General features: G+C 34.2%; 1 protein-coding gene across 1 annotated transcript; it reads left to right on the top strand.

Annotated features, from left to right (window-relative positions):
- Positions 1–22,796: 22,796 nt before the first annotated feature.
- On the top strand, positions 22,797–36,727 carry LOC141388111 (uncharacterized). Its single transcript, XM_073958156.1, has 7 exons — positions 22,797–22,865; positions 27,781–27,922; positions 29,123–29,309; positions 32,356–32,498; positions 32,591–35,275; positions 36,293–36,500; positions 36,564–36,727. The coding sequence occupies exons 2-7, from the start codon at positions 27,787–27,789 to the stop codon at positions 36,601–36,603; spliced, it is 3,399 nt and encodes a 1,132-aa protein (XP_073814257.1). The 5' UTR covers positions 22,797–22,865; positions 27,781–27,786; the 3' UTR covers positions 36,604–36,727.
- Positions 36,728–72,089: the final 35,362 nt, after the last annotated feature.

The raw sequence follows: 72,089 nt of genomic DNA, 5'->3' as shown, positions 1-72,089 counted from the left end.
TCAGAACGAGTTAGTTACCACCATGAAGAGTTACCGAATGAACGAATGAAACCAGCAACTTTGAATAATGACAATTGGATGGAATGATTATTGTATGTTTCTCATTATAAGATAATCCAGGTGAGGAAGAGAGTCGGCCACTTGAACGAATTATTCCTTCCGAATCGAGGAAAGGATTAAGGTTTCGAATACAACTGGAAGCAGGAATTGGACGATTAGCTCATAAAGCGTTGTATTCGTTCGGATAGAATGTTTTTTGACACACTTGAATCCAGCGATTCCGTGCCAGGTTTAGCTCTTCGCTAGTCAAAGGACCAGATGTATGGACGGAATTTGAACGATGACTGGGATGCGTACGAGAGATAAATCGACTTATCAGAGCGAGAGAACGAAGGGCCTTGCCGGAGCAAGAAAACCTTTCTAGAACGTCTTCGAATTCGGAAACACGTGAAATTTACATGAATGGACTTCCTCTCAAGAGGAAGTGCACCGTGATGCCGCAGAATCCTGCAACCAATGAGGTCTCCGCCAATATAAGTCATTACCGACTAGGTCGGACGGAAGAACCCCTCTGCTTGCCAGATCAGCTGGATTGGTTTCAGAAGAAACATGGCGCCACCTGGAGGAACCAACAATTTGAATAATACTGGATATTCTGTTCGCCACAAAAGTTTTCCAGAAACAAGGTGGCATAGTAACTACGAAAGAACAATTGTGGAGTCCGTCCAACAGAATATGGAATATGACAGAACGTCCAAAAATGGAAGAAGGCTTTCGATCATCTCTGAAAGAAGTACTGCTCCACATAACTCAAGTCTCGGAATGGACAGGGTTTTCAAAGGGGGAGTACACACTATCATTTAAAACTGACAGTCAACGTACTTTTAGGACAATTTATGGGCAAATAACAACTTTTATTTAGCTAAAAACGTTTGAAATACAATATATACGGTGTTATTTAGAGATTACAAAATAAATTTTTCAGATAGGCTTTGATATTCACGAAATAGACCTCGATGACTGTCGGTTTTGCTTGTCAATGTGTACTATACTTTAGTCTTCGAATAGAATAGTTGCGTTGAAATAGAAGCACCGAAACAGAAACCGTGGAATTGAACAGTGCTGGCTGGAGTGAAATGTACCCAGCGTGGAATTCTGATTTTATCGATGGAAGGAAAATCAGCCTGGAAACGCAGCCAGTCTGAAACTATGTCGTGGGATAAAGCCTCATCCCAATCGATACCAGACGCCCAGATCCTCTGCATCAGAATTTTTGCCAAAACCACACAAGGATCAAACAATTTTGCTATTTGCGAAAGAACAAAACGTTTTGCGTACGTGACGGAATCTGAAAATGGTTTGGCCATGAAAAACAACGAATCAGAATGAGCATCCCATCGTATGCCCAACATTTTGGCAGTACTACTTTCTTCGAACTCAAGAAAGTCCTTGTGAAGGAGATGTTAGGACAGAATATCTGCCAGAGTATCTTTAGTATTTGCGGTCCATTTTCGCAAGGAGAAGCCTGCGGATTTTAAAGCAGATTGTTACTCCTGAATTGAACAAATCCCCATCGAAATTAAGTGCGCACCACCCAGAACATCATCGACGTACATGAAATTGGGAAGAATATCGCTCGCCCTAGGAAGCTCAGAAAGAACATCATCAGCTAACTGGTGTAGCACATGAATGGCAAGGTAAGGTGCTGAATTCACACCGAATGTTACCGTTTCTAACTGGAAATCTTGAACTTCCTCATTTGGATTTGAACGATATAAAATCATCTGGAATTTTGCATCATCTGGATGAACAAGAATTTGCCTATACATTTTCTCAATGTCGGCATTGAAAACGAAACGAAAGAACCCCACCTTAGAATCAGCATGGTTAAGTCGGATTGCAGAATTGGACCCGTATGCAGAATATCATTCAGACTTAAACCACTCGACGAAGGAGAGCAGGCATTGAAAACCACTCGAACCTTTGTGGATGTGCGATCAGGCTTGAAAACCGCGTGGTGAGGTAGATAATAAGTAGGACGGGAGGAAGAATTTAAAGAAGGTACAAAGTGCATATGACCCAGCTCACTGTATTCCCGAACAACTCGATCATACTCTCCTTTTAACTCGGGAGTTCGCACGAGCTTCGCTCTTAAGAAACTGAGCCATAGCACTGGACCGGGAATGTCCCAAACCTACGCCATTAGAATTTGCCTCCTTAAAAGGCAATCGAACCATCTCCGGCTCTTGTTGTAGTGGATTTGAAAAGATCTTCGCAAAATTGATCGGAAGGGGATAGCAATTTCTTCCTTGGAAGATTCTCCACCTCCCAAAAGCGTGAGATCTCTTAATGTAAAGAGATTTCACAGAAATTAGAAGTAATGTTGACTGACCTGGATGAACTTTTGCCAACAGGACCTGTTAAGATCCATTCGAATATAGTCTCTTGAGCAAGAAGAGAGCCACAAATCCCAGCCTTTGAATTGGAAAGCATTAGAGAAGGTATCACGTCGCTACCAAAAGGAAGTCGATTTGAGAACTCTTAAAGAAATTTGGGTCAGGCAACGAAATATTTGGAAGATCTTTGAGAAACGATGTCGGAATAGAATGGCTTGGAAGATTACCCGAAAGCTGTGGAATAACAAACGCAGACACAGTCAGCTCAAACTTGCGGTCAATTTTCGAGGAAAGAATGAAAGTGCACTGTTTGCGTACACTGGCAGAATTGGAATTGTTTATGCCGGAAATTTGTGCATTTGCACGCTTGAAGGGTAACTTGATTTGATTGAACAAACGCTCCGTAATAAATGTGCCCTCTGAACCTGTTAATAAATGTGCCCTCTGAACCTGATAAGTTACACCATTGTGCACAATTTGTACCATAGCTGTACCTAACAAAACTCCCTGGGTATTAGTCGAAAAATAATTTTGCACATTCCCAACTCCGTTGCTAGTGGACTGTATATCTGAACGAGAGAAAGAAGCAGAGTTGGGATTGAGATTTGAATTTAGAGTTGTGTTAGATACAGGAGCTGGTAGGGAGGAATTCAACGGAAGCTTATGAAGCAACGTATTGTGTCGCTTATTGCAAGTGTAACAATTGTGCTTGCTTGGACAGTTCTTGACAGAATGAGTTTTTGAAAAACAGTTCAGACATAAACCTTGTCGTTTAATCCCGGAACTGCGAGCATCAGGATTCATTCTCAGAAATTTGGAACATTTTCGGATAATGTGTGCGTCATTTGGACATAGTGGACACTTTGGATCAGAGACCTAACAAAACTCCCTGGGTATTAGTCGAAAAATAATTTTGCACATTCCCAACTCCGTTGCTAGTGGACTGTATATCTGAACGAGAGAAAGAAGCAGAGTTGGGATTGAGATTTGAATTTAGAGTTGTGTTAGATACAGGTGCTGGTAGGGAGGAATTCAACGGAAGCTTATGAAGCAACGTATTGTGTCGCTTATTGCAAGTGTAACAATTGTGCTTGCTTGGACAGTTCTTGACAGAATGAGTTTTTGAAAAACAGTTCAGACATAAACCTTGTCGTTTAATCCCGGAACTGCGAGCATCAGGATTCATTCTCAGAAATTTGGAACATTTTCGGATAATGTGTGCGTCATTTGGACATAGTGGACACTTTGGATCAGAGACCTTGCTCTGGAACGAACTGAAGTTTTTGGAAGGTTTAGACTTGCCTTCGGACGAATTTTCCTTATGAATGGAACCAGGAACACCTCTTCGCATTTCGGAAACGGACTCTAACGTTAGGTACCTGTTGGTCAGAAATTTCTCCAATTCCGCCCACCGTGCAATACTGGACTTGTCAGATAGAGTTTGTTCCCAAAGCGTGAGTTTGGAATCAGGCAGTCTGTTGGAAAATAAGAAGACGAAGATCGGATCCCAGTTCTTCACATCAATATCATAGGTCTTCAGGACGGAAATACAGGAATTTATATCGCGCTGAAGGCGTTTTAGACCCTGAGAGGACTCGGAGTTAACAGTGGGTAAATTGAAGAGGACCTTAAGCTGGCCATTGACGAGAATTCGCTTGTTTTCATAGCGATCGCCAAGATTGGACCAAGCTTGGGAGAAAACACTATTGGTAAGAGGACTCTTTTGAACGATCTTTTTCGCTTCACCTTTGGTCTTCTGGACTAAGTGAAACAGTTTTTCAACAGAACTGAGACGGGGGTTATCTGTGTACATAGCCGCGAACATGTCACGGAATGTGGGCCATGCCATAGAATCCCCTGAAAAAAAATCAAGATCGCATGGTGACAAATTGAAAGAATATCCCGAAGGAATGTTGGAGGAATAGGATTGAGGAACTGGACTAGACTGGGCTGGAGATTGCTTAGGAGGGGCAGCTGCCTGCAGTTCGTCTGAAATTTAGGACAATTTGGCAATACACTTACAATAAGTAAGGTAGATGGCTTTGAACTTAGCGCGAATTGTGTCCAGTTCAGAAGCTTGATCTTCGTCACCTGATTCTTCTTCCTCGTAGGCTTCTGAAACATAGTCTTTGATAAAAGTGTTATACTCTGATTTAATTTTAGTCCTTAAGGACTTTATTTCATCGGTATGAAGCCGAATTAAGTGAACAGAGTTCACTGGAAGAATATTATTAGCTAGATCAGCGTCAAATCCCACGAGGGTGTCGGCTAGACGAATGAATGAATCGAGCGACATCTTCAAAATGACTTTGAATATAAAAAGGAATGAACAAAAAACCCAGGAATATATGTTGAATGAACAAAATTTCGAATTTCCGATTAAAAGCTGAAAATTCTGGTTAGAATGGAAATTCCCGTATAAATACCAAAAAGTCACTTTTCGCTTCAACAGAATTCGGGAAAAAACCTCTTAAAATGGTGAATAGACCAATTAAATTTCGAAATTACGACTGTTTTTTAAGAAATGGACGAAAAATCAGCAAAAGTATTTGTAAAAGAGGTATGTGAAATTGATAAAAATGTTTGAATCACCCAATTTAGAACTATTTACGACGTTTTGTATAAATATATTTATTCACAATAGATATACCTGTACCAAAAATCGTATTTGTTGTTATGCGAAATAATGATATGGAAAGAAAAATAAATATATTTTAAAAAACCAAAAAATTACCAAAAATGTATATTAAGTTGGATGAATTAATTTTTTTTGTATTGGAGTATATTTTATAATATCGGAAGAAACAACAAATTATTATTTTTCGAAAGATTTTAGCAGGTTTAATGGAAGAAAAAAATCAAATTTGAGAACCCTATACAAAAATCGAATATGAAACTTCCAAAGTCGATTTTGAGAACTCTGCATTTAAAAGGAATTCTAAGAGTCAAAAATCAACGTGTAGAACCCTATCAGCATATGATCGAACAAAATAGAATCGAAAACAAGAACAACAACAATAAATATTGAAATATCACCAGCACACAGCGGGAACAAGTGCAATGACAGAATAATGAAAGAATGGAATTGTTGTTGTCACTTGTTGGTAAATAACACACACGAATTAATGCAAAGCGAAACCTCGAATTTATGCGGGAATAAAGCACAAAAGAAGGAGAAATAATGCAATTATGTCTTTAAGGAAGGAACAAAGAGTAGAAAACTTCTCTTATTATTTTTATGTATAAATGCAACAACAATTGCAATGAAAATTTAACGAATTAAAGAGAAATTATTATTTTTGATTAAAATAACCACCGAATGGATAATTTTAACAGAAAACAACACAATTGCGTATTGAAAGAAATGAAAATATGTTTTGCAGACGGCAAATGCACTTTTTGTATGAAGAAAAATTTGCCATTTTTAAACAAGAACGAATCACAAACTTATCTTAGGTGTTGATGGATGAAGAGATGAAAAATGTTAGGCTGGATGCAATGAATCCCAAACTGGAACAGAATTTTTCGGGTGTTGGCTTGTATACGGCTCGCACGGACCAAATCAAAACAGCAAGTAATAGCGCGTTGGATGCTTTCCTGTAGAAGATGAAAGCTTAGCACCCCAACCAAAGAAATATTGTTTGAAATACAATATTTCTCCCAGATTGGATTGCGTGAAATAGGCAGAATCAGGATGTGTATTTGAACGAATATTGATATTTTTATCTATACTTATAAAAGAGTTCAGTAATGATGACTCACTGGCTGACTGACTGACTGATAAACAACGCCCAGACTAAACGGCTAGAGCTAGAATCTTGAAATTTTGGGTGAGGGTCACTCTTGGTCCGAAGGTGTCAGATAAGGCTGGATTTTTGGAAATTCGAACTAGAAAGTACTAGTAGTACTGAATATGGTACCCTTTGTATTAGGCAAACGCGAAGAGCTAGAATTCTGAAATTTGGAACAAGGCTCACTGATGGAGAGTTAGAAAGGTGTATCAAATGGTTTTTGGAAAATCGAACTATAAGTGTACGAAAAGTACTAAAAGTTACTAAATTTAGTACTATTTGGTATTACGTGAACGGGTAGAGCTGAAATTTTGAAATTTGGAACGAAAATCAAGGTATAGAAGATGAGTTGATATAAGGAGGTGATTCCTGTGTACGAATAGTACTAAATTTGGTACAATTTGAATTTGGGCGAACCGATAAAGTTGGAACTCTGAAATTTGGAATTACTATTACTGTTGGAGCGTACTAAATGGTACCAAATTTGTTACAATATGAATTTAAGTGATCGGATACATTTGGAATCCTGAAATTCGAAATTAAGATTACATTTGGAGTGTTGGATAGAGGTAGGTTTGGAAATTCGGACCTATGGGAACAAAAAGTACTAAATGGTACTCAATTTGGTACAATTTGGATTACGGTGATCTGATGCAGCTGTAATTCTGAAATTTGGAATTAAGATTACTGTTGGTGTGTAGGATTGAGGTAGTTGTGGATATTCGTACTCTTGGGTACGAATAGTACTAAATAGTACCAAATTTGGTACAATTTGGATTTGGGTGAACGGACATAACTGAAATTCCGAGATTTGGAATAAGGAGTACTATTGGAGTGTAGGATTGATAAAGTATTGGAAATTTTTAGTTATGGGTAGGAAATGTACTAAATTTGGTACAATTAAATTTCAATGATGGGATGCATTTGGAATAGTGAAATTCGGAATTAAAGTTGCAGTTGGAGTGTTGATAGAGGTAGGTTTGGAAATTCGTTCTTTGGATACGAATAGTACTGAATGGTACCAAATTTGGATTTGAGTTATCGGAAGTATCTGGAATTCGGAATTAAGATTATTGTTTAAACAAAGCACTGAGGTAGTTTTGAAAATTTGTACTTATGTGTACGAAAAGTACTAAATGGTACCAAATCTGGTACAATTTGGGTGAACGGATATAGCTGGAATCCCGAGATACGGAATAAGGATTACTGTTGGTAAGTAGGATTGAAGAAGTTTTTGAAATTTTTAGTTATGGGTACGAAAAGTACTAAATGGTACCAAATTTGGTACAATATGAATTTAAGTGATCGGAGAGAGCTGAAATAGTGAAATTTGGAATTAAGATTACTATTGGAGTGTGGGATTGGAATACTTTTGGAAATTCGTACTTATGGCAACGAAAAGTACTAAATGGTACCAAATTTGGTACAATTTGGATTTAAGTGATCGGATACATTTGGAATCCTGAAATTCGGAATTACGATTACTGTCGGAGTGTTGAAAGAGGAAGGTTTGGAAATTCGTACTTTGCATACGAAAAGTACTAAATGGTATCAAATTTGGTACAATTTGGATTACGGTGATCGGATGCAGCTGTAATCCTAAAATTTGGAATTATGATTACTGCTGGCGTATAGGATTGAGTTAGTTGTAGAAATTCGTACTCATGGGTACGAAAGTACTAAATGGTACCAAATTTGGTACAGTTTGCATTTGGGTGAACGTATGTAGCTGGAGATTTGGAATAAGGAGTTGTGGTGGATTGTAGGATTGATAAAGTTTTGGAAATTTGTAGTTATGGGTAGGAAAAGTAGTAAATAGTACTAAATTTGGTACAATTTGGATTTCAGTGATAGGATACATTTGGAAACGTGAAATTCGGAATTAAAATTGATGTTGGAGTGTTGAAAGAGGTAGGTTTAGAAATTCGTACTATGGATACGAATAGTATAGTAGTAATTTGGATTTGAGTTATCGGATATATCTGGAATCCTGAAATTCGGAATTAAGCTTATTGTTTGAACATAGCATAGGTAGTTTTGAAAATTTGTACTTATGGGTACGAAAAGCAGTAAATTTTGTACAATTTGGATTTCGGTGATCTGATGTAGCTGTCACCATCATGTTTGGAATTAAAATACATGTTGAATTGTAGGATTGATAAAGTTTTGGAAATTTTTAATTATGGGTAGGAAAATTTGGATTTGAGCGAACGGATAGAGTAGGAATCAAGAAATTTGGAATTAAGATTACTGTTGGAGTGTAGGATTGAGATATGGAAGTAGTTTTGGAAATTCGTACTTATGAGTACGAAAAGTACTAAATTTGGTACAACTTGGATTTGAGCGAACGGTTAGAGCTGGAATCTTGAATTTTGGAGTTAATATTACTGCTGGGGTTAGTTTTGGAAATGCGTACTTATGCTTACAAAAAGTACTACATTTTGTACAATTAGAATTTGGATGAAATTATAGCGCTCGGATCCTAAAATGTGGAATTAGGTACACTATGAGGTACGAAATGGTTCCATATATGGTACAATTTTGTATTGGATGAACGGATAGGTCTGGATTCGTGAGATTTGGAATTAAAATTACTGTTATCATTTGCTTATAACGTCCGATTTAAGAAATATGTGCCATAAATATACGAAAAGTTGAAACTGGCACTGGATTTGGTACAATTTGTTATTGTGTAAAGGGAATTTTGAAATAATAGGAGGAGTTCGTATTTATGTATTTACATGTAAAGTACTAAATAGTTCTATAATTGGTTTTGGGGGAACAGATAAAGCTGGAAATGGGAATGGCGGTTATTGGGTTAGGCCGTATTTGCGCTGAGAACCTCAATTAAAAAATCTCAAAAAAATGTGGATTGCTCTTGATGTGTAGGAGTGACGAAAATCGAACTAAAGTGGTACGTATTAGTACACAAAATGTTTCCGCCATTCTATATAATATATATTGTTTATTTGTTTTGTATATTTAACGCATACGAAGTAGCGGGTATTTTGCTATTTGCTAATATTAGAAAGCAAGTTTGGGGGAAATCGATGCTTACCGAATGAATGGTTGAATAGCAAGTGATTTATGATTGAACAAAAGGAAAGCATAAAATTCCATGGAAGCACAGACGACACGCATACATTTATAAATAGGTGAGAGGTATGTGCGAAGGAAAATTGTTAAATAGAGTACGAAAAAAGCCTGTGTTGCCAGAAGTCAACAAGGACCTCCATGACCCACGATTTTGACGTTAACAGACCACATATGTCAAAAAACTTTGCAACAATTTGCGGAATATACCTACTAGAAGCGGAGATATTCGCATATGAATAACACTTTGAATGTTCCCCACATAAAATGTTTGCCCATTCCGGCCCATATAACCCGACCATCACCAAAATCAATAGATTTCTTCCTCTATAGGGGTCCCAATTAACCTTTAACATATCGTGACCGATCAAATTTGTGATTTAAAAAAATGGAAAAGTGTGATGTATTACCGACTATTGCGATGTCTCCGTTATTAGGCCAACTAAGTTAACCTACTTTGAATCATTGTAAATAAGGGATTTTCTACTTTCATAGTAAGGTCTTTCTTTTGGAAGGTCCCTTATCAAAGCTGTGATATTCGTCGTTATAACTAGAATCGCAAAAAGTTGGGTTTTATTGGCGCCTTTTGTGATATCATCCTTGCTTGCCAACTGCGGCAGCCTACTTTACATCTACAGAAAAGTGATATTTTTACTTTCATTGTCAGGTCTTTCTTTTGCTATTCCCCTTATAAAAGCTGAGATATTCGCTTTGGAAAAACCTTAACTTGTTCTTCAAATACGTTTTTTGCCCATTCCGACCATTAAATATTATCCGCCAATCAACAGAATTAATAGACTTCTTCCCCTCCCCCCATCATATTAGTGCCGAAAACCCCACAAAAAATATTTGTTTGTATCCAGAAATAACGAAATTCTAGGTAAAACTCGTAAAAACGGATTTTGAGCTATATCTCAAGAACAAGAGCTGATGGAGGAAAACCGCGACCGGATTTGAGAACAACTCGCCAATTTCATTTAGAAACAACAACAACTTTGGTTGAAACTTTGGTTGCCGTGTTGGCCAGTGTTATTAACGTAACGTAATTTAAAGTAAGTTCATTTTACGTACTAGTTGACTAGGGTTACCTTACATACTACTTAGTATACTACATATCTAATGTCGGAGTATTGGGTCAAAAAATGGAGTTAGCAATTTTTAAAAAAGCTTCAATTAAGGCGCTTATGTCTAATTTTACTCGAATCAGCAAAACAATCGGTAAATATTCGTCTAGGTTCTATAAGACAAAAATTATTAATAACATTAAAAACGTTATTTTTAGCTAGAAAATGTTTTTCTCTCGCATGTGTCTTAATTTCTTCTCTTTTGCTTACATACTATTTATATGCAGGACAACCCCTGTAATTAGAAACATACAATTAGAAGGACGTCCACTCGTTTTGAAATTAGCGCAATAAGGCATATTTTCCTGACTAGACACAAGTTTGCATTAACGTTGTCCATGCGTTTGATCACATTTTATATGTACGTATGTACATGCACTCTGCTACAATTTTTGGAAATGTGATCCCATTGCTAGCAGCTGTAACACTGGATTACCTTTCAATTTGATTTTGGGGTTTCCCAGGTACTTTTTTGTTCACAAACATACCCTTAAGCTCATCGGGAAAATTTTCGGGTAATAGTGTAATTAGAAACAAAACCGTGTCAATATTACTTTTCCGTGAAAATTTGGTGGTAAACTTTGTAACGGTATCCGCTGTATTGGGAATCATAGAATAAATGTCTTCTTTAATGTAAACTAAATTTGTCTTACAATGAAGTCCTCTTAGAACTAATCTGGTACGTTTTACTTGCTTGGGTCTATATGCACATGCAGGAAATTCTTTATGTTTAAACATATATGTATAAACAGAAGGATCTTTTATGTATAATTTGCATTTCCTTTGACTTTTGTTGACAATTTTGGAAACTAAATTGTTTGTTTCAGTGTGTATGAGAGCTGTTACGTTAATATCAAAAAGAAAAATTGGGGGATAAAATCCCTTAAGGTGATTGATTGATTTAGACTTGGACTCGCTTCTAAATGGTGTCTTGTGTTGTTCGTTTGCGAAATTTTCAGTCGGTGTTTGAGATGGCTGAGTCCTCTAAGGGTTCGAAAAGGACATCAAAGTCTCCAAACGAGGGAAAACGATTTTGAGAATTTTGATATAAATGTAGAGGTATTACTGAGGCTTCATTGATTCTTGGTCGTATAGTCTGAGATTGGCCAGAATCGTTCAAAACAAAATTTTTATTACCAACCTTTTCGATCGGACAAGGCGCCGAAATTTCAATTTGTAAATCATCTTCATGGAATCTTCTTTCGCCAATATCTTAATTTTTGGTCATTAATCTGATAATAAATAACCCTTTTAGCCTTAAACTTACACTGGTCAACACTGGTGTTTCTAACGGAAATCGGCGGTTTTTCGGTTTTTCTCCATCAGCTCTTGTTTTTGAGATATATCCAAAAAATCGTAATGAAGAGTGTTAAAGGGATATAATTTACCAGTGATTTTGTTACCACATGAGCCAATAACTTCTCTTTAGCAGTATTCATGTTTCATGATGGATGCTATTATCTGTATATTATATATTTGTATACTGTACTATGTAGAAAACACGTTAACCGTTTCCAGTATGCAATATGAAGATCCTATGACTTCCCCTGATGACGAAATTATAGCTTAAAGTACTCAAAATACGCAATTTTTATAAGGTCCGTTGTACGTTTTTTATATTTTTGATATATGTACATTCACCATAATTATTGCAGAAACTGTTTGTATCGAGCCTACAACATCTCCTTGATATATACGTGTCGGAAATCCAACTGAAAATATTTGTTTGTATAAAAGATTAATGAAATTCCTGGTAAAAACCGTAAACAGCAATTTTGAGCTATATCTTCAGAACAAGAGCTGATGGAGAAAAACAGGTACCGTGTTCGAAAATAACTCACAGATTTCAGGTAGAAACACAAAGCAGTTTGGACGAATCATCCAACTTTTTTAATTTTGCTGACCAGTGTTATTGACGGAAACTTCGGAATTTTCCATTAATTCATCTTGACAAATATCTACATTTATCTTAGGGATGATTCGTGTTGACTTTCTGATATCTCCGTATTTGTCAGGAGGCACGTTTTCAGACGAAATTCATTCATCCGCAGGCAATGGATTGTACATATTTAAATTATTTAGATTTTTTCTATTTTGCAGGACAAAGAAATATACCTATTGTATTGTATTATTGCCGTTTTTGATATTTCTATTAAAAGTATGACGTTATTGTACGTGAATGCCTTTGCGGAGGACTCTGATGTTCAGAAACAGAAAAATTAGTAAAGTTATTGTTAGAAATTTTGTAGAAATGGAATTGATAAAAAATATAATAGGTTTTCCACAAAACTAAGAAATATTGTTTAAGAAATTAACTTAATAACGACTTCCAAAAACTATATGCACTTAAACAATTATTTTAAAGGTTTGTGAGGGAGGAACCCTCACAAACTAAGTTTGAAAAAAAATATTACTAAATCCAAAGTTTGGACCAGATCTGTTGCTCCGTTCAAGAAAACTCGCGCATACCACTTTAGCTAAAATTCTTGAAATTTGGGGGGGGAAAATACATAAATAAAATAAAAATAAAAGAAGTAGACCGAAAAGCACCATCTTCGGATTTTGTATGTATAAGGCTCGCTGAAATATTGCGATAAACCAAGTTTGGACCAACGCTGTATCCGGTTCGAAAGTTGTCGTGCGCATTAGCAACTACACACGATTGCCTTTGGTGTTCTTTACAGCTTTCGGCCTATTTTCTTTCGAAGTAAAGACTTGCCTCTGAAAAACTTGTACCGTAGTAATAGGAGCCCCGGGAACACTTGTTGCAAAAAAGCAAAGCGTTTCCAGAGAGTTTGTTTATTTATTAATTTATTTATTTCATATTTTTACTTATAACTAAATTATTAACAAAAAGGAAGTGACGTGATTGAGGACTTAAGCTTACACAGCTTATCCAGAGAGGTCTTAAACTGCACTTCGCTCAAAATTTTTGAAATACTCTGCGGAAGTTTGCCGAATGAGTAGATCGATATGGCCCATCTTCGAAATTGATCAAAATATCACGAAGGCTAAATTTTGGACCGAATTGGTTGATCTGGTTGAGAATTATCGTGCTCTACAGGCATCTACACACACGAACGGACATAGATAGGTCGACTTCAAGTTTTCTGAAACAGATTTCTTCCAAACATACTTTCGCCATAAAGTCATTATTTCGATGAGGCACATTCTGGCTAAAGGCTGAGAGTATAAAAAAATTTACATTGGCAAAAATTCTGTTTATGGATTTTTGCTAAAAAATGTATATATGTATAGACCTTGGATTGGGCGACATAATTTCATTTTAAAAGAAGTTAAGACTGATAAATTTATGAGAAGACCCAGAATTTCTATAAGTGAAGTCCGACGATTGTACGCCAAAGTTAGTCTATTGACAGATGCATGATTTGGCGACAGAATTTGTCATTTACATAACCGTGATTAGGTGCTAGAAGTTCTTGATGGATAGACTAACTATTGCTCAGCATTAGTTCTCGGCCTTCAGAAATTCTTTGTGATAAGAAGACATCGGTTTTTTGCATATTTTTGAAAATTATAATGTTAAGATATTTGAAAATTAAATGTTAAGATATTTTTAAGGTTTTCCGTTGTATTCGCTTTCTTTGGTCTTACCGAAGTGATATCACTGAATTTCATAACATTCACAATAGTTGTGAATTATTTGATAATTGATACGCCCAAAAATATATGGGATTGTTAATATATTCATCGTTTTGACAATATATTAACTGTGAAATATTGTCAAAAAATTTATAAAAACAAGATAAAATTGGCTAAGAAGTCTTACGCCATTTGAATTAAAAAATAGTAATGAAAATTATTTCATCAGTAGAATAGGTCTAAAATAAGGTTTACCTCTTTGCTAAATAAGACATTTTCGCTAAAATGAATTTTCAAAATTTTGGTCAGGTGGGCCCCTCCGAAATGAAATCCTGGCTACGACCCTGTATATATATATATATATATATATATATATATATGCAATTTTACAGAGTCGTTCTTTAATAAAAAAATTGTTTTTCGAACAATTACCTTGGAATATATATATATATATATATATATATATATATATATATGTATTTACATAACCGTGATTAGGTGCTAGAAGTTCTTGCTCAGCATTAGTTCTCGGCCTTCAGAAATTCTTTGTGATAAGAAGACATCGGTTTTTTGCATATTTTTGAAAATTATAATGTTAAGATATTTGAAAATTAAATGTTAAGATATTTTTAAGGTTTTCCGTTGTATTCGCTTTCTTTGGTCTTACCGAAGTGATATCACTGAATTTCATAACATTCACAATAGTTGTGAATTATTTGATAATTGATACGCCCAAAAATATATGGGATTATTAATATATTCATCGTTTTGACAATATATTAACTGTGAAATATTGTCAAAAAATTTATAAAAACAAGATAAAATTGGCTAAGAAGTCTTACGCCATTTGAATTAAAAAATAGTAATGTAAATTATTTCATCAGTAGAATAGGTCTAAAATAAGGTTTACCTCTTTGCTAAATAAGACATTTTCGCTAAAATGAATTTTCAAAATTTTGGTCAGGTGGGCCCCTCCGAAATGAAATCCTGGCTACGACCCTGTATATATATATATGCAATTTTACAGAGTCGTTCTTTTATAAAAAAATTGTTTTTCGAACAATTACCTTGGAATATATATATATATATATATATATATATATATATATATATATATATATATATATATATATATATGTATGTACAGCGTCGATTTCAAGAACGGTAAAATAATTCGGCTTTGACCCCATTCTTAAAAATAATTAGACCTCATTTAAGCATATTTCTCGAAAATCGGTCTTTTCCTCAAGGAATATTACGTATGCAATGCATTTTGTACATACTGGTTAAAACAAGGACTTCATACAAGCTGCGGCAATTTCGAGGCGCTGTTCGCAAAATTTTCACTACGTCAAATGCAAAATGGGTTGCCACCACATTGCTTAATTTTTGATCGCATCCGTCGACCAATTTGAGCGCCTACGCAAAATAACTTATCGGCGTCAATTTAAACTCAATCCGCCATTGTTTTCATTTGAAAAATCATATGACCGCAAATGTAAACAAAAGAGTAACATTATAAAAATTAAATTTCGTATTCCAACATGTCTTTTATTGTACCGTGTTAACTAAAAATTGAATGTTTTTAATTTAATAATGTTGTTTGTTATACACTCATACTTATATATGACGGGCTGAGTCGGTCTGGTTATGTATGTCCGTCCGTCTGTCCATCTTAACTTTGTAATCACACTACGGGTCGCAATTTTGATTGGAAAATCTTCCATGGGGGTCCCAGAGAGGAAAAGCCTATTGATTTTGGTGATGGTCGGATAATATTCAGGGGTCGGACTAGGAAAACAACTTATTTGGAGAAAAATGCATTGTTTTATTCTTATGCGTAAGCCTGTCAATGAAAGAAGAGAACATGGTCTTTATAATGATGCAAAGCAGGTTGGATTAGATTGTCAACCAATCGAGATATCACAATATTCGCTAATCCAACCCAATTTTTCATTTTTGGGCTTTGAATTGTAATGGCGAACATTACAGGTTTGGTTAGGGGCCTTCCAAAAGCAAAGCCTTACAACGAATGTTCAAAACCTCACCTTTGCAATGATGCAATGTGTGTAGGCGTAAATGTTCAAACAACGGAGATATCCCATTAGTAGCTAACAGATCCCATTTATTGTGTGTCGTCTTCTATTCAATAGAAGACATGTGGCGTCTTCTGTTCAATAGACCTTTACTTTCAGAAACGTCTATAGAAGCACCCTTACTTTCAGAAAGTGTCTGTAGAAGCACCCTTACATTCAGAAAAATAACTTATCGGCGTCAATTTAAACTCAATCCGCCATTGTTTTCATTTGAAAAATCATATGACCGCAAATGTAAACAAAAGAGTAACATTATAAAAATTAAATTTCGTATTCCAACATGTCTTTTATTGTACCGTGTTAACTAAAAATTGAATGTTTTTAATTTAATAATGTTGTTTGTTATACACTCATACTTATATATGACGGGCTGAGTCGGTCTGGTTATGTATGTCCGTCCGTCTGTCCATCTTAACTTTGTAATCACACTACGGGTCGCAATTTTGATTGGAAAATCTTCCATGGGGGTCCCAGAGAGGAAAAGCCTATTGATTTTGGTGATGGTCGGATAATATTCAGGGGTCGGACTAGGAAAACAACTTATTTGGAGAAAAATGCATTGTTTTATTCTTATGCGTAAGCCTGTCAATGAAAGAAGAGAACATGGTCTTTATAATGATGCAAAGCAGGTTGGATTAGATTGTCAACCAATCGAGATATCACAATATTCGCTAATCCAACCCAATTTTTCATTTTTGGGCTTTGAATTGTAATGGCGAACATTACAGGTTTGGTTAGGGGCCTTCCAAAAGCAAAGCCTTACAACGAATGTTCAAAACCTCACCTTTGCAATGATGCAATGTGTGTAGGCGTAAATGTTCAAACAACGGAGATATCCCATTAGTAGCTAACAGATCCCATTTATTGTGTGTCGTCTTCTATTCAATAGAAGACATGTGGCGTCTTCTGTTCAATAGACCTTTACTTTCAGAAACGTCTATAGAAGCACCCTTACTTTCAGAAAGTGTCTGTAGAAGCACCCTTACATTCAGAAAGTGTCTATAGAAGCACCCTTTCTTTCAGAAAGTCTCCATAGAACCACCCTTACTTTCAGACAGTGTCTATAGAAGCACCCTTTCCTTCAGAAAGTGTCCATAGAAGCACTCTTACTTTCAGATAGTGACTATAGAAGCACCCTTACTTTGTATAGAAGCACACTTTCTTTCAAAAAGTGTCTATAGAAGCACCTTTAATTTCAGAAATGTCTATAGAAGCACCCTTACTTTCAGAAAGCGTCTATAGAAGCACTCTTACTTTCAGAAAGTGTCTATAGAAGCACCCTTACTTTCAGAAAGTTTCTATAGAAGAACACTTTCTTTCAGAAAGTGTCTATAGAAGCACCCTTAATTTCAGAAAGTTTCTATAGAAGAACACTTTCTTTTAGAAAGTGTCTATAGAAGCACCATATCTTTCAGAATGTGTCTAAAGGAGCACCCTTTATTCCAGAAAGTGTCTGTAGAAGCAACTTTCTCTCAGAAAAAGGGGCTATAGCAACACATTTCTTTCAGAGAGGGACTCTTGAAGCACCCTTTCTTTGAGAAAGTGACTACAAAAGAACCCCTTCTTTCAAAAAAGGACTATAGAAGAACCCTTTCTTCCAGAAAGGGACTATGGAAGATCCCTTTCCTTCAAAAAGGGACTATAGAAGCACGCTTTCTTTGAAAAAGTGACTATAGAAGCACGCTTTCTTTGAAAAAGTGACTATAGAGGAATCCCTTCTTTCAGAAAAGAACTATAGAAGCACCCTTTCTTGCAGAAAGGGACAATAAAAGAACACTTTTCTTCAAAAAGGACTATAGAAGATTTTTTTTTTCAAAATGGACTATAGAAGCACCCATTCTTTCAAAAAGTGACTATAGAAGCACCCTTTCTTTCAGAAAGTGTCTATAGAAGCACCCTTTCTTTTAGAAAGGGACTATAGGAGCACACTTTTTCAGAAAGAGACTATGAGTCTATAGGACACTTTTTTCAGAAAGGGTCTAAAGAAGTAGCCTTTCGGAAAGAATGTTTATATAGAAGCAGCCTTTTTGAAAGAAAGTGTATACAGAATCAGCCTTTCTGTTAGAAAGGGACCACAGAAGCACCCCTTCTTTCAGAAAAGGACCACTGAAGCACCCTTTCTTGGAGAAAGTGACTATAGAAGAACCCCTTCTTTCAGAAAAGGACTATACAAGCCGCATTTCTTGCAGAAAGGGACTATAGAAGAAACCTTTCCTTCTAAAAGGGACTATAGAAGAACCCTTTCCTTCTAAAAGGGACTATAGAAGAACCCTTTCCTTCAAAAAAGTTACTATAGAAGAATCCTTTCTTTGAGAAAGTGACTATAGAAGAATCACTTCTTTCAAAAGACATGTGCCGTCTTCTGTTCAATAGACCTTTACTTTCACAAACGTCTATAGAAGCACCCTTACTTTCAGAGAGTGTCTATAGAAGCACCCTTACTTTCAGAAAGTGTCTATAGAAGCACCCTTACTTTCAGAAAGTGTCTATAGAAGCACCCTTTCTTTCAGAAAGTGTCCATAGAACCACCCTTACTTTCAGATAGTGTCTATAGAAGCACCCTTTCTTTCAGAAAGTGTCCATAGAAGCACTCTTACTTTCAGATAGTGTCTATAGAAGCACCCTTACTTTGTATAGAAGCACACTTTCTTTCAGAAAGTGTCTATAGAAGCACCTTTAATTTCAGAAAGTGTCTATAGAAGGACCTTTAATTTCAGAAATGTCTATAAAAGCACCCTTACTGTCAGAAAGCGTCTATAGAAGCACTCTTACTTTCAGAAAGTGTCTATAGAAGCACCATTTATTTCAGAAAGTGACTATAGAAGAATCACTTCTTTCAAAAGAGGGCTGTGGAAGCACCCTTTCTTGCAGAAAGGGACTAAAGAAGAATCCTTTCTTTGAGAAAGTAACAATGGAAGAATCCTTTCTTTCAGAAGAGGGCTATAGAAGCACCCTTTCTTGTAGAAATGGACTATAGAAGCACCCATTCCTTCAGAAAGGGACTATAGAAACACCCTTTCTTTTAGCAAGGGACTATAGAAGCACCCTTTCTTTTAGCAAGGGACTATAGAAGCACCCTTCCTTGCAGAAAGGGACTATAGAAGCACCCTTTCTTTCAGAAAGGGACTATAGAAACATCCTTTCTTTCAGAAAGATACTATAGAAGCATCCTTTCTTTCAGAAAGATACTATAGAAGCACACTTTCCTTCAGAAAGAACTATAGAAACGCCCTTTCTATAGGATAGAATACAGCCTGATAATGAAAACGCAAAATTAACAAAAATAGTTTTCTTTTTTTATTCGTTTATCGGATTTCTCAGGAGACATCAGCAAACAAATTGTAGTGTATCACTCAGAATTAACCGTCCTACGTTCCTCAAGAAGAAACAGGCTACCATTTTCTTGAAATGCATCCCTCACGAACTACTATTCTTGGGATCTGGCTCGTCTTCGAAGACCCACACGGTCGATTACTGTTTTGTTTCGGGCTCCTAAGCATACATCCAAGATCCATCGCTTTTATTCACAATTTCATTGCACCAATCCACATGAGCCTTTTTTGAACAATTTTCCAATTTTGCCGGGTCTGACGAGAAAAATCTATTTTTGCGGTCATGTCTGTTAGTTGGTGGAAGTGCCCGATGACGTCTCTATCTCACGGTAAATAACTTGGCGATCTTGTATTATCCGTTCAAGCACGGGTTAATTTTTTTCTGACACAACGCCGATTTTGATATCGCGAACTGTTTTTGAGGAATTGTTTATTTTCACCCTCTTCTTCTGTGCCATTCACGCAGATATGACAGCCTGCGATACACAATAGCTGTGTCCTTCCTTTTACGTGATATTTTCTAATAATAGGTATGTTCGTTTACTAAATAATTTGTACAAGTCCAGTAACATCTTGTAGTCTACTAAGGTCTTTTGCATGGTACAATAATACAGGTAGCATTATCAAGCCAGCTGATGGTAACATAATGTGTCAATTGCATTGAATTGATGTCAAATTTTGACATCTTATGTTACCAACAATTGCCGATGCGGCTACCTGTGTATTTGTACCATGGTCTTTTGTATTATGCTGTAGAGTAAACGAACAACATCCAGTATCAATTTATACAAATTGTAAGTAAACGAATACACATAAGTTCTGTTCCAGAACTAAAAACTTTTTACAATTTTTACCACTTTAACACATTTTGCGTTCACGTACACAAAATTTATATGAAAATCGATTACGACTTTTACAACTTTTACCACTTTATAAAGTACGGGAAGATGCCAATATTATACGTGCGTTATACTATGTTTACATTTACGAAATCCACTCGATTTCACCTGTCAATTCCATTGCTCAAGCGTCAAATGAAATCCAATCGATTTCGGATGAGTTTTAATTTGACGTATACACAAAGGAATTGACAGATGAAATCGAGTGGATTTCGTAAATGTAAACATAGTCTTATAGTACGTTTGCATATAACCGGATTTAACAAACACACTGGGTTTTAAATGTCAATTCCATTGCTTATACAGTATAGCTTCGTAGCCCATGTACATATATTCATTTCACTGGTCCATGGAACATGAGCCTCTTGACTAGTGATAGAACTTACGAATAAGACAAAATAGAATTTGAATAATCCAATTAGTTACCCGTGATTTTGAATGTCAAGAAAAAATAAAATGAGTAATATTTTTTATTGAAATTCCTATATAAGGTCTTTCTTCGTTTCCTCGTTTAGCTTTCAATCCCAACAAAAACTAAGCTATTGATCTCAATGCTTTAAATAATTTAAACATATACATATGCTACATGCCTACAAGGGACATTCTTACTAATGGGTACTTTACACGATATGTTTTTTACATATGAGTTGTCACTTTGCATATACATTTTGTACGGGAGAAGTGACAACTCATATGTAAAAAACATACCGTGTAAAGTACCCATAATAGAGGGGCTAATGAACTAATTCCTTAACCAAGCGTTTACACATGCCAGTATTGGCAAGACAATAGCAAAAATACAAACATTTTTTACAAATACATTTATACATTTTTAAATATGCATAAAGAAAAGTATGAATGTATTGGTGAAAATGGTTAGTAGCTTTGCTATTGGCTTGCCAATACGTCAATTCCATTGTGTATACGTCAAATGAAAACTCATCTGAAATCGATTGGACTTCATTTGACGTTTGAGTGTCCGGATTATCGAGACTATAATATATAATAATGGTTCCACAAACATCCCATAAGGGACAAGGTAGACTTCTCTCATATCAATGAGTGCACCCCGATTTATATTAACTCAATGATATATACAGAAAATACCAAAAAGTTAAAAATTGTTAAAATTTTCGCCTGGCTTCAAATTTGACATTTCATTTCTACACTCAATTTGGCATAAACACGTGTTCAATCATATAGGTGGTTTACATTACGAAATTGAGTGGATTTCAACTGTCAATGTCTTTGCGTATACGTCAAATGAAAACTCATCTGAATCAATTGGATTTCATTTGACGTTTGAGCGATGCAATTAAAAGATGAAATCAAGTGGATTTCGTAAACGTAAATCAGCTAGTACATTCTATGAAATTGACATCTAAAATCGAGTGGATCTTGTAATAGCTGGTTTACATTACGAAATCGAGTGAATTTCAACTGTCAATTACTTTGCGTATATGTCAAATGATAACTTATCTGAAATCAATAGAATTTCATTTGACGTTTGAGCAATGAAATTGACCGTTGAAATCGATTGGACTGCGTAATGTAAATCAGCTATAAGTCTATACGTACATTTATAATTTAAATGTTGCGTTTATGTAGTCAGCCACACTTCGGAATTTGTTTTTTATTAGTTTTATTATAAAATAAAAATGCAAGATATTGCAAAACATTTCAAAATAAAACAAATAAATGTTTTTGTGTAATCAATATCAAGAACTTTATTATATTCTCTCACTACGCTTTAAGCTACGTACCATTAACGCGTACTACTGTGTGGGTAAAAACTAAGCGGTTACTGCAGTTTAGTACTCGATGTAAACAGGGGCTGGATTCTTGTTCTATGAAAATTTGAAATGAAAAATATTTCCTTTATAATTTTTTTCATTTGACAGTTTTCTCCTTTATAAAAGTTTTCTTTTCACATTTTCATAGAAACAGAATTGAGCCCCTGATCATTAACGCCCAGTAAGGTAGATGCATCAGCGCAGCTGAGCGAATGTAAACTGTCAAAACAAGTTGTTGTAAATTGATTTCTCATACAAAACCACAACAAATGTCGACGTTTTAAGTGTACAACAAGGGCGTTTTTGTTGTTATTGTTTCGTCATGGTACAATTACAAAGGTAGATGCCTCAGCCCAGCTGATTGAATTTAAAACGTCAAAAAACTAGGAATTCGCCATGAAAAATCAAAACAAAAAACCATACGATTCGGTAAGTAAGAGATAGCGTGTCTACACTTTATAGACAAACACAAGCGATAAAAAGAGACAACAAGAGACCATTTGGCGAAAATTCTGACAGTTTACATTACAAAAAAAGTTGCTTTGTTGTAGCAATTCGCCGATGCATCTACCTTTGTAATTGTATCATGTGTTTCGTGATGCATCTACCTTGCTATTTGTACCATGACCTTCCACAATAAAATTTCAGTCTTGGTTTAAGCAGCGAAGAGTGAGTGCGGTGGAACTGTTTGTGTTTGAAGAGATTTTTGGAAAAAAAGGAACTAGTCGTGGTTTGCGTGTATGAATTTCATATATTTCATTTTGATAATTCTTATGAAAATTATTGCCGTAATTTTTTCCACGTCCCTCATTGTCATTACCAATTTTCAATCGTACGTGTGTGTGTGTTCTGTTGAATTTCATATATTTCATTTTGATAATTCTTATGAAAATTATTGCCGTAATTTTTTCCACGTCCCTCATTGTCATTACCAATTTTCAATCGTACGTGTGTGTGTGTTCTGTTGACGCTTGCTTTTTACCTAATATGAACAAAATTTGTTGTAAAGAAAATTGAGTTTTTGGTGAGAACGCGGGACGAATGAGTACAGAGGGGCTCTTTCGCGAATACTTGATTTTCTTTACCGCAAATTTTGCGCGTGTGACTACTATAACTAATGAAGCAAATTGGATTGGTTTTTAAAGGGGGAAAATAATGCTGTAGTTGAAATGATAGTGATAAATATTTAAAATTTTTGATTTTCTAAATCTCTTCATAAGCATAAAAACATTGCTGGTTTACGTTTTCGGGATCGAGTGGATTCCAAGTGTAAGTTCCTTTGCGTATACGCCAAATGAAAACTCAGCTGAATTCCATTTGGAATTGGCATTTGAAATTCGGTGGATTTCGTAAATGCATAGTATGTTTGTTTAAGGGTGGTAGGTTTGTTTACCGTTAATCACTTCATACATAGCCCGTGTTTAGACACACAAATTTCTCGGGAAAGTAAATTCAGTTTTTAGGCAATAGGGGGTAGGAAAGAGTATTGAGGAGCTCTTTCCTCTCCGCTCTCACCCAAAAAACTGTCGAAGTTTTTCGGCAATTTACACACATACGACCCGAATGCATAGAAAGAGCGTACGAAAAAGAGATAATGTTTTGATTTGTTTTTGTTTTGTAGCGTGCGTGCATAAAAACACACTAAGCCACAGTCATAAGTTGCCAATAGTTTGAATACATTCATATTTTGGGCTGTTCTCTTTTTGCCCAGCAAACCAATCGTACCGACTTTGTAACGAAATCGGAACAAAATATCGGACGTATCGTCCGAAATCGTAACGATATCTTAACGAAAGTTGTATGAAGTGGTTGACATAATTTCGGAACAAAATGTCGCAGCGACATCGGATCGATTTCGGTCCGATTTCGTAACGAAATCTGAAGAAAATCCTTAAGAAATTCGGAAAGGAAATTTCTATCCGACATTCGTTCCGAAATCTTAACGAAATCGGTACAAAATCTGAACTATTTCCTTTCCGAAAAATCGTTTAGAAATCGGAACGAAATCTGAACGACTTTGCTTCCGAAATTGTTCAGACGTGTCGGACATCAGACATTTGGTTTGCTGGGTGGTCACGTCTGGTCTAAACACAGACATAAGTACAAAAATTCTGCATGGTTACAGCAGAAAAGTTTGCAACGTATTTTACCGCTATTAAATAGCATCGCCGTATATTTGTGTTAAGCATCCTCCTTTTCTCACAAATACACACAAGAGAGTTAGAATCAGCACAACTCAACTATAAAAAGGCACTCGTAAGTTTTGCGGCATAGAAATTAGAGTTTCTGCGAGAGAGAGCGGATTGGTCTTCATTTACGTAGGTGCAGTCGACAAAGAAGAACATACCTCGGGGAAATATTGTATTGTCGATCTTCAACCGTACGTATGTTGGTTGAAGTTGGTGGCTGATCAGAGTCTCGTTGTGTGTCAGTTTTTATACGGGAAAAGTAGTGCTATAGTTTAAATGAAATAATAGTGAAATATAAAATTTTTAAGACATTTTCAAAGGCAAAAGGTAATGTAGTATGTAGAAATAATTATGGATAATTATGTTCCAGAACTCTAAGAATCTACTAATTTTTGCTATTTTTTTCGATATCATAAAGGAAAAATTGATTCTTGCAGCTCTGGGGCTGGATTCTTGTTCTATGAAAATTTGAAATGAAAAATATTTTCTTTATAAAATTTTTCATTTGACAGTTTTTTTCCTTTATACAAGTTTTCATTTCACATTTTCATAGAAACAGAATTGAGCCCCTGGAACAGTTATATTGAAAAAGAATAGAAAAACATTGGTTCTGTTCCAGATCCTGCAAGAATCTACACATTTTACTACGATAACAATTTTTCTTTTATGATATCGAAAAATAGTAAAAATTAGTAGATTCTTGGAGTTCTGGAACAGATCAATTGTGAAATTATTGATTATTAGTTTGAACAGAAAAAGTAATGAACATTTCTAGCAAATGATATTTTCTGTGGAATAAAAATAAAATTATTTTGATATAAAAACTAGGATAAAAATTTTTCCTTTATGTTATCGGAAAAAATAGTAAAAATTAGTAGATCCTTGCAGTACTGGAACAGACCATATGTGATTGAAAAGTACCCAAGTATACTTTTGACACCAAAAGTTTTGAAAATTTCATAGAAAAATATTTCAAGGGCACTTTTTACGACTACATAAATTTATTTTTTTAACTTTCTTTATAACCATTTACGAAAAGAGTGGATATCAATTGTCAATTCATTTGCATATACGCCAAATGGAAACACAGCCGAAGTCCAATGATTTCATTTGACGTTTGAGCAATGGAATTGGCAGTTGAAATCTAGTGGATTTCGTATATGTATATCACCAGCTATTGCTCAAAAAATTAGTGTATTAGAATAGTAGGTGGGTGGTAATGCAATCTTTCCATTGCTAGTCATTGTTATACCGAGGGGGAGAACACGCGTGGTTTGTTTACCGTTAATCACTTCTTACATAAGTACATAGTATGTTTGTTGAAGGGTGGTAGGCATGGTATAACAAGAAAAGGTAGCAGCAATACCCAGCTGACTGAACTGGGCTGTAGTGTTAGTGTCAAATTTCATATGACATTTTATATATTTATTTCTATGTTCGATGTATATTAGGGATATATATTTTTTGAAAAACAAATTTATTCATCAGAAAAAAAAACTATTTCCCATAACGACTCCTTCGTAACATTGTCATGTAACCTCATCCAGTTCCGAACGACATGCCACACACTAAAACACCGCTTATGGAGGCGGTACAAAATTTGTTAATATGTGTGGTATTTTGTTAAACTTGAAAAGAATAAAGCCCTAATAAACATGTGCTTTTTTGTTTTCAAAAGCAAACGATTGAAACAGCTTCTCTTTTTTCAATGAATTACCAGCGACCCCAAAAATTTTTGCAACAATTCTACTTTCTGAGAGAAGTGATGCATTTAGTAGAATGATATGGAAACATTCAAATTGAAAATCTAACGAGTTTTCATTAATGTTTTTCAATATGTTCAATCAAATGTGAAAAATTATTATTTTTTTAAGTTCCAATAATTTATAGACATTTCCTTGTTTTGTTTACATTTACGTTGACACAAACGTTTACAAACAAAATCAAATTTCTATGTGGTTGTTGTTGAGTTGTATTTGTTGTAGTATTAACTTTACCTGGTTTGTTCTACCATGGGTGGTAGGTTTGTTTACCGTTAATCACTTCATACATAGTCCGTGTTTAGACACACAAATTTCTCGGGAAAGTAAATTCAGTTTTTAGGCAATAGGGGGTAGGAAAGAGTATTGAGGAGCTCTTTCCTCTCCGCTCTCACCCAAAAAACTCAATTTACTTTCCCGAGAAATTTGTGTGTCTAAACACAGACATAAGTACAAAAATTCTGCATGGTTACAGCAGAAAAGTTTGCAACGTATTTTACCGCTATTAAATAGCATCGCCGTATATTTGTGTTAAGCATCCTCCTTTTCTCACAAATACACACAAGAGAGTTAGAATCAGCACAACTCAACTATAAAAAGGCACTCGTAAGTTTTGCGGCATAGAAATTAGAGTTTCTGCGAGAGAGAGCGGATTGGTCTTCATTTACGTAGGTGCAGTCGACAAAGAAGAACATACCTCGGGGAAATATTGTATTGTCGATCTTCAACCGTACGTATGTTGGTTGAAGTTGGTGGCTGATCAGTCTCGTTGTGTGTCAGTTTTTATACGGGAAAAGTAGTGCTATAGTTTAAATGAAATAATAGTGAAATATAAAATTTTTAAGACATTTTCAAAGGCAAAAGGTAATGTAGTATGTAGAAATAATTATGGATAATTATGTTCCAGAACTCTAAGAATCTACTAATTTTTGCTATTTTTTTTGATATCATAAAGAAAAAATTGATTCTTGCAGCTCTGGGCTGGATTCTTGTTCTATAAAAATTTGAAATGAAAAATATTTTCTTTATAAAATTTTTCATTTGACAGTTTTTTCCTTTATACAAGTTTTCATTTCACATTTTCATAGAAACAGAATTGAGCCCCTGGAACATTTATATTGAAAAAGAATAGAAAAACATTGGTTCTGTTCCAGATCCTGCAAGAATCTACACATTTTACTACGATAACAATTTTTCTTTTATGATATCGAAAAATAGTAAAAATTAGTAGATTCTTGGAGTTCTGGAACAGATCAATTGTGAAATTATTGATTATTAGGTTGAACAGAAAAAGTAATGAACATTTCTAGCAAATGCTATTTTCTGTGGAATAAAAATAAAATTATTTTGATATAAAAAATTAAATATTATGAAGAGATTATTGGTCTGTTCCAGAACCTGCAAGAATCTACTAATTTTTACTAGGATAAAAATTTTTCCTTTATGTTATCGGAAAAAATAGTAAAAATTAGTAGATCCTTGCAGTACTGGAACAGACCATATGTGATTGAAAAGTACCCAAGTATACTTTTGACACCAAAAGTTTTGAAAATTTCATAGAAAAATATTTCAAGGGCACTTTTTATTTATTTAACTTTCTTTATAACCATTTACGAAAAGAGTGGATATCAACTGTCAATTCATTTGCATATACGCCAAATGGAAACACAGCCGAAATCCAATGATTTCATTTACGTGTTTTAGGTCACTATGTTTTCTCTGGTTTCTTTCGACACTGGCGGCTTTTATGTGGTGGATTCGAAATCCATAAAAAGTGTTAAGGGTGAAGAATGTACCGTGAAATATAAAGGAGGATTATATGTGGCAAAAATCATTTCAAAGAGTGGTAAGTGTTTCAATTTTAAATAAATTAAATTCTGTATTGTGTTTCAATCTCATTTCATTGTTTTAAGTCTGGAGTATTATCCCAATGGCTTAACTTCATAATTGCTCTCTATTACAGAGAGAAATGTTTTTTCAGATCGAACTGACAGTGTTCCAAAATTTTACTGATCGCTACCATTATCATGATTTCATCCCGGCGAAGGGAATTATCAACTGGCTTTCCAGTTTTTGAAATGATGCCTTTTTAGCGAAAACCCGAACTCTTTAAGTGTCTAGTATCCCCATATGAATGAGAATCACACTCACTTTTCGGCTTTTCCAAAGAAACACCAAAATCAAAATATTCTGCAACATGTCAGCACGTATCAACTAAGAATTCCTCGAATTAAAAGCCACTATAAAAGTGGTGAAAATCTTACATTCACAGTTCGCACAACTAAAACATTTTTAGGTCCCCGAGAAGCACCTTGTCGGACCGCAATACAGAAATTAATGCAAAAATTCGAGTCGTTGAAACAAGCTAATGATGTAAAGAATAAAACCCGTGCAGGAGCAACTGAGAATATAGCTGCTGAAGACAAAAGTGTTGAATAAAAACCATGTTTGTCAATTTCTCGTTGTTCTTTCGAATTGGGCATTTCACAATCGTCATTACAGCGTATATTGCATAAAGATTTGGGTCTTAAGGCTTATACAGTTCAGTTAACACAACAACTCTAGGCGGCCAATTATCAACTAAGTCATGTCTTTGCTGATCGGATCCTTGAAATGCATGAAAAAGATCGGGATTCCATCGAAAAATAATCTTGACTTATGAGGCCCATTTCAAATATAGAGGACACTTCAACAAACAAAATTGTCGCATTTGGGGCTCGGAAAACAAAACCCTAGTGCTTTGCAAACAACTATCAGCACGTATCAAGGAAGACCTCATCGAGTTCTGTACGTTGAAAATAAACATCAACACAGTTGCCTGTGAGAGAGTTTGTTGGAATTTATTTCCAATTCGGGATGAAATCATGATAATGGTAGCGATCAATAAAATTTTGCAACACTGTCAGTTCGTTTTAAAAACATTGCTCTCTGTAGTAGAGAGCAATGATGAAGTTAAACCATTGGGGTAATACTCCAGACTTAAAACAATCATTCTGTATTGTGTGTTATAACATGTTTGCTCTTTCCTTTTCTTTTTTATTAATAGACGCCAAAGACTGTCTCTTTGAACTAAAAAAACAAAAGTTAACGGAATTAGAAAATAACTTTCAAGATTCAAATCTTTCGTCACCGACTGTTGCTATCAAAGAGACATTAAAGCGTATGAGTCCAACACCTTCCGTTTTACATGCTTCATCATCGACGACCATATCACAGGAAGTCGTGGTTACCAGGTATGTTTTTTATATAAAATATAATAGGATATACATATTACGTTATTTTTTATGAACATCCCAAAAGGGACTAGATATACTCATGTGAAGTACTACTTAAAAGATCAGAATTAAAAAATAATACTTATTATCTGCCCGTCTTAAGCCACAAAACATGGATTTTTAAAGAATATTTTTTCATCGGCCCTTTGACCACAAAACGTCGATTTTTTAAAGAATATTTTTTCATCGGCTCTTTGACCACAATTCGTAAATTTTTTTTTAAAGAAAATTTTTTCATCGGCCCTTTGACCACAATACGTAAATTTTTTAAAGAATATTTTTCAATGTGTATTTTCTAAAGAATATTTTTCATCGGCCCTTTGACCACAAAATGTGGATTTTCTAAATAATATTTTTTCATCGGCCCTTTGACCACAAAATGTGGATTTTTTAAAGAATATTTTTTCATCGCCCCTTAGACCACAAATCGTAGATTTTTTAGAGAATATTTTTTCATCGGCCCTTCGACCACAAATCGTAGATTTTTTAAAGAATATTTTTTCAACGTGGATTTTTAAATATTTTTTAAAGTTTATTTTTTTGAACGTGGATTTTTTAAAGAATATTTTTTTATCGGACCTTTGACCACAAAACGTGGATTTTTTAAAGATTTTTTTTCATCGGCCTTTAGACCACAAAACGTGGATTTTTTAAAGATTTTTTTTCATCGGCCTTTAGACCACATAACGTGGTTTTTTAAAGAATTTTTTTCATCGGCCCTTTAACCACAAAACGTGGATATTTTAAAGAATATTTTTTCAACGTGGATTTTTAAATATTTTTTAAAGATTATTTTTTTGAACGTGGATTTTTTAAAGAATATTTTTTCATCGGCCCTTCGACCACAAAACGTGGATTTTTTAAAGAATATTTTTTCATCGGCTCTTTGACCACAATTCGTAAATTTTTTTTTAAGAAAATTTTTTCATCGGCCCTTTGACCACAAATCGTAGATTTTTTAAAGAATATTTTTTCAACGTGGATTTTTAAATATTTTTTAAAGATTATTTCTTTGAACGTGGATTTTTTAAAGAATATTTTTTCATCGGCCCTTCGACCACAAAATGTGGATTTTCTAAATAATATTTTTTCATCGGCCCTTCGACCACAAATCGTAGATTTTTTAAAGAATATTTTTTCAACGTGGATTTTTAAATATTTTTTAAAGATTATTTTTTTGAACGTGGATTTTTTAAAGAATATTTTTTCATCGCCCCTTAGACCACAAATCGTAGATTTTTTAAAGAATATTTTTTCATCGGCCCTTCGATCACAAATCGTAGATTTTTTAAAGAATATTTTTTCAACGTGGATTTTTAAATATTTTTTAAAGATTATTTTTTTGAACGTGGATTTTTTAAAGAATATTTTTTCATCGGCCCTTTGACCACAAAATGTGGATTTTTTAAAGAATATTTTTTCATCGGCTCTTTGACCACAATTCGTAAATTTTTTTTTTAAAGAAAATTTTTTCATCGGCCCTTTGACCACAATACGTAATTTTTTTAAAGAATATTTTTTCAATGTGTATTTTCTAAAGAATATTTTTCATCGGCCCTTTGACCACAAAATGTGGATTTTCTAAATAATATTTTTTCATCGGCCCTTTGACCACAACATGTGAATTTTTTAAAGAATATTTTTTCATCGCCCCTTAGACTACAAATCGTAGATTTTTTAAAGAATATTTTTTCATCGGCCCTTCGACCACAAATCGTAGATTTTTTAAAGAATATTTTTTCAACGTGGATTTTTAAATATTTTTTAAAGATTATTTTTTTGAACGTGGATTTTTTAAAGAATATTTTTTTATCGGACCTTTGACCACAAAACGTGGATTTTTTAAAGATTTTTTTCATCGGCCTTTAGACCACGTAACGTGGTTTTTTAAAGAATTTTTTTTCATCGGCCCTTTAACCACAAAACGTGGATCTTTTAAAGAATATTTTTTCATCGGCCATTTGACCACAAAACGTGGATTTTTTAAAGAATATTTTTTCATCGGTCCTTTGACCACAAAATGTGGATTTTTTAAAGAATATTTTTTCATCGGCTCTTTGACCACAATTCGTAAATTTTTTTTTTAAAGATAATTTTTTCATCGGCCCTTTGACCACAATACGTAATTTTTTTAAAGAATATTTTTTCAATGTGTATTTTCTAAAGAATATTTTTCATCGGCCCTTTGACCACAAAATGTGGATTTTCTAAATAATATTTTTTCATCGGCCCTTTGACCACAATACGTAAGTTTTTTAAATAATTTCAAATTTCGGTATTTTGAAGGTTAGCCGCATGTTTTACCGAAATTTCTGAATGTTGGTATTTAGTCTCCTTCAATTGTTCCATTTTACTTCAAAACAACTCGTGGTTTAAAAATTGTTGTTTAAATTGTTTAAAAATTTAATTGATTAAAAATATTCTAAATTTTCTTCAAAACTGAGCAATATTGGATATTCAAGTACAAAAACGTCAAACTTTACCTAGAAAAATCCTTCAAAAAAGCAAAAATATAGTGCCTTAAGATGTTCAAATATCGTTTTGTTTCATGTAAATTATTCTTAAATATTCTCTATCCAATAAATAAATACATTTCCTTCTGCAATATCTGCTATAAATAACGATTTTTGAAGGGTGTGTTCAAATACGGGTTTTGCATACTGTATGTGAAAATTAGTGTTTTTAATTTTATTCGTTATAGAGAAATTCGACTGTAATACAAAATTTGTCAATAATTAACCTTTGTTGCTTTTGTTTTCGCACACGCCACTTTCAAGGATCAGTCATTATTGTTGTTCGCGTTATCCTACCTTCCCAAAGTATAAAAATAACTTTTGGAAGGACTTTTTATAGGTATAACATAAAATAATAAGTAATAATACTGATAATACGATTGAGAAAACATATTCTTAAGCAATTCCATCGAAGTATAATTAAACATAAAAACAAATTTCCATGTTTTAGGAGCAATTTTTGTTGTTTTATGATTATATTTTTATTTTAGTTTAAAGAAATATTCCTTGATATCTTTTGATACTGATGACCATTATATCGTAAGTTCCAAGGCCATACAAAAGCGGGATGGAATGAAATGTGTCGTCAAATATAACGGCGGATCATATAAGGCAGTAATTGTTTCATCTAGTGGTAAGTAAATTTATTAAACACTTCAAAACTAATCATAAAATGCAGATATTCTCAAATTAGTCCAATTTTAATGAGAACTCTGCATTTTTTAGATGAAAGGGAAGAACTCCTCGAAACTAAAAGCAGAATAGAAAGTCAGCAAATTCATCTACCCAATTCTGATAAACAATTATATGTAAAAACAAAATCAGGCCCACAAAACCAACTTCTTTTAAGTGTTTCTGAAGATTGTGCCATGCGCACACGTAAATCCAAAATTGTTTCTGATTCTGCAGCTGATCCATCTGGTCCCGTAGCTCGTAAATCAAAACTATCCCCAAGCAAAATTTTAGATACAACATATGTCACAACAACGACAGCCAATAAAAAGCAACATGCTTCAGATTGTGCTACAACTTCCCGAAATTTGTCCACACATTACGTACAAAATTTTGAAACAGCATCCCCAGAGCTAGATGAGATGGACGCTCCTTCTGATTGTGCCATTAGTATACCATCTATGAATTGTGATCAAAACATAAAACCAACTTCAAGCACTTATTTAGCTGCTTATTCTCAAGAAAGCACAGCAAAAAAAATCGACCCTGTTCCAGAAGAAAATACGTCAAATTGTCCTAGCAGCCCTTATGCAAATTTCTTAGATTCATCGTGGGAGAAATCATCAGATAATTCCAGCGATGATTTTGAGTGTATTGAAACTTCAGACAGACTGAACACATTTAAGAATTCAACAGCAATTGATTTGCTCAACAAAGACAAATCATTATTTCTAACCAAGACTTTTATAAATTCTACTGAAACAGAATCCGCTAGCGAAAACCGTTCACAACCAATAATGGATGCAAGCTCGATAAAAGACTATACTCCTCTTAACACGACTGCTACTAAAGAAGAAACCACTGTTTCAGAATATATACCCGATTCAACAATAAATAATAGTAGCAAAAATGTGAGTTCTTCCTTCACAGAAATAGTACCTGTTGCGACAAGAATTGACAAAGTAATAGTTCCGCTGTCAAAGGAAAAATCTAAAAAACATTTTTGTATGTATTGTAAAACACTGCAGTGTGCAATTTCTAGACATATTTTTGCAAAACATAAATCGGAAAAACTTGTTAAACAGGCAATGGCATTTCCTAAGAGAAGCAAAGAACGTCTAAACATAATAGGAGAAATCAGAAAGCAGGGTGACTTCATTCATAACACTTGTCAGGACCAGAATACGGGAACGCTGATTCTACCAAGACGACAACGACAATGCGCGAAACACAAACCAGACGATTATGTGTGTTGTCATTCTTGTAAGGGATTCTATACAAAATATGCAGCACGATCGCATTTCCGCAAATGCTTAAAAACTAAAAATAGTAGGAAAAACTTAATTGATGGACGAAAATGTACACAGTTTGTGCATCCCGTGGCAAGTTCGCAACTAAAAACAACTATACTTCCAGTACTAAGAAACGACAGTATTACACAGGCAATACGGTATGATGAATTAGCCATCAGATTTGCCAATAGACTGTCTGAAAAACTTCCACATCCTCATCACCACGATCAAATCAGGGCCAGTTTAAGACTATTGGGTCGTTTTAAAATACAACTAATTAAATTGGCTCCGGAGGTTGTTGAGTTAAAAGATATTTTTAAGCCTTTTTTGTTTGACAAATGCATAGATGCACTACGTATAACATCTCAATGGGACCAACAAAAGGGATTCGCAACGCCTGCGGTTGCAACAAATTTGTCAAGTTTAATTAAAAAGTGTGCCAAAATGCAAGCAAATGAATTTATAAAATCCCAAAATGACGACATGAAAAAAATGTGTGATGATTTTCTTTCCCTGTGGGTCGAAGAAACACCAACCCTAATTCACAAAAAGGCTGTTGAAGATCGTGCCAATAAACAACGAACAAAAAAAAGGGTGCTACCGAGTAAAGAAGACATTAAAAAGTTGTACGATTACTTAAGAAGTAAAATGTTAGATTACATAGCGGAGTTAAAGCAGGGTTTCAATTTCAACACTTGGGATGACCTCGTGAAGGCAACGCTTAGCTGTATTCAAGTTTTTAACAGAAGGAGAGCTGGGGAAATTGAGCGTATCACAATAGAGAATTACGAAAACAAGGAACAAATAACTGATACAATAGAAGATGGTCACTATGAAACATTGTCAAAAGATGCTATTGAATTTTCCAAGCAGTACCAACGTGTTACTCTTAGAGGTAAACTAGGAAGAACCGTCAGTATTCTTCTTGATCCATTGTCTATCGAAGCTGTCAATATTATTTTGGAAAACAGAAAAAATGCTGGTGTAAAAAACAGTAATCCATACATATTCAGTGCCGTTGGCAAGTCAAAACCATTTTATCGGGCCTGTCCACTTTTGAGAAAATTTGCCATAGAATGTAAAGCAAAGTTTCCAGACTCTTTGAGGGGGACAAACTTGCGCAAGCACATTGCGACCCATGCATCTTTGCTTAACGTAGAGGAAGCCACCGTTGATCGCCTGGCAAATTTTATGGGACACCACAAAGACATACATAAGTCAATATACAGAATACCTGTGCAGGTTGCTGAAATAGCAAGTATTTCAAAACTTTTGTTGTCCGCTACTGGTTGTCCCGAAGATGACAAGCTTGAGGATAGCACAGATGAGGATGTTGTACTGCAAAATGACTCAGGTGGTGAAAATCGGAATATGGTTCTTGATGACTTATCCGACAATTCATCGTCAACACAAGATTCGATGTTGGTAAAGGAACAAATAAAAAGGCGTAAGTGAGAAAATAAAAAATAAATAAAAAAAAAATAAAAAAAAATAAAAAAAATGCAAACAACATCTAACAATAATTTTTTTAATGTATGTATGTGCAGAAACTAAAATAAACACCTAACTCAGTTTTGTCTAAACCTTATTAAATTTTGCTTTTATACTGAACTAAATAGAAGCATATCTCAGAAACCAACAGGAATATTGTCCTTGGTGTAGAACTAAAGCACATGTGTATTCAGCTGATATGTGTATATCAAAAATTAATATGTGTATATCACTATTTCTATTAATTAAAACTTTCATAAATAATGACTTCATCCTAATGGGACAACAATAAATAAAAATCCTAATTGGTTTCCGAGATACAGCCTCGTTTCTTTAAAAAAATTAAATGTAAACCCAATCTAACAATGGAAAGAACAAGGGGTTAGTCGTGAGGTGTATTTTAAAAAAAGGTACAATAGAATTTGTTTGCACTCAAAATATTTAAAAATTTTGCACAATTCTGTTATGGTTTTATTGTCGACCTTTGATTTTCCTCTTTCTTTTTGTGATTTAGTTCGGCTGTAGGTCTTGTTTAAATATTTAAATATTATTTAAACAAGACCTACAGCCGAACTAAATCACAAAAAGAAATTTTGCACAATGTAATTCAGTCTGTATGGCTGACTTCCCAAACGTCAGTTGCCTTGCAAATGTCTTAATATTGTAATTCATAACGTAATACTTAACGAATGCGAAGCTATGTACTTCATTACGTCACAGTTGTGTACTCAACATTTTTATTTCTGATGCATTTGCAGTTTGCAATGTAGGTACAAAGCATTAGTGTTCAACTCGAAAAAATCTAAAAATTGCAATGTGTTGGCATACGTTTCGGTAGTCTGCCTACGCCCTACGACTTATAATACAATTATAAAAAGTATAATTGAAAAAAATTATAATACAAATATTCAATATTTTCCAAATTGTACACTTAAGTTCTTCAAAATGGTTTATAAAATATTATAAATTCCAGGCAAAATCAAACGTACCAAGTGGACCAATGAAGAAGTAGAAGCCGTAAAATCCAAATTTGGAGAGCTTTCTGCTATGAAAAACTTGCCAAGTCTAAAAGAGTGCAACGACTTAATTATAAACAACGATTGTCTGCGCTACAGGACGCCTGCGCAAGTCAAAACATGGATAGACAATCAGCGGAGACAAGGCCATAGAAAACATAACAGGTATGTATATATTTAAAATTTCGAATATAATTTAAAAAATTAACAATTTCATTGTTTTTATAGTACTTTTTCAGTCAACTCATCGACAAATACTGAGAGATAAACGTTGAACGTCCTCTCATCAGCAACAGTACTTTTTCTGTCAATACATCATCAAAAGCAGATCAATGTTGTTTTGTTGCATAAATGCGCTGTTTGTGTTCTTAATATACTCACCACGGCCTTTCATCTCCAAAAGAAATTATCTATTACATTAAAAACTAAAACTCAACTATTAAATGATATTAATTTTAATACGTTGATTTTCAGTCCAATTACAATTGTTTGCTTTCGGGAAATTTCTTCCACTTACTCTCTCTATTTTAACTGAAAAAATATGGATCATAATTTTGAACATTTAAAAATTTTATTGTTTCCTTTTAAAGGAGGCGATAGAACGTTCGTAAAATAGGAAATAAAATTGTCAGCAAACGATAAGATTTTATGAAAATGCTGATTCATTAATAAAAAAATAGTAATACACATACATAATTTTTAGTATACACATGCAATTTATACTATTCAAAGAATTAAAATTCTAGTCCTACATATACATATTAATAATTACATAATATATATGTAAATATTAAATGCACTCAAAAGAGTTAAATTTTTATATTTAAATAAACTTTGAAATATTTAATTTCTTCACTTGGATTTTAAAGCTGGCTTTAAATCAATTTTTGACTATCTATATTATTTTCAACACGTTTTTATATTAATATAAGGAAAATAGTATTAATACGTTATAATAAGAAATATAAATAAGTACAAATCTTAAGAAAATCTAATTTGTAAACACTGATTATTAGATAGACAAAAGAATGTACAATATGCATTTAAAAAACATTTATTGTTTATAATACAAAACAACAATGTTTGAAGTTAGGAATTTTTATTTTTTTTATTCTCATGCAAAAAACCTAGCCCATAGGGCCATGATCAGTTTGAAAAAACACTATACATTTACTACTCTAAATTATTCAATTTTAAAAACCAATATACATTTACTCATAAACTCAAAAACTTAAATTTAACAATGCTTTGATTCTTAAAATAATAAAGCTATTAATAGCCTTTAGCTTATTTAGCCCATAGGGCCATGATCAGTTTGAAAAACCACTATACTTTTACTACTCTAAATTATTCAATTTTTCAATTTCAAAAACCACTATACTTTTACTACTCTCAAAAACTTAATTTTAACAATGCTTTGATTCTTAAAATAATAAAGCTATTAATAGCCTTTATCTTATTTAGCCCATAGGGCCATGATCAGTTTGAAAAACCACTACATTTACTACTCTGAATTATTAATGAATTTTAGTTTGTATTTCAAAACTACAACAATATTTTTGTAATTCCCAAACATTTTATTTTTTTATAATTGTCTTTAAAAATTGTCAGTTAATCTTTTCAAATAAAAAAAAAACTAATTGAACATTGTCTCAAAAGACAGCAGAATTTTTTTATCAAGCCAAATAGTGGTCTATTTCCCTGAGACAATGTGAAAAGGAATTGTATCGGTTCACTACAGACCCCAGTGTTTTACAAATTATTTTATTTTAGTGTGAATCAAATTCACATGTTCTACAATACAGAAGTTTAATGGGTCGATTTGATATTCGAATAGGCTCAGAGAATAGACTCTTTGGTGATTTTTTTGATTAACAAATGGAATCTTCCAAATACATTTCAAACAGGCAAATTTGTTGTAGAAATTATCATTTCCCTAATGAAGTTCATACTTGCATTAAAAAACCAGTTCAACTATTAAATAATAATACTAATTTGAATGCAATGATTTTCAGTCCAATTACAATAGTCTACTTTTGGTAAATGTCTTACTTCTTATTTTAAATGAAAAATTTAAAAAGTTTGGAAAGAATATAGGACATAATTTTGAAAATGCAAAACTATTATTTTTTCCTTCACTTATTAAGGTTCGTTATAAACGAATAATAAGACGACATAGTGAAAGTGATAATTTTCTCTAATTTAAATAAAATTAATTTTTTATAGCAAAACGGAAATTCTTATAAAAATGAAATAAGTATTTTATTGAAAAGTTGATATGGACATATGGACATAATGAATGAATATTCTTTGTATTAAAATATTTAATGCAATCAAATACATTCTATGTACAACATATTAAAACCAACTTTGAAATATTTCCATTTTTGTTTTACCTTTTTCACCTGGATATTTTAAACTGGCTTTAAAAATGCATTGTTTGTATAATATATATATATATATATATATTTATGCCTTTATCTTAATAAATACAAATAAAATAAAAACAGACATTTCTTGAAAATATTTTTTATTACAACACTGGATTGGGTGAGTATTTCTTTAAGTCATTTCACTACTCCATCGATATTTTAACGACTATGAAAGGAACATTCGGCACTGAGGAATTTCGAATCGATATATGAGGGCGAACTTTCAATAATAAGTTTGTCTCCTGTTAAAAACACGAAGTTTATCTTGGGAAAATTTATTTTTTTATTTTCCAATATATTTGATTTTATTGCCAAACAAATATTATGCAATTGATTTGTTTTTATTTTCATATGCTGTCGTTAGTTAACACAATCGGTCACCATTAGTACGGCTGGCATAAGCATGTACAGTGAATACCAAAAATATTCGGTTTTCAATTTAACCAACAATAAGACCTCAGTATTTTAGGAGCACATACCCAATAACCGAAAAACCAAATATTTAAAAAAAAATGGTCCTGTGGCCATTCGAAAATGTAAATGTATAATAAAAGTTGTTAACCCTGTTTTCTATGCGTCAAAAATATTCGGTTTTTTAACTTTATTTATTTATTCCGTAATAGTCTATAGAACAAAGTTCCTTACAGACTAAGCTTAATATAACAAATTTTGTGTAATTCTAAAATATATGTATTATAATAAATACTGCTTTAAAGTTTCTTTAAAAATGTTAAATATTTTGCCAAATAGCATGTCATTATCGATATTTTTCGGCTATATTAGTATACATTTTAACAAATGCAAATAGAAACGTTGTTAGAATAATTTATCGCCAAGGAAAAACACTAAAAAGGAGAAAACTGGCTATCGGGTATGTGATGGAAAACGATTCGACTCGTTTTGCCATAAATCGAAATCGTATATGTCTAATTTTTGTGAATATTTTAATGAAATTAAAAATGGATTTTAAAAATATTATTCAAATAAGGGGCTTTTGCGAAGCAAAACTATATATATCATCAAAGGCATTCCGATTATATACCATTTCGATTGTGCAAATCGAGTCGATTCGGTTTTCATCACATACCCGTATATCTCATTATAAAAAACGGCAGAAATAAAAGGCAATTTAGCTTATTTTTGAATATTCAGAAGGTCTGCGGTTCGATTCCCAGGCCAAGCAACATCAAATTTTCAACGGTGGCAAAATTCCCCCTCAGTAATGCTGGCGACATTTCCTGAGTATTTAAGCCATGAAAAACTTCTCTACAAGTGGTGTCGTAAGACACGCCGGCAATAAAAAGTAGGTTCCATATCATTGAGCCAACATGAATCGACGTGCACTCATTGATATGAGAGAAGTCTCCCTTGTCCCTTCGGGGATGTTGTGGGAACATATGTATGTACCTTGTATTTTAAAATATTCTATATAATTGTAACCGATTTTAATAATGCATGACAGATATGCAGTATATTTATTTTTTGTCTATTTTGTATGCATTATTGTTTTAGAAATTAACAAGGGTACATGATTTTCGTTAAGCGAAATAAAAATAACTATGAGCATTGAGTTCCCTCAGTTTGAGTTGATTTGCATTTATTTAACGGTGATAATATTTATTTAATTTCAGTAATGTCGTTGATGTTAAACAATTAGGGGTCGATTATGGATAGCAACCCAACTCCAGTTGCGTTGCCAACAGAAAATTTGTTAATAGAATTTTCTATTTCCGCATTAAAATTCGTACTTTTAACAATTAAATTAATAGCTGAAGGTTCAAAACACTGATTTTGACTGAATTTGACAAAAATTTCCGCATTTTTGATCATTTTAATTGCATGATTTTCTCTTCTGGCAACGCAACTAAAGTTGAGTTGCTATCCATAATCGACCCCTTAATTTGTGTTATAAAATTTTCATATGTAAGCTCTCTCAAAAATCATTTTAATCTTTGTTAATACAATTTGAATAATTTATGTGAACAGAAATGTTTGCCCATTATATATAGAACGGCATGCTAAAAGATCATCTAAGATGTTGATTTTATGTAAACTAATATAAATTAATTTAATACACGATTTTACAGGTAAATTGTTCTGAAAATTCCTTTCCTTAAACAGATTTCTTCTTTTAAGAAAAAATCTTATACTATCCTCATATTAAATTAAGGAAATCCTAATTTAAAGTCATCGGCTATGTAATATCGTAGCCAGTAAAAATACCATAAGATTGATATATATTGAAACGAAGACTATAAAAAAATAAATGTACAATGAAAACTATTTTCAATATATTTTGTAATCAGAAAAATGCATATGCAGCAATATATCTTTATTTTAATTATAGATTAATACTGGATCCTAATTGTTAAGTATATTAGTTAATTGCATAAATAGAAATTTTCTATAGAATATTGCTTTTGTAAATAGTGTTCGAAGCAAATAACAAACAAGTTAATTTCAATTGAATAAGCTGCAATGGAACATGTGCTCAATATACGTAGGAAATGCATGCTGAAAGCGCACATGGAAAATTAAAACTATATGGAATAATATAAATGTTAATTAACCCTGATGCAAGTCGCTGCTTTCCATTTTTAACAGCTGCATTCAATTAATACATATTTCAGCATACCTGAGAATGTTTTACTCGTACATTCCGAAGAAAATCCCTTCCTTCAATCATTTGTGGTTTTTAGTATTTTAATATTTCATTTTAATAGTTCAGAGTTTTCCAATATAACAGTACGTTTATATATAACCGGATTTAACAAACCCACTGGGTTTTAAATGTCAATTCCATTACATATACGTCAAACAAATCCTCATAAAGAAGGTTAACCCCGCAAAAAGCTCTAATATAAACAGCATATTACTGAAAATTAGCAGTTTTCATTGGATTCGCATGAACTCTGAATAAACCCTAATTATATACACTAGAATTATTCCAAGGGTAATGTCAACAGTTATTTTTTCTAGATCGTTCCATGGCCAAGAAATATTCCAAGGTAATTTCAAATAATAATTTATTTCATCATTGTATCATTGGAAGAATCACCAGTTCTTCAATCTAGGGGGCTCCAATGGGTAGCATGCAACAAAGAGTTACACCAAAGGCCATTAAGCTGTCCACTTTCCATAGTAATTCCATTGATATGTGTTCTTTAATCCATAGAAGCCCCCTTTCTTTCTGAAAGGGACTATAGAAGCCCCCTTTCTTTCTAAAAGGGACTACCTTTCGTTCAGAAAGAGACTATAAAGCACCCTTTCCTTCAGAAAGGGACTATAGAAGCGCCTATTCTATATAATAAAATACAATCTGATAATGAAAACGCAAATATCAACATCAAAAATAGTTTTATTTTCTTAAGTACTCTACAGCATGATTTACAGCCTGTTTATATATGTCGATACGAAATCGTATACGAATGAAACACACCCAAACTTTAAGGGCCTTTTTCATTATTTCGAAAAGAATGTGAATGAAAAACACCTAAACTCGTGTATGATTTTCAAATTTTGTATTTGTTTTGAAGCTAAAACAAAGTCAATATTATCATGAAAACCAAAGTTTAGCTGTTTTTCGTTCGCATTCAGTCCTTTAGTTTTCGATATATTATTTTCTTTGATTTTACCTCAAGACAAAAAAACAAATTTGAAAAACACATTCGAGTTTTACGCATTCATTTTCTTATCGACATACATAAACAGACTGTAATACACTTTGGCTTACATTGAATGTTTTAATTAAACTCGGATCGGGACCAAATTTTTACACAGGTAGGTCTCGTGACCCTGATCACAAATATATACAACATTTATTGCGGAAGTCCATACTTCCAGAGATATGGGCCTCTGAAGTTCCGAAAATTCCCTTTTTAAAGGCCGACTATTTCGACAAAAATGTATGATTTTAAAGGAAATTTTGTTCCCGTTCCCTAGAGTTGCACCTGTCCATGGGTGAAAGCCTTAAATCCCCGGCTAAAGGCCGGCTATTTAGAGAAACGTTTATAATTTTAAAGAAAACTTGGTTCCCGTTCCCTAGATTTTCACCTGTCCATAGTAGTCCGGTCAAAATAGACATGCGTATAAGGGGGAAATAGCAAAAATTCCCACAAAGCTGAATTTTGGTGGAGAGCTAGGGTTGGCCATTAGAAGCAACGTCCTAAAAGTCCCCATCGATCCCATGTGTGCAAAACAAGTTATTCGGGGTCAAAGGTCATTTTTGGAGGCATTATTCAGTTTTTTTAATTTTTCTCAAAAACGGTAATACTAAGCAAAAGCTCGCTAAAGTAAAAGTTGTACATTTAATAATTGTCTACAAGATTGGTCTTTATGATTCTTGAAAAAGACTTACCATTTTCGAGATATCTCGATCTAAAGGTCAAATAAAAAATTAGGCGCGTAAGTACATTATGAGGCGAACCGGTTAAAGTAACGACACTATGTGTTAGATACTTCCGTAAGTTTTCAAACGATATCCACTTTGCAGTAATCGGTTCAGTAGAACCGGGTCTAACCCGGTTTTTAAATTTGGCCTTTCGGGTCTAATAACCGGCGAACCGGATCCGCAACCGTTGAAAATTATACTTTTCCGTAATCAGCGCAACAAACCCTACCTTCGGACAAAACATGAAAAAAATCGGAGAGTTTTCGTTGGGGTCGTTCCCGTTGGGCTTTCGATTATACATGTGGGTTAAATGGGCTATTTTTGCATAAAATGACTCTAACATTGAATAACTCTACTAAACACACTCAGATTTTGTTGGAATTTGTTTTAGAAGATAGCTATAATTTCGCTCTTTAAGAAAATATATATTTTTTGGGGGGACAAACCCGATTATTTCGCTTATTTTAGCCGATTCGTCTGAATATGTGCATATTTCCCTTATAAGTGCATAAAAATCATGTGTTTTTTAGAACAGCTATATCTCAAGAATGGTTCCTTCTAAGAAAAAAATTATAAGGGTCAAACTTGTAGGTAATTTTTCTGTCTACAATATTTACTTTAGTCACTTTTTGATTAGATCAACCGTTTTCAAAAAATAAATCCGAAAACCTAAAAACCTTAAATTTTGACCTTTGACCCCGAATAATTTTTTTTGCACACATGGGATCGATGGGGACTTTTAGGACGTTGCTTCTAATGGCAAACCCTAGCTCTCCACCAAAATTCAGCTTTGTGGGAATTTTTGTTATTTCCATGTCTATTTTGACTGGACTATAGGAGAAAGTATTAAATCGCCGGCCGAAGGTGGGCTATTTAGAGAAAATTTTGATTTTAAAGAAAATTTGGTTCCCGTTCTCTAGATTTGCACTTGTCTATAGGAAAGAGTCTTAAATCCCCGTCCGAAGTCCGGCTATTTAAATAAAATGTATGATTTTAAAGAAAATTTTGTTGCCGTTCCCGGGATTTGCGCCTGTCCATAGAAAAATTCTTAAATCCCCGGCCGAAGGGCGTCTATTTATAATAAAATATATAAATATGATAGTATATTCCTTAAGCTTTACAATAGTACCCATATTATCATTATCCGTTCAAAATAGCGAAGGAATTTTTGGAACTTCAGAGGCCCATATCTCGGGAAGTATGGACTTCCGCAATAAATGTGGCTTAAGTTGAATGTTTTCATTAAGCTCGGATCGGGACAAAATTTTTGTCACATGTAGGCCTCGTCACCCTGATCACAAATATATATAACATTTATTGCGGAAGTCCATACTTCCCGAGATATGGGCCTCTGAAGTTCCGAAAATTCCCTTGTTAAAGGCCGACTATTTAGACAAAAATGTATGATTTTAAAGGAAATTTTGTTCCCGTTCCCTAGATTTGCACCTGTCCATAGGAGAAAGTCTTAAATCCCCGGCCGAAGGCCGGCTACTTAGAGAAACTTTTGTGATTTTAAAGAAAATTTGGTTCCCGTTCCCTAGATTTGCACCTGTCCATAGAAAAAGTCTTAAATCCTCGGCCGAAGACTGTCTATTTATAATAAAATGTATAAATAATATAGTATATTCCTTAAGCTTTACAGTAGTATCCATATTATCATTATCCGTTAAAAAATAGCGAAGTTACACACAAAGGAATATTCGGAACTTCAGAGGCCCATATCTCGGGAAGTACGGACTTCCGCAATAAATGTTATATATATTTGTGATCAGGGTGACGAGACCTACCTGTGAAAAAAATTTGGTCCCGATCAGAGCTTAATGAAAACATTCAACTTGCTCCATAAATGTTATATATATTTGTTCCCGATCTATTCACAATTTCTTGGCACCAATCCACAAGACCCTTTTTTGAGCAATTGCTCACTTTGCCGGGTCTGACGAGAAAAATCCATTTTTGCGGCCAGGTCTTCATGTAATATCAAATGTTAGCTGGTGGAAGATATGCCCGATGATGCCTCTATCTCAAGGTATATAAATTGGCGATCTTACATTACCCGTTCTAGCACGGGTTAATTTTTTTCTGGCACAACGCCGATATTGGACGAGGTTCGCGATCGGTTTTTGAGGAATTGTTTATTTTCATCCTCTTCTTCTGTGCCATTCACACAGATATGATAGCCTGCGATACACAATAGCTGTGTCTTTTTAAGTGATAATTTGCAATAATAGGTAATGGGTGTGTTAGTTTATTAAACAATTTAAATTTGTGCAAAGTCAATATCTTCTTATGGCTGGTTTATACTCATGCTCCGAAATTCTCTGGATTTCACGAAATCCTGAAACACACCCTGGTGTTTACATTAATTTTTTGTTGATTTCAAGCATATCACAATAATCAAGGTATATAAATATTCGCAGCTGATCAAACATTAATTTTCAAAACAAGGTTTTGTAAATTGAATATGCCGTTAAAAATATACGACAATATAGAACTTTTCTGCTTTATTTCGAAAATTATAGTAAAAGTGTAATAAATGAGCAAATACAAAGTTATTTTATTGTTGAGACATCATAATTAGAATTTTTTGTGTTCAAGAACCTGCCAAATGTTACTACTTGCGTTCCCGTACTCCGAAATCTAGCAAGTCTTGCACTTCTCTTTAAAAATTAAATTTTTTCCGTTCCCGTATTTTTTTTTTTTTAAATTTGTATGAAAAGCAATTTTTTGACAATTCGATATCTTTTCTAACATTAATATAACAAATGTAACAAAGTAATATAATTTTTTCACATTGTTTACAAATTTTGATACTAAATTTTTTGTTGTACAATTCACCATCTACCTTTTTTATTGCAATACATGAAAAGTGTTTCTACTTTTGGTACTTTTTTAGGCAAAAACAGAGTTGTACATCATGTGTACTGTGATTTCGATGCTGATTTCGCTGAAATCGCGAAATGAGATGATTTCATTTTTGTATGCAAAATCATGGTAAATTTTGCTTGATTTCGGACTCACGAAACGCCGTTGAAATCACGAAACCATGCGGAATGGAAACCAAGCATTAGCTCTGTTCCTTTAGTCCCGGGCCACACTAGAGTAATTTCAATGAAATTTTGCCATGAAACTGTCTTTTTTGAGAAAAACACATAATTTCAAGAAACTAGTGTACACGGTTTCATTTGTCCTCAATTTTGCTTTGTTGCAATATTCGTATGAAACAAACAGACCGTTTTATTTTACATTTTCTTTTACTTTCATGTCAATTTCAGTGAAAATATTCTTAGTGTGGCCCGGGACTTACTTTACTCGAAAAGCGTTCCCTTACTTCTGACACCATACAATTCATATGGGAGCAGTTAACAACTTTTACTACTTTGGCCGGTTTTACCATATTCAATAGTAAAGGAACATACCACTTGTAATCGACTTATAGTAGGTTTACGAAATTAATGAGGATTTCGACTGTCAATTCCTTTGCGCATACGTCAAACGAAATCTCATCTGCAAACCATTGAATTTCATTTGACGTTTAAGCAATGGAAAATGGCAATTGAAATTGAGTGGATTTCGTAAATGTAAACCTATAATAAGATATTTTGCATTGTACTGTAGAGTAAACGAACCTCTACTATTTTGTATTTATATCAATGATCTACCGGACACTTTAAAACATTGTCAATTAAATATTTATGCTGATGATGTACAACTGTATTTGGGATCGAACTCAAAGAATTTGCAAGCAACATGTAATAAAAGCTTTGTTTCTTTTACGTGCAAGAATCTTAAAGTTTTACAACTTTTTACTCAAAAAGCGTTCCTTTACTTCAGACACCATACAATATGTGTGTTCGTTTACTCAAAATTTGTACAAATTGTTACTGGATGTTGTTCGTTTACTCTGCAGTATAATGCAAAAGGCCTTAGTCGATTACAAGAAGTTACTGGACTTTTACAAATTTGTACAAATTGTTGTTTTTTGCTAGAAAATACAAACAGTTGCAAGCTGACACAAAAAAACAAGGTAGATGCATCGTTGAATTGCTACACTAAATTAATTTAAAATGTAAAAATTTGTAAACAATGCAGAAAAATTAAATTTGTTTTGATGAACAAAGTTGATTTTAATCAACCAAGACTAATATTTACGCTGTCTAAACGATGAAATAATTGTTCTTTTTTTTTTTTAGATGGGCAAACTGCGATAAAGTGATTCTTTATTTGCTCTTTAGGCCATGTTTATATTATAGCATTTTACTGGGTTAACCTTCTTAATGAGGATTTATTTGACGTATACGCAAGGGAGTTGACATTTGAAACCCAGTGGGTTTGTTAAATCCGGTTATATATAAACGTAATATTAGTTAGCTTTAGTAGCATAATGTGCTAAAATTTTCAGTGCTAAACAATACATTTGTAATTTGAGGTATGTTTTTTGAGACGATCAGATGGGCTGATGCATCTACCTTGGTAATTGTGCTATGACTGCCATTTAAATCCTCCAAAATGCATATCTAAATGCAATGCGATTTTTACTGGATTTTTTAAATCCAGTCGAGGATTTATGGCTAGTCTAAATGAGCTATAAGACAACAATGAGTAGTGGAATTCTGTGACTCATTTTTCGAGTTACCAAATGGTGAAATTAAAATGCTTATAAATTCGATAGTTATGGAAATTTGTCGGTAAGTTAGCAGTCAATATGAAGTTTTCGGTAAGTCCTAATTCATAATTTTGTGTTTTCATTTTACCGATTTTGGTCGGAATTCCGCTACAGGTGGACTTAGAGTCCCACTGCGTTGACTGTGGACACTACTATTCAAATATTGTAATTAGGTCTGTTCGATAACCCAAACATTTTTACAAGCATTTACAAAATATGGCCTGTTCCCGTACTTTATAAAGTGGTCAAAGTCGTAAAAGTTGTAAAAATCGTAAACGATTTTCATATAAATTTTGTGTACGGGAACGCAAAATGTGTAAAAGTGGTAAAAATTGTAAAAACTTTTTAGTTCTGGAACAGAGCTATACTGTTCGATAACAAATTTGTTCAGTAATACCATGTTCACACCAGCATTTGAAACACGTTGTTCGCTCTCACGACATGGTACACAACTCATAGCAACATGATACATATTTTCTTACTTTCTGTTTACTGATTTTAAAGAAAGTTTCAGCAAAAAGACGAGTAAAATTAATTGATGTGAATGGGGAAAATAATTGTGCATCTTTCAAATATCTATTTAATATTAAATTTCATTCTTTTCATTCACGTTTTCTATTTTTTCTCACGACTTTGGTGTTATCATTATATTTTTTAATTTTTCTACTTTGAAAATTAACGAGAGAGAGACATGTCAAAACAGAATTTGTGTATACAGACTTTCAGGCAGGTATTTGACTTTTGTTCCTAGATTTGTTCGCAAATTTTAAACAATGGGCGAAAAATGTAACTGCAATGAAAGAGAATAGAAAATTTGCTATGCTTTGAATGTATACTAATCGTTGAACCGTTTACTTTTCATTAATGTTTTGCATTATTTCTAGAAATGCCCTACATTTTAAAATTTTGTGTTTTGTCTGACATAATTAATTTATTTCGATAAATGCTCTCATTTGTTAGAGATGGGACATATTTTATCATCGTTCGGAGAGTAATATAAATTACAGAGTAAAAATCGTTGCTCGTTCTCAAAATTTTGTATGGGAAATGAAGTAATTAAGGTGAGAACACAATGGATTTTTGTTGCTTACTTTTTCGGCCTCGCTTCACAGCGCAAAAGTGAAATAGTACTGTTTTCAATAGGACAGACCACAACGAAGCGAGTCTTCAGGCCACAAAGTTGAAAATTGTTTAACTTTTAAATTCTTCGCCTGGCTTCATTTTTGACATTTCGTTTCGACATTCAGTTTGATATAAACACGTGTTCAATCTGAAAAATATAATTTGGCTGTAATTTTTATGTTCGGTTCCAATTATTTACGAACTATTTATATTAAAAAATTGAATTTTATTTGATATATTAAAATAATTATGTTTATAGCGCCCATGACTTTTACGCTTCGATGTGTGATACCAAGAAATAAGCGGCCTATTGAAGAAATAAGCTAATACCCCGGTTACACTATTGAAGGTTAACCCACTGGGTTTAATAGATCCAGTGGGTTAATCTTTGCTGGTTACACTTAGCTTTTCGAGGATATAAACTGTCAGCTGATGTTTGTTTACGTATACATACAAAATAACTAATAAAGTCGTGTTTTACACTTTTACAATTTCTCGTATGAAATTTCTCATATTGGTATATTTTACACACAGGGATACATTTTTGTATAATGGTATCAAGCGTACTTTTTGTTTAAAATAGTGTCTAAAGTAAAAAAAATAAATAATTTTATGATTTTCAAATAACTTTAGATTTATTAACTACATAAAATCTCATGCGACCAATCGTAAACGTGTAAAACACGACTAACTCTGTTGCAAAAACAGTTGCAACTTTTGGTACTTTGGAGTTGGAGTAGAGTTGGATTTTTTTGCACAAATACCGAATACAACCCTGTATTTTTGGTGGATTTGTGCCGGATTTAAAATAAACCCAGTCGTGAGTGGATTTAATTTTTGTATGGCAAATCTGGTCAGATTTGACCAGATTAAGCAATAAATCCTCATGAAGTGGGTTAACCCGGCAAAAAGCTGTAGTGTAACCGTGCTATAAGCAGGAAAATTAAGATAAGAGATGACTGTGTTCTCTATCTAGTAACAATATGTAGAAATTTTGAGTAAACAAACACACATCATGTTGTTATTGTAAACTTGTTACTTGTTTTAGTTCATACAAACACCTATGCTTGTACTACGTTTACATTTACGAAATCCACTCGATTTCAACTGTCAATTCCATTGCTCAAATGTCAATTGAAATCCAATGGATTTCAGATGAGTTTTCATTTGACGTATACGCAAAGGAATTGACAGTTAAATTTGAGTGGATTTCATAAATGTATACATACGTTTGGTTTACATTTACGAAATCCACTCGATTTCAACTGTCAAATCCATAGGTTAAACGTCAAATGAAATCCAATGGATTTCAGATGAGATTTCATTTGACGTTTGAGCTATGGAATTGACAGTTGAAATCGAGTGGATTTCGTAAATGTAAACTTAGCATACAGACCCTTTCATGTGGTTGTTGTAGCACGACACTCAACGGATCGTATGTGTCAAGGTGTCTACAGCTCTCATTGAAGCAAGATATCAGGTGCCGAAGTTAAAAATTGTTTAACTTTGAAATTCGTATTCGACTTGATATTTGACATATCATTTTGGCAGTTCATTGGACACAACATATTCAATTTTAACAACAACAGTAGGTGATGACTGGCTTGTGTTCTATTTAAGTTAATTTTTTCGATAAATATTAACAAACATTATACGATATACATTATACGAACAAAGCAACGAGCTGATTGAGTTTCGACCTTTACTTATTACCAGGATTTGCTGAGTCGAGCTGGTTCTGGTTCGACTCCGGAGTCTATGTTTTCTCAACTACGACTCCGAGGGTAATTTACTATGTCACTCAAGATGAATGAAATATGCACAACTTTTAATTTTGTACTATGTCTTGTTCCAGACTATGAAAATTTTCATGGAAATGTTTTGAGCTTATGGGTAAGAAGGGAGAAAGGGAGCTCCTTCACCGCCGCTCTCTCCTAAAAGCTAAAATATTTTCATGTGTTATTTTCAGTGTCTGGCACAAGAGTATATTTGGAACCATACCGATTAGTTGCGTCCTTAGGTTTCATTAGAAAGAACATTGTCATGGAAATTTGAATGTTCGAAGGTCCCGGGCCACACTAGAGTAATTTCAATGAAATTTTGACATTAAACTTTGCATTTTTTGGAAAAAATTCATAATTTCAAGAAACTAGTGTACACGGTTTCATGTGTTCTGCAATTTTGCTTTGTTGCAATATTCGTATGAAACAAACAGACCGTTTTATTTTACATTTTCTTTTACTTTCATGTCAAAATTTCAGTGAAATTACTCTTAGTGTGGCCCGGGACAAGGTCACACTAGAGTGTTTCATTGAAACAATTTCATGAAAACAAGGGTTCCTAGGTCGGGTTTCACAGTAGAGTGATATCAAAAAGTTGCTGTAGTGGGGAACTCGATCTATAAATACCTAAAAGTTATAATGAAACCACTCTAGCGTGCAATACACAATAGATGTGTCTTTTTACATGATAATTTGTAATAGTTGTTACAAAATGTTATGCTTGGTTTACATTTACGAAATCCACTCGATTTCAACTGTCAAATCCATAGGTTAAACGTCAAATGAAATCCAGATGAGATTTCATTTGACGTTTGAGCTATGGAATTGACAGTTGAAATCGAGTGGATTTCGTAAATGTAAACTTAGCATTACTGAATGTTGCCTTTTTACTCGAGTTTTGACAGTTGTATAATTGACACATTAGCTCTGTTCCTTTACGTGCAAGAATCTTCAAGTTTTACCACTTTTTACTCGAAAAGCGTTCCTTTACTTCAGACACCATACAATTCATATGGGATCAATTTACAACTTTTACTACTATTGCCGGTTTTACCATTTTTAAAAGTAAAGGAACAGACCAATTGTGTATCGCAGGCTATCATATCTGTGTGAATGGCACAGAAGAAGAGGATGAAAATAAACAATTCCTCAAAAACCGATCGCGAACCTCATCCAAAATCGGCGTTGTGCCAGAAAAAAATTAACCCGTGCTAGAACGGGTAATGTAAGATCGCTAAGTTATGTACCGTGAGATAGAGGCATCATAGGGCATATCTTCCACCAACTGACATTTGATATTACATGAAGACCTGGCCGCAAAAATGGATTTTTCTCGTCAGACCCGGCAAAATTGGCAATTGCTCAGAACAGCTCTTGCAGACTGGTGCAAAGATATTGTGAATAAATGCGTTCGCGGCTTCAAACTACATTTGTAATACCGTCACAGACGACGAATCTTGGATGTATGCTTAGGAGCCCGAAACAACACAGGAATCGACCGTTTGTGTCTTCGAAGACGAGCCAAATCCCAAGAAAAGTAGTTAGTGAGGGATGTACTTTCAAGAAAATGGTAGCCTGTTTCTTCGGCTAAACTTTGTGGCTACTATACGACTTGAGGAACGTGTGACGGTCAATTCTGAGTAGTACACCGCAATTTGTTTGCCTGAAGTCTCCGGTGAAATTCGAAAAACGAACAAGAGAAGACGAGTCATTATGCACCATGACAATTCGAGCTCTCACACATCGATCCAAAACGTGTATTTGATGGGTCATAAGCCGTACAATACTGACTTGGCCCCCAATCTTTCTTTTCATTCCCGCACATGAAGAAAGGCCTATCTGTTCAACAATTTTCGTCGCCAGAACATACTTTTTAAGTGTTCAAATCCACGTTTTGGAGGTGTCTCAGTGGGTATGGAAAAAGTGATTCAACAATTTCTTTGAGCGCATGTAAAAGTGCATAAATCTTGCAGGAGAATACTTTAATAAACAATAAAATAATTTTTTTATGATATTTGCGTTTTCATTATTAGGCTATATTCTTTAGAATAGAGGACGACATATGTTGTGTCCTATAGAATAGATGGCGACGTATGTTGTCTTCTATAGAATAGAGGACGACATATGTATGTTGAATAGAGGACGACGTATGTTGTCTTCTATAGAATAGAGGACGACGTATGTTGTTTTTCTTTATAGATTAGATGACGACATATGTTGTCTTCTATAAAATAGAGGACGACATTTGTTGTCTTCTATAGAATAGAGGACGACATACATATGTGTTCTTCTATATAATAGAGGACGACATATGTTTTTTTATAGAATAGATGACGACATATGTTGTCTTCTATAGAATGAGGACGACATGTGTTGTCTTCTATAGAATAGAGGACGACATGTGTTGTCTTCTATAGAATAGAGGACGACATGTGTTGTCTTCTATAGAACAGAGGACGACATGTGTTGTCTTCTATAGAATAGAGGACGACATACGTGTTCTTCTATAGAATAGAGGACGACATATGTTGCCTTCTATAGAATAGAGGACGACATATGTTGTCTTCTATAGAATAGAGGACGATATATGTTGTCTTCTATAGAATAGAGGAAGACATATGTTGTCTTCTATAGAATAGAGGACGACATGTGTTGTCTTCTATAGAATAGAGGACGACATGTGTTGTCTTCTATAGAATAGAGGACGACATGTGTTGTCTTCTATAGAATAGAGGACGACATGTGTTGTCTTCTATAGAACAGAGGACGACATGTGTTGTCTTCTATAGAATAGAGGACGACATACGTGTTCTTCTATAGAATAGAGGACGACATATGTTGTCTTCTACAAAATAGAGGACGACATATGTTGTTTTCTATAGAATAGAGGACGATATATGTTGTCTTCTATAGAATAGAGGAAGACATATGTTGTCTTCTATGGAATAGAGGACGACATATGTTGTCTTCTATGGAATAGAGGACGACATATGTTGTCTTCTATGGAATAGAGGACGACATATGTTGTCTTCTATAGAATAGAGGACGACATATGTTGTCTTCTATGGAATAGAGGACGACATATGTTGTCTTCTATAGAATAGAGGACGATATATGTTGTCTTCTATAGAATAGAGGACGACATATGTTGTCTTCTATAGAATAGAGGACGACATGTGTTGTCTTCTATGGAATAGAGGACGACATATGTTGTCTTCTATAGAATAGAGGACGACATATGTTGTCTTCTATAGAATAGAGGACGACATATGTTGTCTTCTATAGAATAGAGGACGACATGTGTTGTCTTCTATAGAATAGAGGACGACATGTGTTGTCTTCTATAGAATAGAGGACGACATGTGTTGTCTTCTATAGAATAGAGGACGACATGTGTTGTCTTCTATAGAATAGAGGACGACATGTGTTGTCTTCTATAGAATAGAGGACGACATACGTGTTCTTCTATAGAATAGAGGACGACATATTTTGTCTTCTATATAATAGAGGACGACATATGTTGTCTTCTATAGAATAGAGGCCGACGTATGTTGTCTTCTATAGAATAGAGGACGACATATGTTGTCTTCTATAGAATAGAGGACGACATTTGTTGTCTTCTATAGAATAGAGGACGGCATATGTTGTCTACTATAGAGTAGAGGACGACATAAGTTGTCTTCTATAGAATAGAGGACGATATATGTTGTCTTCTATAGAATAAGAGACGATATACGTTTTCTTCTAAAGAATAGAGGACGACATATGTTTTCTTCTATAGAATAGAGGGCGACATATGTTGTCTTCTATTGAATAGAGGACGACATACGTTGTCTTCTATAAAATAGAGGACGACATACGTTGTCTTCTATAGAATAGAGGACGACATATGTTGTCTTCTATAGAATAGAGGGCGACATATGATGTCTTCTATAGAATAGAGGGCGACATATGATGTCTTCTATAGAACTGCACCTCCGGATTTCTGTAATTTTGAAGGTTGTGGCCTCAAGTGTTAAGTCTTCCTTGGGGGTAAACAATTTTCCACCTAAAATTTGTCGGTTTAGGTTCAGGCCTTCATATAGCCCCCATAGACGATACTTCCCGATTTTCGGTATTTTGAAGGTTGAGGCTGTGGTTATACATGGTTTATTTGGTTTATTGACTTGTCTGAAAAGAATTTTAAACAGAAAAATTGTACATGCAAAATTTTTGTACCTATTATTGAAATATTTGGTGCATAAGAAATATTTTAAATGCATAAATGCATATGCAAAAATTTATGCATTTTGCATAATTTTCCATATGTCATATGTTTCGATAGCAATTTAATCAGATTCCAAAAATATGCCCAGTCCCAAAATTTGACATGAATCGGACCAAAAATAGGGGTTGCATAAAATTCAGCTGTCTAGTCATATGACATACCGTCAGATAGAGGCATCCTTGGACATATATTCCACCTGCCTACATTCGATATTGCATAAACACCTGTCCTTAAAAAAGGTTTGATCTCGTTGGATCCTGCACAATTTAAGAGTCGCTCAAAAAATTCGAGTCGATTGTGTTGGCGGTGCTACAAAAGACGTTTATAAGGTCGTTACAGGTGACAAATCATGGATCTATGTCTATGAGATCGAAACAAAACAGCAATGGAAAGTGTGGATCTTCGAAGGCGAGCCAAATCCAACGAAAGTTGTTCATGAAATAAGCACTTCGAAGCAAATGGTCGCCTGTTTTTTGCGCAAAACTGACCCTATGACGACTATAGGGCGTGTACAACGTAGCACTGTAAATTCTGAGTGGTACATTACAAATTTTTTGTCTGAAGTCTCCGATGAACTTTTCTATAGAAAAAGTCATTCCCCATATCTTAGGAATTATGGACTTCAGCAACACAAAATGTATCATTGTAATCAGGGTCCGCCATCGACTATATAATACATATGTCAAAAAGAGACGCGATAAGACGTTAAACTAAACTTGTTTCATTATTGGAAGTTGTGAAACGCAAAAGTAAATATTTTTTAATAACAAATGTTTACTTTTGTGTTTCACAAGAAGAAGAATAATAAAACAGATAAGAATACAAAGCAACTCGTTATGATGTTAGTAAGCGCCGTCATACTACAGAGACACATGAAACGATGTTAAAAAACGGCGTCAAGACATGGCAGAATTTTGATAAAACACGGCAACTCTATCAGAAATTAAAAAATATATTTTTTAATAAAATTCTAATTTATTGGCTGTGTATATCAAAATAGGCTTTAAAAATGTATTCAGATTCTCGAAACGATCACATTTAGTATGTGATCTCATATTTTATATTTTATGTCTCCAATATTCTCATGTCTTTGAAATTATCGCTGGATATATAGAATTTCGAAAACCGTCGTCATAAAACGAAAATGTTCACAAAATTCTCCCTGCATTGAAATTTCGTCTTTAATATTGCCGGTGGACATATATATATATATATATATATATATATATATATATATATATATATATATATATATATATATATATATGTATATATATATATATATATATATATATTCCAGGGTAATTGTTCGAAAAACAATTTTTTTTATAAAAGAACGACTCTGTAAAACTGCACGAAAATTTACCAAAGTGTTTTGGAAATCTATTATTTTGCACGAGATGCAATAAATTTCCAGAAAGTGACACGTGATGTCAAAAATTATATGCGAAATCCAAAAAAAAAAAAAATTTAAATTTTCACTAAAATATTAGCAAAAATAATTTTAAAACACATGATGCTTTAAAATAAAATATTTTTATTGTTTGAATATACTGAATTTATTGGTAGTCGTAGACTTTTTCAATAACGTATCGTGGATACGGCAACATGTGTGAGGTTTAACGTGATTAAACCACAAAAAATTCTTCAAATAGTAAGAAAAATTTAAAACTCTCTCTAGCAGTGTATCTTATAATACACGGGAACTTTTGCAATGTAATTGCCGAAAATAAATTTCCAAAAATATTAAAGAAAAATCGAAAATTCGCAAAAAATGTCACTGAGACCGACTGTAGGGTGCACGGACTGTAAACTGCACGTTAGTAATCGGTAACGAACAACAACAAATTATGAAAAAAAAAAATAAAATAAATTCAAATATGGCTGTAAAAATTTTGAAATAAATTGATTGATAAAATAACTTATAAAATAATATATAAAATATAATTTGGTATTTAGACTTCGTTGGGGTATAAAATTTTTTATTTATTTCCCTCAAATAATATTTCATCAACAACACAGGTATGTACACTGCCTAATTCTCACATAAAAAACAACAAAAATCACAGTGATTTTTTTAACTATTCCCTTTTCATTTTTTATACAAATATTTTAGTGCAGTTTTCTCATATTTTTTGAGTTGAATCTTTCGGATATCAACTAAAAATAAATTGTATTCGTGTTTTCGACACCGTGCACACTATATTCGGTCATATTTATATAAATATATTTATATTTTATATATTATTTTACATATCAATTTATTTCAAAATTTTTACATCTATATTTGAATTTATTTGATTTTTTTCATAATTTGTTGTTGCTCGTTACCGATTACTAACGTGCAGTTTACAGTCCGTGCACCCTTCAGTCGGTCTCAGTGAAATTTTTTGCGAAATTTCGATTTTTCTTTAATATTTTTGGAAATTTATTTTCGGCATTTACATTGCAAAAGTTTATTTATTTATTATAGTCAATGGAATTCAGTTTCCTTACAGACTAAGATAACAATTCACAGTTTCTTAAATATATTAAAAAAATATTATGGAAATGGAAGGGCATAATAAACACTATTTTTAAAGTTTTCTTTAGATGTGCTAAACTCAATGTATGGCTTCAACTCTTTCTGAAAATTAGCATTTATATGATTTAGAACTAGGAAGGTTCTATTTAAAGGACTATTGCGAGCATAATTAGTGCGATGATAAGAAATATAAAATAGATCTGTTATTCTTAAAGTTCTAGGGGGAACAAAGAACGGTACCAAAGCCAATAAATCCGGAGAATCAATATGAATATTTATTAAATCAAAAACAAATTCAACGCAATTGCGTTTAATAAAAGCTAAGGCTTTATATGCCTCAGGAACGATGTGGTCCATATGCGGAATAAAAGTAAGAGCAAAATCAAATATTACACCAAGATCGCGAACAGATGTTGTTTTATTTAGTTCAAGATTTCCAATTGTAGAAGTAGATAAAATGGGATTACGTAGAAAGATACATGTAGAAAGATACATGTGAGCACTTTGAAAAATTTAGAACAAGTTTATTTTCACTACACCATTTTACAGTCTTTCTGCATATCGATAACATCATGCAAAGACTCAACTTTATGAAATAGTTTTAAATCATCCGCATAAAGTAGATACTTGCATTTAGAAAAACATGATGATATATTTATTTATTTATTTATTTATTTATTTATTTATTTATTTATATTTCATCTACCGAGCTTGACTCTTACAGATTACATACAATTATTAGTAACTAGTTATATATCATTAACAATTTCTATAATATCTTTCTTTAACCTATTCTTATTAACATTAATATCAATTAAATTGGCAACATTATTAAACAATCGTAAACATCGAGTTAATGGCTCATTCATTCCATAGTTTGTTCTATGAAATTGTATTGAAAATAAATGTTGTTCTCTCAAGTTTCTAGGGGGCACATAGAAGGGCAGAAGACATAATAATTCGGGAGAGTCAATATTCGAATCCAATATATCCTTTATAAAAACTACACCTTGCATTTTCCTACGATTTTCTAGGCTCATAATTCCAAGGGTATTACAACGAAATTCATACGCTGGCATATCGCTAAAAGAAAAAGTGTTTCGCAGAACAAATCGAGTGAATCTTTTTTGAACTTTCTCAATGCGGTCTTTATCGCTATCATAACACGGGCTCCAAATAACGCTTAAATATTCTAGGTGAGATCACACCAGAGACTCGAATAGAACCGTAACAGTTTTAATATTTGAAAACATTTTTGTATTCCGTTTTAAAAATCCCAATTGAGAATTTGCTTTAGAGATTATATAATCAATATGATCCCTAAAAGTAAGGGCGCTGTCAAAGTATATTCCCAGATCTTTAATACAATTCTCACGGGAAAACAGCTCACCAGAATCATAAGTATAGTGATATAAAATCGGTAATTGCTTACGCGTAAAAGTTACTATTTTACATTTTGAATAATTTAAAAATAAATAATTATCTTTACACCACTGTATTAATGAATGTATTTCGTTTCTAAACAAAATGCAGTCCACGAGGGAACTGACACGCCGAAACACTTTTAAATCATCGGCATACAACAAAAACTGAGACTCTTTAAAAACAGCTGGTATATCATTAATAAACAAAAGGAAAAGTAAAGGCCCCAAATGGCTGCCTTGTGGAATTCCTGATTTCACTAATATTGGATTGGAATAAGAAACCCCGATTTTTACATATAAAATTCTATTAGAAATGTAAGAACGTAGCCATTTTAGAAGATTGGAATGAATTCCCATTTTATAAAGTTTTTTTAAAAGAATATTATGTTGAACTTTATCAAAAGCTTTTTTAAAATCAGTATAGAGAACATCTACTTGAAATCCGGATTCCAAACAGTCATAGCAATAATTAGAGAACAAAAAGAGATTTGTAGCAGTTGATCTTCCCCGGAAGAAGCCGTGTTGCTCGTGTATGATGTTGCTTTTCAAGGCATCAAAAAGCTTCCTGCTCACGATCTTATCTAAGAGCTTAGGTATGGCAGATAATTTCACAATGGGGCGGTAATTTTCAACTAAGTCCTTCCGGCCTGATTTGTGTATAGGAGATATTAGTGCTATCTTCCAGCAATCCAAAAATAACCCTTCGGCAAGTGATCGATTAAAAATTATAGTGAGAGCTTCACAAATGGAGTAAGCACTATAACGAAGAAAAACAGCAGGAATACCATCAGGTCCCATGCTTTTATTGACGTCAAGATCTAATAGAGCTTCAAGAACTTCCATTTCATTCAACTGAATACACCCAATATCGGTAAATTCGGAGACATTTTTCAAAAAGTCGGTAAAAAAATCTTCACCCACAGCATCTTCATAAACCGTCGAAAAATAAGCACCAAATTGATTTGAAATGTCGCCATCGCCACATACCGTTAAATGTCCATGACTCATGGATGTAGGAATTCCATTGTTCTTCCGTTTGGAATTAAAAAATACCCAAAACTGTTTAGGGTTCATAGCGATTCTACCTTCGATCCCAGCAATATATCTTTTGTATAAAAAATTTGATAAAAAATCAAACTCCCTCCGTAAACGAAGGAAACTTTCCTTGTCGGCAGGAAATCCAGTGGTTTTATAAATTTTAAGGGCTTTGTTTTTGCGATTTTTTAAATTAGATAATCGTTGATTGTACCATGGAAGTTTAAAAGTTTTCTTCCTTTTTACTCCTTTTTTATCATTAATGAATAAATTAAAGAATAGTGGCCCCAGAATATTACCCTGAGGTACACCGGAAGTTTGAGTGTAAGGTGAGGATACAAAATTCTCAACCTTAACCGAACACAAACGGTTATATAAATATGAAGCAATCCATCTAAGGGAATTGGAATGGAATCCCAATTTGTACAATTTAGCTAATAAAATAGAATGTGATACTTTATCGAAGGCTTTAGTTAAATCTGTGTAAATAGCTTCAACCTGAAAGCCACGCTCAAAGGCAGACAGACAATATTCCGTAAAAAGGATTAAATTGGTTGTGGTTGATCTACCGAAATAAAAACCATGTTGGTGAGGAGAAATAAAAGGCTTGCACATGAAAAACATTTTTTTGTGAATAATATGTTCAAAAACTTTAGACACACATGATAATTTAGCAAATGGCCTGTAACAGGTTACATCGCCTTTTCTACCACCTTTAAAAACAGGCGTAATAGATGCAATTTTCCACCTATCAACAAAAACACTTTCTTTGATAGACTGATTAAAAATAACAGCTAAAATCGGAGCTAAAGAAGAACAACAGTTTTTAAGAAAATACGCACAAAGGCCATCAGCATCAACTTTATAACTATCTTTCACCTTTCGAATGGCTTCAACCACATCATCAATTGAAAGTGACATATTTCCCAAATTAATAGCAGTTAGTGAATTTACATTTGGCAAATTACTGATGGATGACTGCTCAAAGTTGGATTCAAAAAATTTAGCAAACATATTCACAACATCGAAACCAGACTGTGATACCCTGTCATTATAAGTCACTATGGCAGGAATGTCTGAGGATTTTTTCTTTGATTTAATAAAGGACCAAAAACTTTTAGGATTTGCTTTAATTTCATTCTCCTTATCCAGAATGAATTGCTTATAAAGGAATTTATTTAAAAAATTAAATTCTCTTTGGTAATGCTTGTACTTAACTTCATCTTCCTGAATTCCATACATAACGAATTTTCTATGGAATTTGTTTCTCAAATTTTTTAACTTTTTGAGGCCTCCAGTATACCATGGATGATTATATTGTTTTCTTTTCTTAGGAGGAACATTGGCTTTAAGGATATAAGAAATTTTATCTATGAACAGATCATAACAGACCGAGGTACTTTTATTGCTGAAAATTGACGCCCAGTCAAGAGAGTCTATAATTGAATTTAGCACGGTAAAACTACAGACATTAAAATCCAAATCAGAATAATTTGGAGAGCAGGAATTTAGATACTGAAAACTGTTAATTTCAATGACAGTAGGTAAATGATGAACATTAGAAGGAGATATTGGAATTAAACATTCATAAACGTTAAATTTATAATCATCTGTAACAAAGATAAGGTCTAGAAACCTATGCAATGAATTAGATAAATGATTAATTTGCACAAGACTTAAACTCAACAGAGTATCAATACTATAAATTTCGTGGCCCTTGTTTACATTGGTAGGTTAAAAAAATCATTATCATCATATTTATTCCAAGAGATGTTAGAAAGATTAAAATCCCCCATAACGCAAAGACAAACATTTGACCCAATATTTCCTTCCAATGCCACAATATTATCTATATGTTTTGTATATATAGATTCATAACTATTTGGCGGAATGTATGATAAACAGGGCAAAATACTAAAATTTAGACCTTCAATACATACAGCTAATTGATCTAATAATCCTTCATCATCATCAATAGAACATAAATAAGATTTATACTTAGATTTAACAGCAATAAGTACACCACCTCCTCTAGAGCAACCAGTTCTTGATATATTTCTATCTTTTCTATATACCGAATATTGATTTAGATTAAAAAACTCCGCATCAAAAAAGTCCGCATTCAGCCAAGTTTCAGCAATAACATCATAATCAGATTGGTTGGAAAAATCAAAAATATTTTTAGCTTTCGTACGAATACCAGACAAATTTTGGTAGTAGATTCTAAATCCATGTGTTCCATTAATCAGTGAATCACTGGCTGTGCTTTTTTCCCTTGAAAATTTACAAAAGGCCGGATTTTTATATCAGTGGGCCACAATTTAGGATTCACTATGTTATCATAATAACCCGACGAAGCTCCAAGTTTAAAATTAATCTTTTTCAGATCATTGAGGACAGCATCCTTTTTAACCAACATATAACATTCCAGATGATGTTTTTCAATATTAGCATTGGTTTGAATCAAACAAAACAGCATCATTAACAACACCATCAGTACCTAGTGTGTTAATCGACGAAACAGATGACGCATAATGCACAACATGTTGGCTACTAGTGTTGATCTGAATGTTTTCAACCGTAGACGCAATAGGCAAAACTGAACTTTGCACTCCAACACCAGCACGGGCAGTTACAGCCACATTGTTGTTGTTGTTAGATTTCTGTTGTTGCAGTTTGTACATTTCTTTTTGCTTGTCATTCGTATTATTCTCATTATGCTCCAATGTTTTCTTAATCTTACTGATTTCAACACTTAGTGAAGAGTTGACGTACAATTTAAGCTCTCTTAATTCACTCTTTAATGATGAGATGCCGGCGATTATGTCAGAAGTATTAGACAGACAAAAATCGCAATTGAAAACAATGTTAGCATTTTTAATGAAAATATCTTCAACATTCATATCAACGTTTGCGCACAAGAAATGGTATCTAGCCCTACAAATATGACAGGCAATAGATTTAGCGTTTGCAGGCTTGTAGCACTTTGCACAAAGATTGTTTGCAGCAGGCTCCATATATGCACAACCGAACGATTAAACAGTCAACAGTGAACTGAAGTTCCCGTGTATTATAAGATACACTGCAAACAGTTTGCGAAAATTTAAATACACTGAGAGAAATTTAGAGTGAGTTTTAAATTTTTCTTACAATTTGAAGAATTTTTTGTGGTTTAATCACGTTAAACCTCAAATATGTTGACGTATCCACGATACGTTATTGAAAAAGTTTACGACTACCAATAAATTCAGTATATTCTAACCAATAAAATTATTTTATTTTAAAGCATCACGTGTTTTAAAATTATTTCTCTTTTATAAAAAAACTGTTTTTCGAACAATTACCTTGGAAATTCCTTGTGCAAGTCCTACATTTTTGACAGCTTTTTATAACAAAAACATCGTTTTCAACGAAATTTTACTTTTGATTTTCTAAATTAAATTTTTCTGAATTACGTCCAGTTTTTGATTTAAAATGTCTGTCACCCGACTAGATTTATTTATCAGAGCTACCGACGCTTTGGGTAAATTTGACGCCAGCTTCAGTGCCCAACGGGACGGGGAGCTCGATATTTACATATTAGAGCTACAAGAAGCTGAGGTCAAGAGATTATGGGACAGGGTAAAAACTACGTTTGAGGATTGTCTCAATTTCTTTAAAGAGGACGAAAGTTCTGGTAGCGACGTTACTGCTGTTGATGGCAAATACGAGGTTGCATTCAGATCTTATCTAAATGCTCTCGCCTTTCGTCCAAGTCGTCAGTAGCAACATCTTCCCCTCACGCAAGTATAGGCAATAGATCACGTCGTTCCGACGGTGCAACTTCAATGTTGGATGCCACGCATCATTCTCATCATTCCTCCAATACATCATTCACATCCTGTGGTGATGAACATAATGGACATAGGTTAAATTTACCACCTTGCGACATTGAAGTATTTAACGGGGACTTCCTTTCTTGGCGGACATTTAGAGACCTATTTTCGGCTGTGTATATTAATAATACTGGCATTAGTGACATTAAACGTCAATGCCATTTAAATAAAAAGACCAGTGGCGACGCCCATGAAATTGTGGAAAAGTTTTCACATACCCACAAAAACTTTGGTCCTGCGTGGAAAGCTCTTAAACAAACTTAAGACAATCCACGCATTTTAGTGAACCGCCAACTTAAACTTTTATTTGACCTACCAGTCTTAGATAGTGAGACTAGTTCAGGGTTAAAGAAATTACAGCGGGGTATCAATGGATATATTTCTGCCATGTCCAATTATGACGTCTCAACTGAAGTCTGGGACCCTATCATACTGTTCATATGTCTTCAGAGACTTCCTAAAATAGTGTCACGCTTTGGGAAAAAAGCGCTAAAGACAAGTTTGTTTTGTCTTCCTGTGAAAATGTGGACGAGTTTCTTACGGAACGTATCCAAACTCTTACCTGTCATCGTGACATAAGGGGCATAGACGCTGGCAAACCATCCATCATTTTCTCCTCGGAATTCCCCTTCTTCTTCTAGGTCCTCTCGTGCCTCTTCAAATAAAACATGCGTTCTTTGTCCACGACAAATAAATACCATTAGGCGACATAACTCCTGTTTAAACTGTCTGTCCCCTAAACATATTGTTAACCACTGCAGTAGCCCCTACACTTGCAGTAAATGTTATAAAAGACACCACACTTTGTAACATAGACACAATACATCTGCTGGTACGCCTTCGACTACAGCAATACCTAACAATAGAAGTATAGCTTATTCTGATCAACCCTCTACCTCGACAGTGATTAGGTCAGATTCCTCTTCTAATAGACAGGTATTCCATACTGCACAAAGCAGGAATGTTCCATTAGGCACGGCAATGGTGAACATCGTTCCTCATGGTACCAGGTACCCTGCCAGGGCACTTATTAACCCCGCTTCAGAAGCATCATTTATTACAGAGCGTTTACAACGCCTTATAGGTATCACAGCTACTACAACGTTAGCTTCCATTTCTGGGATTAATCAGACAGTTTCGACTACGTCGCGCAAGTTATGTTCGGTTAGCATTAGTTCTCCATTGGATACATCGCGTTCAATGAATACTACGGACCTAATTTTGCCATCTATTTCGGGCAATCTGCCCTCTTTCACCGTCAATGCTGACATTGTTTCTCAATTGCCAAATCTTCGTTTGGCAGATCGCAATTTATTCAAGTGTCGACCTGTTGATCTTTTGCTGGGAGCAGATCTTTATCCCAAGATCCTACAACAGGATACTCACATCAATATCTTAGGGTCGCACAAAATACGGTCTTTGGTTGGATCATTACTGGTCCTATTTCCCCCCCAAATATTTCTGTTTTTCAACAAAGGTTAGCTTTTCAGAAGAGGAAAATCTTGACAAGACTCTTCCTTGCTTTTGGGAACTTGAGGAAATTCCTAAACGTAAAATTCTATCCCCCTCTGACCAATTATGCGAGGACTATTATAAGCGTACCACACGTCGGGATTCAAATGGTAGGTACGTTGTTAGCATTTCCCTCAAGACTGAGATAGTTGGACAGGTGGAGTTAGGCTTCTCCCGAGCAAATAGTTTACGACAATTTCTTCGAAAGGAGGCATCCCTCCTTCGAAAGCCACAAGTTACTTGTAGAAGCAACTACCGCCATATCACGTTCAAGAAGATCCCGTACTGGAGCTGATTATGTGTCGCCAGGAAATTAATATAAATTGAAATCTAAATTATCTTTATTATTATACTATGAATTCCTATTTTATTAAATTATCATCTTTTGAAGAATATTATATTAATCTAAAAAATAATTACTTCAATATCTTGTCAATCAATATGAGAAGCATTTCTTCGGTTAATAAGTTTAACCGGTTTAAAAATATGATTACTCAATTTCCAAAACTTCCAAATATGATATGTGTTCAAGAGACTTGGTTCAATGAAGAATTAATGCAATTGTATAAGACATCTGGATACAATTCAATTAATTGTTGTCGAAATGATTGCTACGGAGGAACGATAATATATATAAGAAATAATATACAGTATACTGTTGATATGTGCGAAAGGAACAACATCATTGACGCAATAGCCATAACACTAAGTGATAAGAGAATTTATGGAAGTGCACTGAAGATCTTGTCATTCTACAGATCCCAAAAATGCACATTAAATTCTTTTTTTCTATTCCTAGAAAACGCACTAAGCCGTTTTGGTCGTTCTTCATGCATTGTTGTAGGGGATTCAAACTTGGATATAAAGCAAAATGGTATGTTTCCAGAATTAAAAAGTCTTCTTCATTGTTACAACTATAAAAACTGTCATGAATACGAGGCCAAGCAGTGCTACTTGCATTGATCATGTGTACAGTAACCTGGATATATCATTACATGTAAGCTCGATAGAATGTGATTTTTCCGACCACAATCTTATATTTGCAGTTTCGAATGTGCCTGGCGCAGCCCCCAATACCCTTTGGTAAAAAATATATTGTTACGGAATTAGATTTAACTAATCTCCGTGTAGACGTTGTTTTATACCCCAGTACGATTTGTACCAAATAAAACAGGGTTCGTTTTAGATTACGTTTCTACAATGCTTTATTTACTTTATTACACTTATTCGTAACCGACTTTAATTACTAAGCACAAAGCAAGTCTCTAGTTAGCACGCAGCTATTCTTTAACCGATCTGTTCAGTTCAACGCTTAAAATACAACTACTCCGTCATTGCCATTTCCCCGGTATTTATATCCCAAAGTCTCCCTGTTCTAGAGTCCTCCAGAACACATATGGCAACATCTCGAATCTGTGCAGCGAACACACAGACGCACATTCGCACTAAGCGAACAACCATACTCACATACATACATGGGGGAATACAATTGGACGACAAGCACAGTAATGACGTAACTACAACAACAAACAAGTGCAATAAAGAAGTAACAAACTAAAAAATAATTACATGATTGTGGCAAAACAAAACAAAAGCACATTAATGAAAGGTAAAGAACATCTAGAATAATGAAGATAATTCTACATGATAATTGTTGTTGCTTAAATAAAGTAACTGCGTAATAAAACTTTACGTTACAATTCAAATTTTTAAATTAACGGAAATTAAACTAAATTAACTTAAACCTATCAGTTACATTCGTAACATTACCTCCCGCTTAAGCCTGTTCGTCCCGAATAGGCACAGTCCCCTCTCGGTGGTATGGGCATTGGTAACACTGCCTCCCGCTTAAGCCTGTTCCTCATGACCTGGCACAGTTCTCGTTCCGTAGTTGTAGCAACCAATTTAGTTGTACCCTCTACGCCATTAGCTTTGGACTTTCGCTCTTTTCTCTCCAGGTATCGTGACGTTATATCTTCTTTCTCGGTCACCCTCCTAAGTGCCACCTGGTCGTCATCGGACTTGTCCTTCCTTGTTGTACGGCCGCTTTCCGATGGACCTTTCCTCGACGCACATCTTCGCTTTCTCGTCCTCGTTGCTGGATTTTTCCGCTTTCCTACGGGCCAATTGTCGGCGGCTTCCACCTTCAGCGTACGGACATCGACAGCGATCTCGCCGGATTCTGCCTTTGGGCGATGTTTGCTTTCCTCGTTGTAGCCCACACTTATCGGTATTTCCACATTGGACCAAGTCATCACACGGTGCTTTATGTCCAGGTTGATATCGAAGGCAATCATGAAGTCTACACCAAGTATAACTTCGTCCACAATATCGGCCACTATAAAATCGAAATTTACCGATTTTCTACCCATGCTCAGCCTTTGGTAGGCCTTTCCATGCACCGTTGTAGTCTCGCCTGTGGCCGTCCGCAATTTGACTCCATTTAACGGCAATACCTTCCCTTTTACCAAATCCGGTCTAATAATGGACTTTGCTGCACCGGTGTCCAATGTCAAGTTACGCAAAACACCATTGATGAAGCCTTTAACCGTTAGGTTGTGATTCTCCTGCTGGACTATGGCTATAGAGATTGTGGGGCCATCGTTTTCGTCCTCTGCCAGCGGCGCCTCGTGATTGACGGAATTCACTTTATTTGATTCACCTAATGTCTCTCTTTCCAGATTCTTGGCCACCGGTTGTTCGTCGCTTTTTGAAGGCGGTGAGGGGGATCTGGGTCTTGCTTGCCGCAATCTGCATTCTCGGGCCATGTGTCCAGTTTTCCGACAGTTATAACAAGTCTTTTTCGTTCTAGGAGCCCCTCGTTTCACATGCATTAGTGCATCTTTCAGCAGGTCGACAACGGTCTGGGAATTGTTGTCCTCAACTTCCAGCCTCCGCACGTTGTAAGCTTTAGGTTTCACCAGCATCTTCGCGGTTTCTTGGGCCAGGGCAAATGACACGGTTTCTGCAAATGTTCCCATTGGTGCCGCATACGTCGCAAATTTTAACTCTGGATCACGAATACCACTTGCAAATGTCTCAATCTTTATGCGGTCCACCAATGGATGTGTCTCTCCTGGATATGCCAACTGCGCCAACCGCTCTATATCAGCCGCAAAGTCTTGTAAGGTCTCATTTGGCTTCTGGACTCTTCCCCTCAGTTCCATTCGGTAGATCTCTTGCTTCTGTTCACTACCGTACTTACGTTCAAGAGCAGCCATTATATCTCCATAGCTGTTTCTAGAAGCGGCGGGAATACTCTGTAATACGTCAGCAGCATCACCCTTCAATGCCATAAGGAGTGATACCGCCTTTTCGTTGTCGTTCCAAGAATCTCTAGCAGCCACTGTCTCGAACTGTAATTTGAACACATTGAATGATGTAGAGCCGTCGAACACTGGAGGCTTAATTTTTAACGCGTATGGATAGCTCTCACTGGACCGCCTTTAATTTCCAGTTCCGACATTTTCTTCTCAAGGTTCACAAATTTCTCATCATGGGCCAGAAATTTCTCGTCAACAGACAGAATCTTTTTATCTAACTCTATAATTTGTACCTCCACGTTCTCTACTCTCTTTTCAATCACCATAGTGATGTTCTCGAGTTTCTCGTTAATTGTTCTCGAATTTACTCTTCTAATTTTTCCTCTAATTTCCTGGAATTTTCTTCACTCTTTCTGGACATCTCTTCCAACATCTTACAGTTGTCAGATTTCATTTCCGCCATAAGTCTGGAATTTTCTGTTTTAATATCCATCATAAGCCTGGAAGTTTCATCATTTTTCTTATTCATTTCCAGCATCATCATAGCCAGCATTGATTTCAAATCGTCTCCACTGGCAGCTACCGACGAAACTTCCTCAACGCAGGATTCGCCCTTTGCCGATAACTCGACTTCCTCCTTACCTTCGAACTCATATTCATCGATGTTCATTCCACGGCGCTCGAACTCTTCCAACAAGCGTTTTTGTAGTTCGGCCTTGTTGCCAGTAGAACACAACTCCAACTTACTTAGCTCCTTCTTCAAGTCTTCCACACGTAGATCCTTAAACTTCATTGTAGGATGATCGTAATCTCACTGCTGACACCAATTGTTACGGAATTAGATTTAACTAATCTCCGTGTAGACGTTGTTTTATACCCCAGTAAGATTTGTACCAAATAAAACAGGGTTCGTTTTAGATTACGTTTCTACAATGCTTTATTTACTTTATTACACTTATTCGTAACCGACTTTAATTACTAAGCACAAAGCAAGTCTCTAGTTAGCACGCAGCTATTCTTTAACCGATCTGTTCAGTTCAACGCTTAAAATACAACTACTCCGTCCTTGCCATTTCCCCGGTATTTATATCCCAAAGTCTCCCTGCTCTAGAGTCCTCCAGAACACATATGGCAACATCTCGAATCTGTGCAGCGAACACACAGACGCACATTCGCACTAAGCGAACAACCATACTCACATACATACATGGGGGAATACAATTGGACGACAAGCACAGTAATGACGTAACTACAACAACAAACAAGTGCAATAAAGAAGTAACAAACTAAACAATAATTACATGATTGTGGCAAAACAAAACAAAAGCACATTAATGAAAGGTAAAGAACATCTAGAATAATGAAGATAATTCTACATGATAATTGTTGTTGCTTAAATAAAGTAACTGCGTAATAAAACTTTACGTTACAATTCAAATTTTTAAATTAACGGAAATTAAACTAAATTAACTTAAACCTATCAGTTATATTCGTAACAATATATTGTGACTATCGAAAAGTTCAAGAACATATTCGCCTAAACCTAAACTTGTCTGACTTGGTATCTAATCCATCTGATGATATGGCCCTTGTTGTTTCAAGACTTTCCGATGCAATTGAAACTTCGACAAGGGAATATACAAAAAAAATTTATATGAAACATAATGTCTCTCCCTGGATTAATAAAAATTTACAAAATCTTATTGATTGGAAAAACAAACTTCTAAAGCTTAGAAAAAAGAAATCGAATTTCAATTTGGAGGAAAATATCAAACGTTTGAGCAAGGTAATAGAATATGCTTCAAAAATGTGTATGGATCAATATTATGTATCTAATTTGATTAAAGTGCAACATGATAAAAAGAAATGCTGGAATTTCATAAATGAAACCCTAGGTAGAGGTATCACAGAATAATTTGAACTTATGGAGGGGAATGGGGATGGGATAGTTTGTGATGAAGTCAAGGCACAGAAGTTTAACGATTATTTTATAAAGTCTGTTAATGATTTACGACTGGAATCTGCACCGGTGCCACATTGGAACTCCCTAATGACACTCTCTCCATATGCTAGTCGTTTCGAATTAAAAAAGACAACATGCGATGAAATATTACATATCATAAGTACTCTGGATGGAACAAAGGGCAGAGGTAGCGATGGTATACCAACCACAGCTGTAAAAGAATGTTCCGCAATCCTTAGTCCTTATTTAGTTAAAGTGTTCAATGATACAATTGAACTGTCCTTGTATCCAAGCGAAACAAAAGAATTCTAAAACTGTTGAACAATTTAGACCAATTTCAATACTACCTGTCTTTGATAAAATTTTTGAAAAAATTATTCATTTCCAACTGTCCACGTATCTTGAAAATAATCACTTACTGTCTGAAAACCAGCATGGATCCAGAACCGGTTGTGGAACAGAGGAAGCGGTTATCAACGTTGTAAATTTTGTATGTAGTAGTCTTGATCAAGGCTATTCAAGAGTAGGAGGAATTTTTTATGACTTCTCCAAGGCATTTGACCTTGTAGATCATTCTATTTTATGTGAAAAATTTACGTTTTATGGCATTTGTGGCAAAGAGCTTAAACTGTTCAAAGATTATTTGGCAAATCGTACACGATATGTTAACATAAATGATTCCCAAAGCAGTATAAGGGATGTCAATTGTGGAGTTCCTCAAGGAAGCGTGTTGGGTCCGCTACTTTTTAAGATATATTTGAACGACATAAATAATCTACAGATGTCAGGAAAACTTTTTATGTATGCTGATGACCTCTGCGTTCTTTATCCGTATAAACATGAAGTTGCATTTAAGGCTTATGCTGAAAGAGAAGCTGCACTTATTATTGAATTTGCTTCAGTAAACAGGTTAGTCGTTAATGCCAGCAAAACGAAGTTTATCAACTTTTCGTCAAATCATATTCTTCGAACAAGTTGTTGTTCAGTAGTAGTGGGTAGTACAGAACTTACCCAAGAAACAAGTGTTAAGTATCTGGGCGTGCACATTCATAAAAACTTAAGCTGGAAAACGCATATTGAGCATTTAAAAAGAAAATTTTCGCCAGTTATTGGCATCTTATACAAAATGAGGAACAAACTTAATACACATTGCAAAAAAGCAATACTTCAATCCTTAGTCCAAAGTAATTTAAATTACATGGCCATAATTTATGGATATAAACGTAATCAAGAACTGAAATCGCTACAGATTCTGCAGAATAGAGCATTAAAAATTCTATACAATTTGCCAAATACGTTTTCTACTATTGAGTTGTACAGAGACATTGGAATCAATATTTCGCCGATATACGGAATGTATAAAATACAATTACTCAAATACATATACAAAGTCGTACACAATATTGGGCATCATAGCATAGTTCTACGGCCTCTAGAACACGGTCATAATACTAGAAACCACAACAATCTTCTGGTAGCTAGATGTCGTTTAGAACTGAC

This window comes from Musca autumnalis, unplaced genomic scaffold (assembly GCF_047663935.1).
Source record: "Musca autumnalis isolate F117 unplaced genomic scaffold, ASM4766393v1 scaffold_6, whole genome shotgun sequence".
Classification (NCBI taxonomy): Eukaryota; Metazoa; Arthropoda; class Insecta; order Diptera; family Muscidae; genus Musca; species Musca autumnalis.
Note: the sequence above shows the minus strand (reverse complement) of the source record. Positions and strands in the feature narration are given on the sequence as shown.

What these genes read in the sequence shown, in the direction of transcription:
- LOC141388111 (XM_073958156.1), top strand. Translation starts at nt 27,787, where the DNA reads ATGTTTTCTCTGGTTTCTTTCGACACTGGCGGCTTTTATGTGGTGGAT. An exon ending in AAAAATCATTTCAAAGAGTG is followed by an intron (nt 27,923 to 29,122) that starts GTAAGTGTTTCA and finishes TTTTATTAATAG; the next exon opens with ACGCCAAAGACTGTCTCTTT. An exon ending in GGCCATAGAAAACATAACAG is followed by an intron (nt 36,501 to 36,563) that starts GTATGTATATAT and finishes TTGTTTTTATAG; the next exon opens with TACTTTTTCAGTCAACTCAT.